General features: G+C 36.7%; 1 protein-coding gene across 1 annotated transcript; it reads left to right on the top strand.

The window, feature by feature from the left end:
• Positions 1-16,929: 16,929 nt before the first annotated feature.
• Positions 16,930-60,757, top strand: Zdbf2 (zinc finger DBF-type containing 2). The gene is given in 8 exon segments (XM_071618867.1): positions 16,930-16,965; positions 21,309-21,361; positions 22,636-22,710; positions 24,528-24,630; positions 36,690-36,797; positions 36,799-36,825; positions 41,564-41,691; positions 48,966-60,757. Coding segments are annotated over 5 exon segments (7,377 nt in total). The 5' UTR covers positions 16,930-16,965; positions 21,309-21,361; positions 22,636-22,710; positions 24,528-24,570; the 3' UTR covers positions 56,020-60,757.
• The last annotated feature ends 11,332 nt before the right edge of the window (positions 60,758-72,089 follow it).

The following is a 72,089-nucleotide window of genomic DNA, read 5'->3' as shown; positions in this document are numbered from 1 at the left end:
GCTTCTTTTTCTCCTGCTTCACCAGAAGCTGCACTCCCTTGTTTTTGCTTTCTCTATTTTCTGCAGATACAAGTCTCCAGTTCCTGGTTAGCCATTTCAACCTATTTTCCCTTCGCTCTCCTTTTCCCTTTTCCTCCCCCCTTGTACTGGGGATGGAACCTGTGGTTCTCCACCACTGGGCTATACTCCCAGCCTTTTTTATTTTGAGAGGGGTTATTGCTAAATTGCCAACGCTGGCCTCCAAAATCCTCCTTTAGTCTCTTTTCCCTTTGGCTTGCATTTGTTTGTTTTAAATTTTCTTTACCTGCTGCTCCTTTTTGGCTTCGTTTCTGCTTTTGCAATTAAAACAATTAGAAAAATTTGAAAAGTGTAACTCACGGTGAGCTCCAAAATCATTTGTTACCACTGGAACGAATGCGTGCAATAGTGACACTGGTCCAGAATCCCTTAGTCCTCAACAGTTGGGGAGGACCCTGAAGTCACTACTTATCCAGTGGTAACGAATGATTTTTCTCTTATTTCCCTCATTTTTTGGGAGTGGGTACTGGAGATTGAACTTTCCCCTGAAATACATCACTGGTCCTTTTTATTTTGGGATATGGTCTCTCTAAGTTGTTGAGACTGGTCTTAAATTTGTGATCCTCCTACCTCAGCCTCCCAAATTGCTGAGATTAGAGGCATGCACCCCGACACTCAGTTCCCTCATTCCTTGCTGGGAGTCAGGGACAGTTTGAGACCCTTGAAGTTCCCAAGAAATGGCGGTACATTGGGCTTTTTCAAACTAGACGGAGGCAATTCCAGGTCCCATCTATTGTTCAAGTTTTGATATAGGTTAGTTAATCTCATAAAGTTTGCCCCCAGAACAACCTTAAATTAAGTTTTTTATTTCATGCCCTTTGGGGGTTAGAAGTCCGTGGTGGTGGCATATAAATTGGACCTAGACCAAGGTTTAAATGTTATTTCTTCTGTCAGCCTAGCTTGGGAGCTGGTGCCTGCTGTACCCAGGCTTCTCCTTTAGGAGGAGGGGGTCTTGTGGTAAATCCTACAGTTACAGGAATTGAGGAGCTAGTGATTTGGTTGGTGGAGGACATCCTTGGAGAGAAAGATTCAGGAGAGACCTGGGAGTGGAATACGGGGTTTCTGAGGTATTACTGAGTCAGAAAATGGTGTCCAAAGTTATGCTTTAAAAACGTCAACAGGACTGGGGCTGTGGCTCAGTGGTAGAGCAGTTGCCTGGCCTGTGTGAAGCACTGGGTTCGATTCTCGGCACCACATACAAATAAATGAATAAAATAAAGTCTGTCAACGATTTAAAAAAAAATTTTAAATGCCTCAACAGTTTTGAAGTTTGGATAAATAAGCCGATTTTTTAAAAACTTCCTCATATTAGTTGAAATAAATTGTGTATCTGAGATTTTTGTTTGTTTTTGCTCTAAGTCTCCCCTTCAGTGGATTTATTTGGGTTTATATCAGGAGCCCCAGAAGGGTGATCATAATTCCAAGTTTTGCCAACAAGAAAGAAAACGAAAGAATTACGAATATAGTGGTAAAGCATATTGTCACAGGGATTCCAGACTCTTTTGAGCGTGAGGGGCTGAGAAGTTCCCATGAGAGAAACTAGATCGTGTACAGAGAACAGAAAAACCTCATAAGGAGGCTGGAAAACGTTTTTTAGTCTAGGTGCCACGTTGAGTGCCTATAACCCCAGCGGCGACTCAGGAGGCTAAGGCAGTCGGTTCGAAAGTTTGAGGCCAGCCTTGACATTTAGTAAGAACTTGTCTCAAAATAAAATAACAAGGATTAGAGATGTGGTTCAGCCTGTCAGGGAATGAATCCCACTCAAAACTAGGGTCCCAAGAAAGAACTTTAGCTCCAGAAGTACCTTTCAGAAGAAGCCTAGTTCTCAAACCCAGCCTCATGTTGGACACCCAGAATGGTAAGAATCAAAATCCTTCCTTACCATACTTCAGTGGATGTTTGTTCAGAGCACTAGACTGGGAGTCGGGTTCCCTACCAGGTACCGAAGTGAGCACTGTGTGCGCGGAGAGGTCCGTGGTCCCGAGAGTAGTTCTGATTCAGACCAGAGTTGTGACACCAGAAAAGTGTCAAAGATAACACAGCGTGGCATTAGTCGAAGTGGTGGAAACATATTTTGTCCAGTAACTACTGATGGGGAAAGAACGGAGCTCCCTTATGATCTGAACAGGGGTAATTTGGGTGTTTTAAAGGGAGTATAAGAGAAAAGGGAGTAAAGGGGTTGGGAGAGTCAGAGAAGTGAAAATGTGCAAAGGCAGTTAGGTACAGCTGAAGGCAAGGGGTGCCTGGACGGTGGCCATCAGAGAGGGCAGGGGCTCTGCACTCCCACCTTACTCTTGGCCCCACGCACAGCTTCCCACTGGCTGTTCATTTGTACCTGTTGCAATATCTTTTATGGTGAATTGATAAATATCAATATACAAAATCCATGAAAACCTTTTTGTGAATTCACCTTTGATTTTTAGTGGTGATTGCTTAAATGCTTCATTTAAATTATAACAAAAAGTTAACACAAGCTGGGGATATAGCTCAGTTGGTAGAGAGCTGACCTTGCATGTGAAAAGCCCTCAGTTCGATTCCCAGCACCACAATGAACAGAAAAACTGTAAGATTCCCATATAAGATGAAGTGGGAGTACATTTTGTAGGCTTGGAAATTGAGTTTGATTTTGGAAGAATATATGAAACAAATGCCCTTTATGTGGGTTTCCAGGAATGTCCTTGACAGATTTCTTTCTTTCTTTTGTTCTTTCATTCTTTCTTGTACCTGGGAGCTGAGTCAGAGGCACTCAACCACTGAACCACATACTCAATCCTATTTTGTATTTTATTGAGAGACAGGGTCTCACTGAGTTGCTTGGTGCCTTGCTGATGCTGGCTTTGAACTCCAATACTCCTGCATCAGCCTCCCGAGCCGCTGGGATTACAGGCATGAGCCACTGTGCCCACGTCTTTTTTTTTTAATATTTATTTTTTAGTTTCATGTGGACACAATATCTTTATTTTATTTTTATGTGGTGTTGAGGATCGAACCCAGAGCCCCATGCATGCCAGGCGAGCGCGCTATACCGCTTGAGCCACATCCCCAGCCCAACATGTCTTTTTTTTTTTTTTTTTTTAATGAATGATTTTATGTTAAACAAAACAAAACAAAACAAAAAAAGCGGGGTTGGGGTAGGCTGAGCGATAGAGCGCTGGCTTCACACATGCGAGGTCCTGGGTTCCATCCTCAGCACCACATAAAAATAAATAAATTAAATAAAGGTATTGTGTCCAACTACCACTAAAAAATTATTTAAAAAAATACTTTTACCCTACTACAACAATTCTTTTCTTTTATGTATGCTCACTACTTTCCATTTTCACTCAATTTATTTATACGTAGTTATAAAGTATATATTATTATAGGTCATAAATATTTTCCTGTTTCTACATAACCTTTTTTTGACACATCATACATAAATGGAGTTTAATTTCTCATTCTTCTGTTTGTAGGTTATATATGTTAGTTCTTTCCGAGTTGATGTGAAATTAGATGGTCATGAAATTACTATAAGATGAACCAAGAGCCATTGGAAATAACCAACGCTACGTCGTGCTGTTTGTCTGTTTGCGCTGATATTGTGCTACTTAATTCAGGTGCTTTAAATATGAGTACATCCAGTGAAGGATTTCACTTCGAAGTATTGCTTGGCGGTCCTTTTCATAGTGGACATGTTTTAGTTGTCGCAGTAACAGTTACACAGTTGCTTGAAACACTTGATAAAGGGATTTTATAAATGTCCAACTTGCAGTGTGAGATATCCTCAAGTTGTTGGAGACGAATTTGGATTTGATGTATGTGCAGAACTCTGACACTGAATCCTAAGAGATACTGTAAAAGTTGAAGGACAATACTTACTGAAAATTATTTTACCTTTGTATTATTAGAGTATGTTGCAAATCAGAAGGATGCTTATATTATGCATGAAAATCCTCAAATGGCTGACACAGAAATTGCATACATACTTTTATATAGTAGTTATAAATCACTTGGAATCAATAAAAATTTTGTAAGGAATGAAATGGTGTCTTTCAGGCCAATATATGAGTTTAATTATTACTGTAAACAAATCAACATTCCGAACTGTCCTTGAGGAAAAAAATCAGACAAACCATCAGTAGTTGCAGCAGCGAGCATAGAAGGACAGATTTGTCATATTTCTCAGGACCTAAATGTTCTAAGTTAGAGCATTTGTACCAAATTAGAACTGCAAGGGAAAAAGGCTTAAGAATTTTCTTCAACACCAGAAAGTTTTGTTTCTGATTGAGATACTGTATGGGTAATGTATTTTATTAGTCATGCTGGCATGTTAACATATATTTTAGTATTTTTTTTTTTTAGAGAGAGAAGTTTTTTTAAAGAGTGAGAGAGAGAGCGAGAGAGAGAGAGAGAGAGAGAGAGAGAGAGAGAGAGAGAGAATTTTTTAAATATTTATTTTTTAGTTCTCCGCGGACACAGCATCTTTGTATGTGGTGCTGAGGATCGAACCAGGCGAGTGCGCTACTGCTTGAGCCATATCCCCAGCCCGTATTTTAGTATTGTTAGTCTTAGTAATATAATTCCCTAACTCTTTTAATAGTACTGGGAATCAAACCAAGAGTGCTTTGCCACTGAGCTACATCCCCAGCAATGCGCCCCTCTCCTGCCACTGCCTTTTTTTTTTGTACCAGCAATTGAACCCAGGGGCGCTTAACTACTGAGCCACATCACCAGCACTTTTTATGTTTTTTATTTTGAGACAGGGTCTCGCTAAGTTGCTAAGCTGGGTTTGAATTTTTGGTCCTCCTGAGTCAGCCTCTTGAGCTGTTTAGGATTGCAGGCGTGGGCCACCCCACCTGTTGCTTTCAACGTATTTTGAGACAGGCTTTCCATACATTTCCCAGGCTGGCTCCAAATTTGCAATCCTCTTGCTTCAGCCTCCTGAGAAAGATTTCAGGCGTTGTGCTATCTCTGCTGTTAACTCTTGTATTGTTCTAGAATTCATTCTAATTCTAGGAATATTGAGCTTAATGTTCTTCTTTCATTTGATTCTTATCAAATCATATAATTTTTCTTTGGGGGGGTACTGGGGATTGAACCCAGGTGCATGTAACCTCTGAGCCATATCCCCAGCCCTTTTTGTATTTTATTTAGAGACAGGGTCTTGCTGAGTTGCTCAGAACCTCGCTAAATTGCTAAGGCTGGCTATTCTCCAGCTTCACTCTCATGCATCAGTCCCCTGAGCTACTGGGATTGCAGGGGTGCACCACCATGCCTGGCTGCTTTTAAACGTATTTTGAGACAGGATTTTGCTACATTTCCCAAGTTGGCCCCAAACTTGCAATCCTTTTGCTTCAGCCTCCGCAGCTGCTGAGATTACAGATGTGCGCCTTCATGCCCGGCAAGTTAGGTAACTTTTGACTCTTCAGTCTTTTAAGCAGGAAACAAATGTGAGCAGGTGGCTTGTAATTTAAGTATATACAATGCATAATGTTTCCAAATACATGACTTCCATGTGAAAGAAGGAAGGAACACAAGGCCCTGGGTTCAATCCCCAGCACCAAAAAAAAAAAAAAAAAAAAAAAAAAGACAGCAGTGGTTCTCTAAGTTAGGATCCTATCCTCCCAGAGAGACTGGGAGACAAAGGCTTTATCACTCTTGATTACATGAATGACTCTCAAGTTTTTGATAGAGAAGCTTTTGAGTTGCAAGAGTTATGTATTTGTAAATATAAACCTGTGTTAGTAAGTACCTTATCATGTGTATTGGATAAAACAAATACCAAAGTTCGTGCTGGGGCTGGGGCTCAGTGGTAAAGCGCTTGCCTTGCGAGAGACGAAGTGTTCAATCCTTAACACTGACTGGGTTCGATCCTTAGCACCACATTCAAAACTAAGCAAATAAAGGCATTCTGTCTATCTACAACTACAAACAAACAAAAAACAAACAAAATATGCAACTTTCTTGGAAGCATTGAGGTTCCGCAGTAAGATACTTTGAGCAGTCATTCTCCAGGGGAGTCTTCTTGTGTATGGTTATCCCAGTACTTAGCATTTTCCTGGAATGCTTCATGGCATTGCAGATGGTCCTGTATCTTGTGCCATGCTTACAAGTGGCATTCCTCTAGGCCGGGACTATGTGTACTCTAGCATAGCTCCAAGCAGCACTTCAGGGAGGACTCAGCTATTCCAGCTACCCAATTGGATGTTGGGAAAATAGTGCAGTACTCAATAAGAAACAACATGATCAGTAGCCATCAACCAGCAAGCCTGCGCACACCAGCAGTACCTTGTCAGGCAGTGGCCACTGTCTGTGGGGCCAGTTACAATAAAGCCCAGAGCAATGGAAGAATTTAATTCATCATCCCTGGTTCCAACTACCCTGCTCATTATCCCAATTGTTCTAACAATATACGCAGAATTTGACTTGGGCAGATATAACGCAGACACAGACTCAAAAATGATAGCCAAAAAGGACGGAAAAAAATTTTTTTAAAGGCGATGACTGCATCTTTTTTTTTTAACCTTTATTTATTTACTTTTATGTGGTGCTAACGATCGAACCCAGCGCTTTGTATATGCTAGACGAACACTCTACTGCTGAGCCACAACCCCTGTTTTTCCGTTTTCTAATGCTCAGGATCCCCAGGACACGGGAGGCATGGCACTTCACAGGGACAGCCAGGGAAGTGCCTAAATGAGATGAACAGGCAGAGAGGGGAACTGAGGGTGGGAACCTTCCTTTACCACCTTCTTCGTTTCACCAAATGGATCATGGATCGATGAGTAAGGTAAGCAAGTGGTACAAATCAATACAAATTTAGAACAGCATAGTTTGTATAATTTCATTAGCCCCAAGGTTATAGGGTAAATCTTCAGTTGTCTGGAACCTGGTCTGAAGTCGTCGTCATCTTTTTTTTTTTTTTGGAACTGAGGAACAAACCCAAGGCTTTGAGCTTGCAAGACAAGTGCTTTGCCACTCAGCCCCTGGCTTGAAGTCTTTTGGGCAGAGGATAGTGCCCTGATGGTAGAGGTCTAATTAAAGGAGATGATTGAGGGCTATGGACAAGGGATCGGTTGCTTTGCATAGGGAAAAGTTAAATATGCTTTCTGAAGAAATTTTTTAAAATCTTTTTTCAGTTGTAAATAGACACAATACCTTTATTTTGTTTATTTTTTTTAAATGTGGTGCTGACAATCGAACCCTGAGCCTCACACATGCAAGGCAAGTGTTCTACCGCTGAGCCACAACCCCAGCTCTCTCTAGGAATTTTTTACCCTGGGAGAAGTGATTCCTCAAGTCAGAAAGCTTCTAATTGTATCAAAAATACAGAAAAATAGCCAGGTGCAATGGCGCATGCCTGTAATCCTAGCAGCTAGGGAGGCTGAGATAGGAGGATAGCGAGTTCAAAGCCAGCCTCAGCAACTGCGAGTTGCTAAGCAACTCAGTGAGACCCTGTCTCTAAATAAAATACAAAACAGGGCTGAGGATGTGGCTCAATAGTTGAAAGCCCCTGAGTTCAATTCCCGGTACCAAAAAGAAAAAAAATTAAGAAAACATAGTCAATACAATGCCTGTGGTGCTTTAGCATTACAAAATTTTCTGCTGCTCTTTGCGTTTCATAATATTTAATGCCACTGATTAATTATTTAAGATAGGGTCCACAAAAATTGAAATAGCCTCTAAATTTTTCCTTATAGCAGTGTATGTTCAAACGGAATATTTTGGGGGGTATTGGTGGCAATCAGCTGCTTCCAGATGAAGCTGAATATCTACATCCAGCCATTGGCTGTCTTAAACCTATTGAAGTAAAGGACCAAAGCAAACGTCTCAGTTTTTTTGCAGGGAAGGGGACAGTATGGGGGATTGAACTCAGGGGCACTCAACCACTGAGCCACACCCCCAGCCCTATTTTGTATTTTATTTAGAGGATCTGTGTGAGTTGCTTAGTGCCTCGCCCTTGCTGAAGCTGGCTTTGAACTTGTGATCCTCCTGCCTCAGCCTTCCCAGCAGCTGGGATTACAGGCATGTGCCACCACACCTAGCAACTTCACATTTTTTTTTAACATGATACTTTTTAAAAAAATACCTGTATTTCACTTATTTATTTTTATGTGGTGCTGAGGATTGAACCCAGGGTCTCGCATGTGCTAGGCAAGCACTCTACCACTGAGCCACAACCCCAGCCCAACTTCACACCTTTTATGAGCAGCGTATTGTCATCCAAGTTGCTGCCAGCACTCTGGGTGAAGAATGAGAGTCCTATGGTCTGAGTCAGTGTTAGGAATGACAAACAAAGTTTCTTATTTCCTCCAAATCAGGGTGCCTTTTTTCCCCCACTCCCCTCCCGGTACTAGGTGTTAAACTTAGGGGCTTGCTCAAACTAGGTAAGTGCTCTACCACTGAGCTATACCCCAACCCTTTTTATTTTGAGATAGTTTTGTTATAGCTTTTCTTGAACTTTCGATCCTCAGCCTCCCACATAGCAGGGATTTACATGTATTTGCCACTGTGACCAGTGATCAGTATGTCTTGACCATGACCTTGTCTGTCCACTACTGAGTAGGAACTGTGGAAGGAAAGTGCAAATTTGTTTGAGGTTACATTTCGGATGCTGATCTCAGTGTTCTCAGGTTTTGTTTGTTTGTGGTACTAAGAATTAAACCCAAGAGCTACATAACCAGCCCTTTAAAAATTTTTTTTGAAAGGATCTTACTAAATTGACGAAATATCCAACTTAACATCCTCCTGCCTCAGCCTCCCAAATTGCTGGGATTACAGGCAGGCACCACCACATCCAGCTGATCTGAGCATTCACAACTTGGTTATTGTAAAAAACTGAGAGGATATTCTTGAACCCAAAGTTACTTTTTTTTTTTTCTACCAAGGATTGAAGTAAGGGGCACTCAACCACTGAGACACATCCCCAGCTCTATTTTGTATTTTATTTAAAGACAGGGTCTCATTGAGTTACTTAGTGCCTCACCATTGCTGAGGATGAACTCTCAATCCTTGAGTTGCTGAGATTACAAGTGTGAGGCGCTACATACGCCTGGCCCCAACATTATTACTGGTATGGTATCTCATTGCCTGGGACCCAACAGAGCTAGTGGAATCTGCAAACCATAGTACCCAAGATCCAGCGGCTTGTTTCTTCACATGTTCTGTAAGACAGATGCTGGCATATTGCTCTGCAGAACAGCATATAAAACAAATAAGAGGCTGCAAATTGCAGGATCACATTGGTTATACATCCACATGTATACATACAGCAATCCTAGTGTCAGTTAAGAGGCTGCAAATTATGCAGAATGTGCCAGCCTTGATCCGGGTAACTTGGGAGATTGAAGCAGGAGTTTAGCAAGTTCAAATACAGCCTTGGCAATTCAGTGAGATCTGGTCTCAAAATTAAAAATATAAAAAAGAGCTAGGGATATAGGTCAGTGGTAAAACATCTCTGGGTTCAATTCTCAGTATGAGGTGAGGAAACCGCTACAAAATACCCCCAACAAAATGCTGAACCTTTGGCCAAAATCAGACCAAGAAAGTGAGGGGATAATTTTGTATTGTTGCCAGACAAGTATTGAAAATGTTTGGGAGTTTAAATAGTGGAAAAGCTTTTGTTTTTGTTTTATTTTTTTGGCGGTACTGTGGATTGAACCCAGGGTGCTCTACCACTGAACTACATTCCCAACTGCTTTTTTTTTTTTTTTTTGTACTGGGAATTGAATCCAGGGGTAACTTAATCACTGAGCCACACATCCTTAGACTTTTAAAATATTTTATTTAGAGACAGGGTCTTGTTGAGCTGCTTAGGGACTCGCTAAATTGTTGAGGTTAACTTTGAACTCACAATCCTCCTGCTTCAGCCTCCCAAGCCACTGGGATTATAGGCATGTGCCACGGTACCTGGCTACATCCCCAGCTTTTTTCATTTTTTATTTTGAGACAGGGTCTGGCTAAATTACTGAGGCTGGCCTAGAATTTGTGATCCTCCTGCCTCAACATCCTGAGTTCAGGAAAAACTTAAAAATACAGATTCATATTGATGAACTCATCATATGAAAAGGCAATAGTAATTCTTTCTCATACGGGGATCAAACCCAGGGGTGCTTAACCACTGAGCCACATCACTATCCCTTTTTAAAATTTTTAATTCTGAGACTACTTGCTGAGTTGCTAAATTGCTGAGGCTGGCTTTGAATTTATGATTCTCCTACCTCAACCTCCTGAGTTGCTGGGATTACTGGCGTGCACCACCACACCCAACGTTAATTTTTTTTCTTTAAATGAACACCCTAGAAGACATAGCTGTGGATGACTTTTGAATTAAAGAAAGGAACAAGTTTGAAGGTAGTAATATCTTCAGTCCGGATAATCTCCAGAAGTTAAAAACACTTTCTTTGAGGGCTTCAGGTCACGTTTCTGCTAGCAAGAGGAGGATTGAAAAGGGAAGAGGGGAGGCAAATAGATGTAAAAGAGAGAAAGGAGAGAATGAAAAAAGATGGGGAGGTATGAAGGAATAGAATATAGTATGAATTGATGAGGAATTATTAGAAATGTACTATGTCTTTTTAAAAAATATTTTTTAGTTGTAGATGGACACAGTATCTTTATTTTACTTACTTATTTGTATGTGGTACTGAGGATTGAACCCAGTTCCTTATGCATGCAAGGCAAGCTCTGTACCCCTGAGCTACAGCCCCAGCCCGCTGTACTGTCTTTGTATGAAGTTGATGTATTGTGGGTGTAGCCAGAAAATTTAATGACAGAAAAAAAACTAGATTGAAGGAAGAATAGGATGGGAAGTCTATAACAGAGAAGTTAAAATTTTGTTGTGCATAGTTTTACTTCAATATGGGTAAGACCTTATTATGATCTTACACTTGTAGCCCTCACCTTCCTACTCCTTTGCCTATATCTCCCGATACATTGAAGTAACTTTTAACTTAATTTTTTGTTTTGTTACTGGGAATCAAAAATCAAGCCCAGAGCCGCGCTTGGTGGCGTGCACCTGTAATCCCAACAGCTTAGGAGGCTGAGGCAGAGGATTGCAAGTTCAAAGCAACTCAGTGAGACCCTGACTCTATTAAAAATATAGAAAAAGGCTGGGGATGTGGCTCAGTGGTTAAGATCCCCTGGGTTCAATCCCAGTTCAGAGGGGGGAAAAAAAAAAAGCAGCAGCCCAGGACCTTTTATTAAGCTGTGTCCCCAACCACGAAGTAACTCCCTGCTGCCCCATATTGTGATTTAAACTTAGGGTAGGTCTTGGGCATCCAAGGCAAGCGCTGGATCACTGAGCCATATCCCCAGTCCTTTTTATTTATTTATTTATTTATTTTTGAGACAGGGTCTTGCTAAGTTGCCCAGGTTGGTCTCAAACTTGCAATCTGCCTGCCTCAGCCTCCCTAGTAGCTACGATAATAGGTTGGTACCACTGTGCTGAACCAGAAATAACTATTTTTAAAAAGTTTTTGAAGTTTTGGTGGGTTATCTTTATGTTTCAATAAAAATAGGCTTATATTGCTATTTGGGGGTTTGCTGACTGGGCAGATATTGTATATTAAATTCCTTTATCACTGGTGGGGATGTGACTCATCTGCCTCTGCACTCTCATTCTCACACTTACACTGCCCTCCTCCATGAGTCCATAGTATACCTCTGCAACTTCAAACCATCTACTTTAGTTTTTCATTAATCATATTTCATAACATATTTTTCACTAATCTTTTTGTTTTAACAACCATTGAGATGAAGACAGTAACATTACTATCTTGTAAATTAATTTTTTGTCTATTTTACAGAGGGAGAGGCAAAATGGAAATATTTTGGGAAGCTTCTCATTAATCTTCAGGCATAACTTGGATGGGTCATATGAGTGAATCCTTTACCCTTAAAGTTGACATATACTCTTGCTCTGTTTTTGTGGTACCAGGGATTGAATCCAGGGCCTCATGAATGTTACACAGGGCACTCTATCTCTGAGCTATATCCACAACCCTATTTTATTTGATGACTTTTTCATTTCTGCAACTTTCAATCCTCCTGCTTTGGCCTCTCAAGTAGCTGGGATTGTAATTGTGCGCCACTGTGCTGGGGGGCATATACTTTTTTTTTTTTATTCTGTATTGGGGATTGAACCTGGGGTTCTCTACCAGTGAGATATACTCCCAGCCGTTTTTATTTTGAGCCTGAATTGCTCAGGCTGTCTTTGAACTTACAATCTTCCTGCCTTGGCCTCCCAGGTCACTGAGATTGTAGGCGTGTACAATGACGGCTGCTAGACATATATTCTTTCCCCCCTACATTTAAAAAATTATTTTTAGTTGTTGATGGACCTTTAATTAATTAATTAATTTATTTATTTTAAAGAGAGAGAGGGAGAGAGAGAGAATTTTTTTAGTATTTATTCTTTAGATTTTGGCGGACACAACATCTTTGTTTGTATGTGGTGCTGAGGATCGAACCTGGGCAGCGTGCTACCGCTTGAGCCACATCCCCAGCCCTATTTAATTTACTTATATGCGGTGCTGAGAATCAAACCCAGTGCCTCACACATGCTTTGCAAACGCTCTACCACTGAGCTACAACGCTAGCCCTGCCCTCCTATATTTTTTTATTGGTGCATTTTAGTTGTTCATAATGATGGGATTTATTGTTACATATTCATGCGTGTACACAATATAACTATAATTTGGCCAGTATCATTCCCCAGTGTTTTCCCTTTCCCTTCCATCTAACTCCCCCTAGTTCCCTTCCTTCACTCCACTGATCTTCCTGAGATCTTTCAGGAGACCCCCTTTTTGCTCCCTACCCACTACTTTTCCTTTCTCTTCACTAGTCTCACATATCAGAGAAAACACACATCCCTTTATCTTCTGGGTTTGGCTTATTTCACTTAACACAATTTTCTCAAGATCTATCCATTTTCCTGCAAATTACATCATTTTTTTTCTTTTTGACTGAATAAAACTCCATTGTGTATAAATATCACATTTTGTTTATCCATTCATCTGCTGATGGACACCTAGGTTGGTTCCATAGTTTGGCTATTGCAAATTGTGCTGTTACAAACCTGGGTATGCATGTGTGGTGACTAATTCTTCAGGGAAATACTAAGGGGTGGTATAGCTGGGTCATATGGTGGCTCCATGCCTACCTAGCCTTTTGAGAAACCTCCATACCCATTTCCATACTGGTTATAGGTTATACTAATTTACAGTGCCACCCAACATTGTAAAAGTGTTCCTTTTTCTCTACATCCTCTCCAGCATTTATTATTATTTGTATTCTTTAAAAAAATTTTTTTTATTAGTTGCTCAAAACATTACAATGATCTTGACCTATCATACATTTGATTCAAATGGGGTATGAATTCTTATTTTTCCACGTGTACAGATTGCAGTATCACATTGGTTATACAGCCACGTTTATACATACAGCCATTCTAGTGTCTGTTGTATTCTGCTACCCTTCCTATCCCCCCCTCCCCTCCCCTCCCATCACCTCTCTCAACCCAATCTACTGTGACACTTTTCTCTCTCTTTGTTTCTTCCCCCTCACACCATCTTATATGTAATTTTGCATAACAATGAGGGTCTCCTTCTCTCTCCCATTCCCACGCACCTCTCGTCCCTATTTAATGGTAAGTCTTCTAGTACTCTTCCTCCCTGCTCTGTTTTGAGTCGCCCCCCTTAAATCAAAGAAGATTCGGCATTATTTGTATTCTTGATGACTGGCATTCTGATGGGTGTGAGATGAAATCGCAATATAGTTTTGATTCGCATTTCCCTGATTGATAGCAATGTATTTTTGTGTATTTGTTGGTCATTTGTATTTCTTCGTTTGAGAAGTGTCTAATTAACTTATTTGCCATTTTTGATATGTACACTTTAAAGAGGCAAAATGCCAGGCTAATGAGAAAAAGCTTCATAATGACTTCACCCACCTATGAAAGGGTAGAATGAAGTACATGTTGTAGGATTTGGGGGGGAAAATAACAAAAACTCCAAGTTGACAGGATCTAAATTATTCTGTGACTCAGCAGTGGGATCTAGGTTTTCCCTGTAGCTTTTTCACTTAAGACATTAATTAGCCTAATGTTAACTTAAATGGATTACATAGTGAAGGCATTATTAGAATGATTTCTGGATATAAATGAGCAGTTTTCAGGCCCCATGGCGCCTGCTTATAATCTCAGTTCCCAGGTAGGCTGAGGCAGGAAGATCACAAGTTAGAGGCCAACCTGGTGAGTCGTCTCAAAATAAAAAATTTAAAAAGTGGGGGACAGCACTGGAGATGTAGCTCCGTAGTAGAGTGATCCTGAGTTCAATTTCCAGTACCAGAAATAAGAAAGGGCTGGGGATGTGACTCAAGCGGTAGCGCGCTTGACTGGCATGCGTGCGGCCCGGGTTCGATCTTCAGCACCACATATAAACAAAGATGTTGTGTCCGCAGACAACTAAAAAATAAATATTAAAAAATTCTCTCTCTCCAAAAATAAGAAAAAGCAGTTTTTACTGTTCCTTAAAGAATATGAGATAACGCATTCAGAGGAGCCTTTTACTGTACAGATCAACTATGTTCGGGAAGAAATGGGTGCTTTCATATCCAATCCTGATCTTTAGGATTCCAAAATCTTCACATTCAGAGCTCAACTTTTGTTAATCAGTTATTGAGTCAGTTGTGATGGCTGTGATTTCCACACAGTACTGTCTTTGCCACCAAAAATGTTGGTGATATGTCAAATCTTAAAAGAATGCTTCACTATTGAATGGAGCATTTTCTTTCAAACAGCTGACCATGTTCCACAAATTTTGATTGCTGGCACCTACCAGATGCCGGTGATTTCAGGTAACATCCAGGACACATTTTCCTTCTTCGATGGAAGAAGGATGGTGTTTTTGACTAAAACTTAGAGGACGTATAGTTGACTATCCAGGCATCAGAAATAATAACTAATTTCATTTTTGGGGGGTGTGTTTGGGGAATTGGGCTTATACTTACAACTGTTCTCATGTGGTTTCCCGGAATGCACTAAGAAGTAATGTACTTGGCAACTAGGGACTCTGAGAAGTTTAAGAGCTTTTAGTCAGTCTTATTTCTCTCTTCCCAGTAGGGATGAGAAACTCACGGCCATGGACATGGTAGGCACCCATCTCTCTCTTTTCTAAGGGCTGTGGGAATAGTTTTGGTTCTAGAAAAATAATTTTCTCTAGGAAAATCTCTCCTTCACCAGGTAAATCTCTGTTTTAAGTTTGAGCAACTCCTGTATCTGCTAATTCTTTCCTTCCATTTAGGGTTGTGAGTTTTATAAAACAATGAGCTTCATTCTTTTGAAATAAAGACAGTCTGAACAACAACGTCCAAGTTTTTGTACTTGTAGGCAATACTGCCACCTTGCCAACAACATTAAGAGACCAAGTTTATAAGATGCATCTTGTTAATATGTTGGGCGTGGGGAGCATGACTTAGCGTGTGTAAAATACATTATGTCTTGGTGGTTGGGCTAATGTATAATGGGTTTTCTCCCTTTAATTCCAGGGTTGTCGTGTGGAAAAATCTCGCCTCAAAAAAAAAAAAAAAAAAAAAATCAGTACTTTTTGGTGTTAAAAAAAATCCAGGGGCTGGAGCTTACCTAGCATGTGTGAGACCCTGGGTTGAGAACCCAGCACCAGAAGTGAGGTGTATATTGTAGCAACAGCCAAAGAACAAAGTTGCTTTTTCTAGTTATTTTTTCGTAAGACATAGCTTTCCAGTGGTGCTCCTAATTTTAGAAAATGATTAATATTTCTTTATCACCGATTATATATTGTGTAGCCATCGCTACGCAATTGGTTTAGGTTTGTATCCCCGTTACATTTAAACTGTTTGTGCTCATTGTATTCTTAGCAGGTAGGGGATTGTAATTGAATGACAAATGGATGTAAATATTGGTAACCCTTTCTTGTGCAGTGTAAACCTAAAACTCCTTAAAGGAGCCTCAGTTTTCTTTGTCAAAGGGGGACCATAGGATTCATTTTACATTAACCCCGAAATGAAATGGAAGAGTATCTAGCAATTATAAATACAGTGCCTAGCACAGAGTACGTGTTCATTAAACAGTAGATTTTGTGAGGGGCACCTCACTGCGGGATCCATAGGGGAACAGGGCAATGCATTTACTCTTTATGCTCCGTCTTCTTTTCGCTATTCACATGTTGCTTTGAATTGGCAAGCCATTTTTTTTTTTTGGCCATTTTTTAAATTCAAATGGTAAAATCTTGGTTGCTATCTCACGACCTAACTCCGCCGTGAGCCTAGTCATTCTAGCTGGAGCGGGATTGATTGCAAAGCCCAGGAGTGGGGCCCGGACCAGGAAGGCAGTGTCCGCTTTAAGAGGGGGGAGGCAGGGGCTCCTTGGAGCGAGCGAGCGAGTGAGTGGGTGGGCGGGTGGGCGGGGGGCGGTGCCGCAGCTCCTGCGTCAGAAGGGGCCCTGTTTTCGCACCTTCCCTGACGTCAAACCTGCAGAGGGGCTGCAACGCCGTTGCCAGTGGATGCCAGCGAGAGCCCAGTCGTGACTCGGAGCCCGCGTCTTGAGAGACGCGCTCCGGCTCGCCTCTCCTCTCGGGCAGGAGCGGCCGGGGGCTCGGGTTTCTGGCCCCGCGGCGCTCTGGACGGCTCGGGAGTCCAGACGCCGCCGCGGACCGGGATCCAGAGAGAGCGCGCCCAGCCCGGCCTCGGTCCCCACCGCGGCCCGGAAGGAATCCGGGCGGCCTCCGCGGAGGTGAGTGCCCGGCGGGGGCGGGCCGGGGCGGCGCGCGGCCGGGGCGGCGCCCGCGGGCGGGGCCTCCTCGTCGGGCGCCCGGAGCGCCTTGTTCCTCCTGAGGGACGGCGGACGGCTGGCCGGGCTCCCGCACCTCCTCGCAGGTCTTCGGCTTCCCCTCTCCCCGCGTCCCTTCCTGCCCCTGTGGCGCGAGCGGGGCCCGCGCCTCCGGGCCGGGCGGGCGGACGGCGCGAGGGGAGGAGGTGGGCCCTGGGTCGGAGGGGCCGGCGGCGAGGCCTGGGGCGGCGGCCGGGGCGGGGGCGGCCAGCGGAGGCCGGCCGAGGGACGCGTCCCCGCCACGTCTCTCCGGGCACCTGTGGGGCGAGACCCCGCGCCACCTGTGCACACACCCGCTTCCCCGTTCCCTGCGTGGTGTCCAGCGGTCCCGGACCTGGGCCTTGACCAGCCTCTGGCGGTTAGAGTTTATTTTGGAAACGTTCGATTTTTTCTTTCTTTCTGTGTGTTAATAATAATCGTTTTACTACGGCCGTGCAACAGTTGTGTAAATCTGGTCGAATTACGCCATCGTCATTACTGGCTCCTGAGAAGGCCCTTTCCAGCTCCTTCGGTTTTCTGACGCGATGATTGTTGGTAGCGCATGGGAGAAATGCATAAGGCGATATTGGTTCTCAAGGCGCTGAAATGTTTTGCGCCCCAAAATGGAAGCATCCGTTCCACTTATTTATTTATTTATTTATTTATTTAGTTTACTGCAGCAATATACTACGGGGGAGGGGAAACGGGGTATGAAGAAAGCCCGTAGTAAACTCCTCCTCAGTAGAGAATTTTACAATTTCGAGTGTTTTTGTCCATTCTTTTTAGAAAATGCATGAATTTATATTTGCGTTACATCGTGGGGTATTTACTTTCTGATTTTTTTTTCACTTAATACATAGAGGACTTTTCTCTGTATAATTGTAACTATAGCATCGATGGCTAGAAAGAAACTCGCTAAAGATTTGATGACGTATCACTGCAGTGGCCAGTTTATTGGCTAGAAATAAGCAGAATTCAGGGTAGCAACCGGTATCCAAAAGATATTATTTATTCCTGTTAATAACTTGAGGCAGTGTTTTTCAGACTGCAGTTTTCAACCCATTGGCGAATTGTAAAATTAATTTAGTGGTTCGTGAGTAGGATTTTAAAAATTCATTTAAAAGATGAAATAAAATGGCATAGAAAATACCAGACTACATTACTTGTTCTGAAGGGTATTGTTTTGTTGAAACCTTGTTTTAACTGCGCATGTGTGCCTGTGAGTGTGTGCTGGGTTGTAATATAAAATGTATTGCTTTCTATGGTGTCATGATAAATAAATTTAAAGTCACTGATCCAAAGTACTGTCAGCATTCAAACTGGGTGCAATGATGCAATTAAACTAAAAGTTAATTTTATTCATCTTCACTCTCTCTTGGGGAGGCGGGGAATACTTACATTGTTTATTGCAGTATATTAGGTTCTTTTCCCCTAATATTACAATAATTAGCATTTCCAAAAATACAGAAAGGTTTTTATAGAAGTTAAAAGATCAAAACATTAACTGAACATATTCCCTAGTTATTGGTGTGAGACTTGGAAAAAGATCGCTTCTTTCTAAACTTAAGTTCCCTAATTTGTTGAATGGGAGTGACTTGATTCCTACCTTTTAAAGCTGTTTGTTATTTAGATGAAACAATGCATATAAAGCTATTGACGGAGTGGCCTGGCTCAGATTAAGTATTCACTACGTGTTATTATTTTATTAAGATCCAATGGTAGTGTCTAGAATAATTCTTGATGTCAGAGAAAAGGCGGCATAGTGTGGATAATCAAAAAAAAAAGTTGAAAATTAGTTATTTGTGTTGTGTGACTGGGAATTAAGATGATCTTTTTATATATTATTTGGACACTATTTGGTGATTGCTTACTAATTGTTATCCCATTGATAGATAATTTAGATTGTATTATTTAAAAAAAAAAAAAGATTTCCTTCTATTGTCTTTTCTTACTTTCTGTTAAGTTGTTGTCTCTTTTGTCAGGCAGTTGAAAAAATTTCCTCTGAGGATTTTGGATTTTGTTAGCTCTTATACAAAGCTGCAGTCAGTTTGGAAACCCACACAACTACAAAATCATTTCAACAATATTTTTATTGATATTTATCTCTGCACCCGGTGTAGATTTCATATATACAAGAAATGTTTCTTAAAAACAAAGAAACAAACAGCTCACACCGTTCAGATATTTGTTGTTGACTGCTCCAGGTGGGTTTATTCAGTTTTAAATGTTGCAAAAAACAATGAAATAAGGTGATTGTTGTCACTTTAAAAATATCATTAAAATTATTAAAAATAAATAGAATGCTTTGGAATCGGAAAAAAAGATTTTGTTACTAGGTGGAATGATTGTAAAAGGTGGTGAAAAAATCCTAAACATTAATCGTAATTCTCTTGGATTGGAAATGTCTTTAGATTCTAAGCACATGATTTGGAACTAATTAATTTGTCCCAGAAAAACAAAAATGAAAACCCCAAACAACAATGAAGCAAAAAAGCCCAACTAACTGAAACTTACATGCGTTAATGTAAGTTAAAATATTAAGGTTATGTGGGGATATATTTTTAAAATTATTGACTCACCAACTGCTGTTTTTTTTTTTTTTTTTGTCAGATAAGACGGGTTTTTATCTTACACTTATAAATGAAATACTATGTAATCATTAAACATTCTGTTTGGAAATATATATATATATATATATATATATATATATAGGCATGTAAAGTGCTCATGATTAATTGAAGGGGTGGTAATAGGATGGAATGTTCAATATATTCCATTTTTGTAAAAATATGATTAGGAAGAATAAAGAATTTATAATAAATGTTAACAATGGGTGGTGGAAGTATGACTATTTGTGCTGCTTTTTATAATTGTACTATAACTAGTATTTTACTTTTGAAATAAAAATTAATAAAAATCACTTTTAAGGAAAAAATTTAAATGTGTGTTTTTCTAATTTATAAGACTAAATGAGACTGCTTTAAGGGATAATGACTCTTTGAATTTGAATATTTTGGATATCAATGAACTCTCTGTTATCCTAGGAAATGGTGCTGAGTAGTTTAAAAGTTACGTATTTCTTATATATAGTTAATATCCTTTTGAGAAGCTCCTTTGAATAGGAGGAAATCATTGTTCCAGAATTTTCAAAGCACTCTTAAAAAAAAAAATTCACTGCCTAAAGATATGTCTAAATTCTTTAGTCTGCTTTTGAATCCTACCATGTCAAAAACCTCAATGTACTTTTCCTGCTTTATTGCCCCTTAAATTCACAAATGAAACCATAGGTTCAGCTGAACTTGTTAATTTACTGTCTCAAAGTGTACCCATGCCTTCTTGCTTTTGTACTACCTATGACTTTTACATGGAATGTCTTTTCCTGACCTAAGCAAAGCCTTCCCATTTTCCAGAATCTGGTTTACAAAACCATGTCCACATTGACGTCCCTGGCTACTCCAGTTAAAACTGTACTTTGCAAATGAATCCATTAGCACTTATTAGTTTTGCAGTGCTGCGGATCAAACCCAGGGCTTCATGCGTACTAGGCGAGTATTCTACCCCAGCCCTGAATGTACAATTTTTATTTAGACTTTTCTTAAACGCTTCTTCACATTCTTGCATTAATTTTCCAGTTTCATTTTAAATTTCTTGATGGCAGGAAAACTTTTCTCATCTTTTGTGTCTGTCCCTTAAAGTTACTAAGCACCAAACTTTGTGCAGGGTATGTATTTAATAGCTGTATTTTGATTAAACAGTGGTGTCACTGACTGTTTTGAGCCCCGGTGTTGGAATTTTTTAAAATCAGTGATCCTAGGTAAGGATCAATCCTTTACCTACAACAATGTATAGGAATAAAAAACTGATTATTCTGCTTAATTGAGAGTTGGTCATTTTTACAAGACCCAAACTTAATTTCAGGTATATATTTCTTTTAAAAATGTTTCATGAAGCTTATTTTGTGTTTGGTAGCATTTTGCCCTTAACCTTACAAAAGGCACAGCTGTGCCTTATATTCTTTTACAGCTACTCTTCACCTGGGATCCAGAGGTCTGAAGTGTTTGATGGTGGGTTAGATGGGTCATCAGTCATTCTGCTCCAGAACATCTTAGGAGGTCATGTTGTGACATTCAGTGAGTCATAGTATGTAGTATGTTCTGTGTTCAAAAGTTAATATTTTTTTCTATTATTGGAAGCATAATTGCATCACTGTTCAAACTTAAAATGATTTGGGGATACTTGTTGGTGAATGGTAGATACTTGTGGGACTACTGTTTCTTTCTTTTCTTTTTTTTTTTTTTTTAAACAGTGCTGGGGATCAAACCCAGGTCCTTGTGCATACTAGGCAAGCACTGAGCTACATGACTAGGTGGGACTTACCTTTTTTAAAAAATTGTTTTATTTTAATTTACAGATGTTTACCAGGATTCATATAGCGGATGAAATGCCTGCCCTTTTCTTCTCATGGTAAATAATTTGTTACTTTATAAGAAATATCAATTCTAATAAAATTCAGAATTTGTATAAAAAGATCCAGTTATGCAAAGTAATATAATCTCAGACCATGAAGAATTGATCTTTTTAATGAGTAAGAATTTTATTAGTTCATAAACTGATGATGTAGATTATTAGGTCAGCTTATATATCAGATCACCTTGGAACATTTTTTTTTAATTTAAAATTTCTTCCACTTTTTTAAATTGGTGTGTTATAGTTGTACATAATGATGGGATTTGCTGTTACACATTTATACATGCATACAATATAACAATATAATCTGCCTAATATTCCTCCTCAGCACTCCCTCCACCCTCCTTCCTCCTACCTCAGTCCCATTCCTCTGTTCTACTGATCTCACTTTGATTTTCACGAGATCCCCCTTAGCCTTTCTTTTTGGGTCATTTTAAATAATCATAATATCCATGTGCTTTGGATTCCCCCCATGCCAAGGAGATTTGATTTGGTAAGTTTTAGATGGGATCCTAAAATTGAATATTTATAAATGCAAACGTGTTTCTGATTCATTGTGACTTTTAATTGTGGCACTAGAGAGGATGGAAACAGTAGGTGAAAATACCATAGTAGTTAAAGGTCATAGGATTAAAGATTAAATAATATTTTTTGTGTGTGATGTTTGATTCATTTTCGTTTTGTCTTTCATTCAGCAAATGTTGAATTTTGTGTGTGTGTGTGTTTGGTAGTGGGGATTGAACCCAGGGGTGCTTAACCATAGAATTGCATTCCCAGCCCTTTTTTTTAAGAAAAATATTTTTTAGTTGGACACAATACTTTTATTTTATTTTTTTATGTGGTGCAGAGGATCGAACCCAGGGTTCTGCATGTGCTCAACCCTGAGCTACAACCCCAGCCCCTCCCAGTCCTTTTTTATATTTTATTTAGAGACAGGGTCTTGCTGAATTGCAAAGAACATCGCTAAGTTGCTGAGGTTGATCTTGAACTCTCGATCTTGAACCGCCTCAGCCTCCAGAGATGCTGTGATTACAATTATGCATGATTGTGCCCTGCTGATATATTTATTGATATATTTTCATAAATCACTAAAACATTTGTGATTTTATCATATTCAGAATTTAGGTTTAAGCTCAGGAGTTCTCTTAGCTTAAAAATTGCTGTATTTTTAATTTACAAACTGTTTCATTTTATTGCTTCAGATTAATAAATGAAGTAGATTAATGAGAAAAGAGACCAAATAATAAGTGATTTCTTATATATTATTTCAGATGCTGGTTTAATTGATTTATTTTCCCCTACGTGTGGGAATTCAGAAAATCAAAGGTTTCCAATAAAAGTAATAGGTAAGTAAATGTTATTAAAGAATTTTAACTTAAAGCTTTTATATTCTCATCTTTTTAGTTTTAAGGCTGCAATTTCATTTTTCAGTCATTTTATTTTTTGGTATCAGGGATTGAACACAGAGGTGTTTAACCACTGAGTCCCCAGCCCTTTTATTTTTATTTTTTAATTTTGGGACAGGGTCTAACCAATTTGCTTACAGCCTCACTAATTTGCCTAGGCTGACTTTGTGATTCTCCTGCTTCAACCTCCCAAGCTGCTGGGATTACAGGTGTGTATCACCACACCTGGCTTTAGTTATTGATTTTGATATTTAAATCTTTTGTAGAATAATCTCATTTATAAACATTCACATTATAGAATAATTTTTATACGTTTTCCAGCAGACAAGAATGTCTACAAATGGTGTGACTCTACGTTGTGTATAACCAGAGATATGAAAAATTGTGCTATTATATGTGTAATATGAATTGAAATATATTCTGCTGTCATATATAACAAATTAGAATAAATTTAAAAACGAATGTCTAAAATAATTAGAATTAAAAACTTGACAAAATTATTTGTAATTCTGTTTTCAGTTTAACAGAACAGGAATATCACATTGAATTAATTTGTTTACTTAAAGTAATAATGACGTGGTGTCAGTTAATAAATTGGCTGTGCATCAGAATTAGCTGGGAATTTAAAAAATTCTGAGCTTGCATGGTGGCACACACCTATAAATTCCAGTGGCTTAGAAGGCTGAGACCAGAGGATTCAAGTTCAAGGTCAGCACCTGCCACTTTGCAAGACCCTGTCTCTAAATAAAAAAAATAAAAAGGGCTGGGTTTGTAGCTCAGTGGTTAAGTGCCCCTGGATTCAATCCCTGGCACCAAATAAATAAATAAACAAATAATATGAATCCTAAACTTTTAACTCCTCTCTGCTAACTGATTTTGGCATTCAGCCTTGTTTGGGAACTACTACTGTATCTTAAGTTAGGGGATTATTGTTATAGGAGGGTGGAAGTTTGTTAAGAAATCTCAAAAGTAGCAGTAGGAAAAGATTCTGAGTATTTATTTTGATTTGTATAATTGTCAGAAGAGAAATGTCTCATGTTTCAGAGGCTGCCTTAGATATTACTCTGATTGTTGGCAACTTTGTTGGTAAATTATTCTCTGTCTCTGTTATAAACTGAGCAGAAACTGTCATGTGGTATCTTTTCTCTCATGACAGAGAATTAGCATTACTATATATGATATTAAGAGTTCAAATAATCTGAAATTTTATATAGAAACATGGTAGGAAAATTAATGAGCTCCTTAAGATTATAGAAGTCCACTCACTATAGTAATACCTTAGAAATAATTTGCCTACACGTTACGTACTGTATTCTTCAATGAATCAGTTTCTAATAATTCTTGTAAATTAGCAGAAAATTGATAAGAAATTCAGTCATTTAAATCTTCAAATATTGACAACAAACTGCTCTTTAAGAAGATGCTATATTTTCAGATCCACTGCAGGATCACAAAGTGACTCAGTAGATCGTGGCTGCTTTGTATATTTTCTTAACTACTAATAGAAATATGAGTGAATTTCTCAGTCAGTTTCTTCATAGTAGTAAGGAATTATAGTGATTTAAAAAAAAATTTTATAGTTATTGATGGACAACAACATGCCTTTGTTTTTTTTTTTTTTTTAATTTTTATGTGGTGCTAGGGATTGAATTTAGTGCCTCATGCATGCTACGCAAGCAGTATGCCAAGGAGCTACAGCCCCAGCCCCTTATGGTGATTTTTTTTTGCCACCTTTCTTCTTCCTTTTTTTCCTCCAGCTTTGAGTATTCAAGAACAAAATAGCCATTTTGGTTATTCAACATGCAGAGGAAACAAGGATATTGCAGCTATTGCCGTGTGCAGTATCCTAACCTGGAACAGGTGAGAGGTTCCTACCAATATGATAATACCTATAAGGAACTTAAATGTGACTTTCTGTTCTTTTACATTTTACTAAATACATTTATTCATTCATTGAGCAGATTATGTTGAGAATCTACTAGTCAGTTGGCTGACACTGTTAAGATTCTAGGGATATGACCAAGAACAAAACCAAGTTTCTTTTTTTCATGGAGCTTAAATTCTAGCACAGTAAAACAGAAAATAGTCATGTAAATTTAGCATGTAAATTTAGTCATGTAAATTTAATATGTCAGAATGTAATAAATTTTTTTTAGGAAAATAGGGACAGGAGTACTATTTTAGATGGAGCAGCCAGGTAAGGCCTTTTTAAGAAAGTGACATTTGAATTGAGATTTTAATGAGGTTTACTGATATATATATAAAGAACAAAGACAGGGAAGAGTGTTTGTCACGCTAACCAAAAGCCAAGAGGCTATTGTGACTGCAGTAGAGATGGTTAAATATATGTTGAAAATAAATCAAAGAAGTAGATTCTGTAAAGACCTTGCAGGTTAAGGTAAGGACTTTGAATTTCAGGACAGAAGAGGTAAATCATCTAACTTATACTAAAAGAATGATTCTGACTACTATTAGGGAGAAGAGTTGGTATGGCATTTCTTTTAAATTTATTGTTTTATTGCAATATAATTCTCACACCATAAACTTAACCCCTTTAAAATGTGTAATTCAGAGATCTTTAGTACATGCATCAAGTGCATATACTAATGCCATAGTGTCTTAATTCTAGAACATTTTCATCACCCTAAAAGGAAACCCTATACTCATTAATCAGTTACTCTGTATTCCCTTCTACCCCTAACCCTTGGTGACAACTAATCTGTTTTCTGTTTCAATAGATTTGACTATTCTGGATATTTTGTATAAATGGAATCATATACCATGTGACCTTTTGTGTCTGATGTTTTCACTTAGTGTAAAATTTTCAAGTTTGATCTGTGTCATAGCATGTAGTACTATCTCTCTTTTTCATGACTGATTATTATTCTCTTATAAAGATAATACTACATTTTGTTTATTCATTCAATAATTGATGAATGTTTAGGTTTTTAAATTTTTTTGGCTACCATGAATATATCTGCTATGTACTTTTGTGTATAAGATTTTGTGTGGACATATGTTTTCAGTTCCCTTTATGTGTATGTGTGTGTCTGTGTGTTTGTACATTTATAGGAATGTTATTGTTGAGTCATATGGTGTGTTAAGTTTTTTTGAGGAACTGCCTCACTATTTTCCAAAGTAGATGTACGGTTTTATGTAAGTTATCGTTTGCAGTGTATGAGGGTTTCAGTTATTCCTCATCCTTACCAGCACTTATTATCTTTTAAAAATTATAACCATTTTTAGTGGATGCAAAGTGATATCTCATTGTGGCTTTGATTGACATTTCCCTAATGTCACTGAGCATCTTTTCATGTGCCAGTTATGTATCTTCTTTGGATGAATGCCTGTTCAAATCCTGTGTCTATTTTTTAATTGGGTTGTCATTTAATTGTTATGTGGTAAGTCTTTATGTATTCCGGGCACTAGACCCTTATGAGATATATGATTTACAAATACTTGCCTGATAGTATGCTTCAGTGTACAAAGGTTTTTAATTTTGCTATCATTGAATTTAACCTTTTTTTTTTTTTTTGGTGTTGGTCCTGGGGATTGAACCCAGGGTCTTGTGCATGCAAGGAAGTGCTCTGCCATTGAACTGTATCCCCAACCCTGTACCTTGTGTTCTTGATGTCAGAGAGATTGCCTAGTCCAAGATCATGAGGATTTATGCTTATATTTCCCTCCGAGAGTTTTATAATTACTCTTACAGTTAGATGTTTGGTCCATTTTGAGTTAATTTTTGTATGTGACATGAGATAGGGGCTCCAGTTTCATTCTTTTGCATGTGATATCCAGTAATCCCAGCATAATTTGTTGAAAATATCCTTTTCTCATTGAATTGTCTTTATATATCTGTTGAAAATTAGTAGACCATAGGTATAAGAGTTTATTTCTATACTTTCAAGTTTATTCTACTGGTCTATATATTTACTCTAATGCCAGTACCACAGTCTTTTAAAAAATATATTTTTAAGTTTTAATTGATGCATAGTAATTGTACATATTTATGAGGTGCAGCATGACATTTCAGTTCATGTATACAATGTGTAATGGTGAGATTATGATAATTGGTGTATTCATAAAAATAAGACATTTATCATTTCTTTGTTCAGAATCCTCTCTGTTATTTTTTAGATTTTTTTTAGTTGTAGATGGACACAATATCTTTTTTTAAAAAAAATTTTTAGTTGTAGTTGGACACAATACCTCTATTTTATTTATTTTTATGTGGTGCTGAGGATCGAACCCAGTGCCTCACGCCTGCAAGGCAGGTGCTCTACCACTGAGCTACAGCCCTAGTTCCCTCTCTACTATTTTAAAATGTACACTTAATAGTGGTTAACCATAGTTATTACTATAATAATAGTAACTATTATTCTAGTCTCTATTACAAGATCAGCTTTTGAACTCCCACACATGAAAGCATGCAGTATTTGTCTTTGTCTTACTTCATTTAACATAAGGTCCTCCAGTTCATTTGTTACTACAAATGACAAGGTTTCACTTTTTATTATGGCTTAATAATATTCCATTGTATTTATATGTACCACCTTTTCTTCTATCGGTTCATCAATGGACAATTTGGTTGATTCCATTTCTTGGCTGTTGTGCATAGTGCTGCAGGAAACATGGGAATGCAGTTGTCTCTTCAACATACTGATTTTATTTTCTTTGGATATATATCCAGTAGTAGGATTACTTGGTCATATGACAATTCTGTTTCTAGTTTTCTGAGGAAACTCTACAGTTTTCCACAATGGATTTTCATTCCAACCAATAGTATATGAGAATTCTCCTTTCTCTACATCCTTCCCAGCATTTGTTATTTTTTGTCTTTTTGATAATAGTCTTTCTTACTGGAGTAAGAAAGTAATGTTGTAATGTTGAGCATTTTTTCACACACTTGACCACCATTTGTGTATCTTCTTTTGAAAATGTCCCATTTAGGTAATTTGCTTATTATTAAACCAAATTTTTGCTATTGAGTTGTTTGAGTCCTTTATGTTTTCTGGAAACTAATTCATTATTAGGCAAATAGTTTGCAAATATTTTCTTCCAGTTGTGGGTTGTTTCTTCACTCTATTGATTATTTCCTCTGTTGTGCAGAAGTGTTTCAGTTTAATGTTAATAAAATTTGTCAGTTTTTGCTTTTGTTGCGTGTGCTTTGGGGATCATATTCAAAAACTTTTGCCCAGACCCAGTGTTTTGAAGCTTTTCCCTTATGTTTTCTTCTAGTAGTTTTATGTTTTTGGAGTCTTACACTGAAGTCTTTGGTTTGTATTGAGTTGATTTTTGAATATGGTAAGAGAAAAGTCCAGTTTTATTTTCCTAAATATGGATATTTAGTTTTCCTAGCACTATTTACTGAAGAGGCTTTCCATTTTCCTGCATATGTTCTTGCTACCTTTGTTGAAAATTAGTTGGTTATAAATACATAGATTTATTCTTGTAATTTCTGTTTTGTGCCTTTGAGATATATGTCTGTTTTTGTTCTAGTACTATACCATTTGTTTACTATAGATTTGTGGTATGATTTGAAGTTAGGTATTATAATGCCCTACCTTTGTTCTTTTTGCTCAGGATTGCTTTGGCTGTTCAGGGTCTTTTGTGGTTTTCATATGAATTTTATGATTTTTTTCTATTTCTGTGAAGAATATCATTGACCTGGGTACAGTGGTATATGCCTGTAATCTCAGCAGCTCAGGAGGTTAAAGCAGGAGGGATACTGAGTTCAAAGCCAGCCTCACCAACTTAGCGAGGCTCTAAGCAACTCAGTGAGACCCTGTCTCTAAATAAAATACAAAAAAGAGCTGGAGAGGGGCTGGGGTTATGGCTCAGCGGTACAGTGCTTGCCTGGCACGTGTGAGGCTCTGGGTTTGATTCTCAGCACCACATAAAAATAACTAAAATAAAGGTATTGTGTCCAACTACAACTAAAAAATATTTATTTTTTTAAAAAAAGGGCTGGAGATATGGTTTAATGGTTCATGCCCCTGAGTTCAATTCCCAGAACCAAAAAAAAAAAGAGAAAACAATATCATTTATATTCTGATAGAATTGTATTGAATCTGTAGGATTGGATAGTATGGACATTTTAACATTAGTTCTTCTAATCCATGAACAGGGAATGTCTTTCCATTTTTGCATCCTCTTCAATTTTGGTCTTTTGTGTTTCATAATTTTCATTGTACAGTCTTTAGCTTCTTTGGTTAATTTATTCCAAGGTATTATTATTTTTTTAATAGCTATTTTTAGTGGTATTTATTTCTTGGTAATTTTGTAATTGATGTATAAAAAACTACTTTTTAATGTTGATATTGTATCCTACCACCTTATTAAATTTACTTATCAGTTCCAACAATATTTTGGGAGAGTCTTTAGGTTTTACCTATATAAAATTACATAGTCTGCAAACTGATAATTTGATCTCCTCTTTTCCTCTTTGAATGCCCTTTGTTTTTTTTTAATCTTATTTCCTTGGCTAAGACTTCCAATACTGTCTCTCAAATAAGAGTGGTGAAATATAGACATCCTTGATTGTAGAGGAAATGGATTTCAGCTTTTCTTTATTTAGTAGGTTATAGGCTATGAGTTTCTCATGTATAGTCCTTGCCATACTTCAGTACCTAATTTTTTGAGAATTTTTATCATGAAGAGACATTGAATTTTATCAAATGCCTTTTCTGCATGTATTAAAATAATCATAACAGTTGTCATTCATTATTCTATTGATGTGATTGATGTATTATGTTCAGCACTTTGTATATATTCAGCCATCCTTACATCCTTGGATAAAACCCACTCGATCTTGGTGTATAATCATTTTTGTGTGTTGTTGGATTAATTTATTCATATTTTTTTTTTTTTAGAATTTTAACATCTGTGCTCATCAGGGATATGGGTTAGACATTTTAATTTTTGTGTGTGTGTGTTCTTATCTGGTTCTGGTGTCAGCATAATGCCTTATAAAATGAGTTTGGAAGAGTTCCCTTCCTTTCAATACTTTGGAATAGTTTGAGAGGTAGCATTAGTTCTTTAAAGATTTGGTAAAATTCATGGGTGAATCCATCTGGTCCTGAACTTTTCTTTCTTCGTACACTTTTTATTACTGTTTCAATCTTGTTATTGGTTTGTTGAGGTTTTCTGTCTTCATAGTCCAATTTCAGTAGGTTGTTTTTTTTTCTAGAAACACATTTCTTTTAGGTTTTACAACTTTTTGGAATGTCATTGTTCATAACAGTTCCTAATGACCTTTGTATCCCTCTACTATCAGTTGTAATGTCTCTTTTTTCATCCCTGATTTTATTTGGGTCTTCTCTTTTCCCTTTTCTGGAGATTGAATACAGGGCCTTGTGTATGCTAAGCACATGTTCTTCCAATGATCTACACTCCCAGCACCCTTTTTCTCTGTTAATCTAGTTAATGATTTGTCAATTCTGTCATTTCTAAAAAACAACTCTATGTGATTTTCATTTACATATATTTTTGTTCTCTATTTCATTTTATTTCTGCTCTGTTTTTTGTTATTTGTTTCCTCCAATTTTAATGGGTTTTGTTTTTTTCTTTTGTAGTTCCTTGAATTGCATGATTAAATTTGTTTATTTAAAATAATTTTTATTTGCTATAAAATATTTCCCTCTTAGTACTTTATTTGCAGTAGTCCATAGGTTCTGAAGGGTTGTTTCAATTTTCATTAGTTTCAAGACATTTTACCCCTGCCCCTTACCCCGCCCCCTTTTTTGAGATAGGAGTCTTGCTGTGTTGTCTAGGCTTGTCTCAGTTCTTGGGCACAGGTGATCCTCCTACCTCAGCCCCTCAGGTGCTAAGAAAACAGACATGTACCACCACCCCTGTCCCTAAATTACCCTTTTGAATTCTTCACTGACCCATTGTTTAAGAGCACATTGTTTAGTTTTCATGTATTTGTACAGTTTTTTTATATATATGTGTATAATATATATATACACACACACACATATACATATATACACACACATGTATATATAGATGTGTGTGTGTATGTGTGTGTGTGTATATATATATACGCGCACACACATATTTTTTTTAGTTGTCAGTGGACCTTTATTTTTTATTTATTTATATGTGGTGCTGAGAATTTAACCCAGTGCCTCACACATGCTAGGCAAGTGCTCTTTCTAAAGTTACTTTTGTTTATTATTAGTTTTATTCCAGTCTGGTCAGAGAAGACACATGTGCTGATTTTGATTCCTTATATACATTGTTGAGACTTATTTCATAGCCTAACATATTAGAAAATGTTCAAGCATATAGGTTTGATTCTCTTTATTGTATATCTGCACTATTGCTTTGTATTTTCATGCTGGTAGTTATCCTTTTGCTTCTAGTATAGCAATCCCTTAAACATATCTTACAGAGCTGATCTGATGGTGGTGAATTCCGTCAGTTTTTGTCTTGAAAAGTCTGTCACTTTTATTTCTGAAGGATAGCTGTGCTGGGTATATTATTCTTGATTGGCAGTTTTCTTCCTACAACTTTTAATATATGTATTTTTATGTCTGCTTTTAATTTTTCCCCATTTTTATTGGTTCTTTTTAGAATCAATACATTTTTTTTACATTGGGATTCATTTTGACATAATTATAAAGGCATGGAATATAACTTGCTGTAATTCAGTCCCAAATATTTCCCCTTTCCTGTTCCTCCTCCATCCTCCTGTTCCCTTTCCTCTACTATTGATCTTTCTGCTATTTACTTTTAGTTTTTTTTTTAAACATAGTATATTGTGGTGAGAGTCACTGTGGTATATTCATATATGCACATTGGAAAGATAAGTCAGATTGATTTTGAATATATTATTCCTTTCTCTCTTGGCCTGTAAGGTGTCTGCTGGTAGGTCTACTTGTTAGTCTAGTAGGGATCTTCTGTATGACTTGATGCTTTTCTCTTGCTGTTTTTAGAATTTATTTCTCTTTCACTTTTGACAGTTTGATTGTGACTCAAGAGAGTGTGTTGGTTATCTAGTTATTACTGAGGATAAAACGACTTACAGAAAGGAAAAATTTATTTTGGCTCATAGTTTTGAAGGTTTCAGTTCAGACTTGGTTAACCTTGCTTGAGCTTGTGGTTAGGCAGGATATTATGGTAGGGAGTGTGTGGTAGAGCAAAGCTGTTTACCTCCTACCCTGTGTGCAAAAAGAAGAGGAGTGGGCTCCTCTTGTGAATTGTGAAAGGGGTTTTACAATTCCTTTGAGGGCTTTTGCTTTTGCTTCTAGTGTAGGAATACCTTCCAATGACTTAGAACTTCCTAATAGGCCCCATCTTTCCATTTTTCCTCCTTTTTTTTTTCTTTTTTTTTGTGCCCGGTATCAAACCTAGGACATTGAACATACAAGTGCTCTACTGTTGAGCTATATCCCCATTCCAGTTTCTACAACTTCTAATAGTTCCAAGTAGAGGACCAATCCTTTAATACATAGGCCTTTGGGAGATATTCCAGGTCCAAACTGTTGCAGAGAGAACCTTTTATGGTAGAATCTATTGGAGCTCCTTTGAGCTTCCTGAACCTGAATGTGCATATCTTTCTTACGATTTGGAAAAATTCAGCAGTTATTTTACTGAATAGGTTTATTTCTTAAAAATTCCCTTTATTGGGCTGCGGTTGTGGCTCAGTGGTAGAGCACTCACCTAACAAGTGTGAGGTGCTGGGTTCAATCCTCAGTACCATATAAAAATAAATAAGTAAAATAAAGATATTGTGTCCAACTACAACTAAAAATTTGTTTAAAAAAATTCCCTTTGGACTGGGGTATATCTCAGTTGGTAGAGTGCTTGTCTAGTATATATGTATAAGGCCCTGGGGGAAAGAAAGAAAAGAAAAGGAAAAAAATTCCCTTTATCTTTTCTAGTTTTTTAAAGAATACCCATAAATGCAAAAGTTTCCTTGCTTAATCATCTCCCCTGAGTCTTAATAGACTTTGACCATTCTTTTAAATTTTTTTTCCCCAGTACTAGGAATTGAACCTAGGGCCTTTCTATAGTTAGGCAAGTGCTTTACCACTGAAGTGTACATCCTTAGCCCACAAAAAACCTGTACTTAAGCTCAGAAATTATTCTGCTTGATCTAATTTGCTATTAAGAGCTTCAGTTGTAGTTTGTCTTTGATTTATTGAGTTCTTTAACTCCAACATTATTATTGAACATTGATTCTGTTTTGTGACTTCTTTTTGGTGAATTTATCATTCATATTGTAAATTGTCTTCTTAAGTTCATTAAATTGTCTGCATTCTCTTGTATCTCATTGAGTTTCCTTAAAATCTTTTGAATTCTTTTTCAGATAGTTTGTTGGTTTTCTTTTCTTTGAGATTTGTTGCTGAAGAGTTATTAAGTTGCTTTTGAAGCATCATGTAACCTTGTTTTTTTATGATTCTTGTGTTACTACATGGATATTTGTGCATACAACAAATCAGTTGTGTATACCACTTTTACAGGGTGATTTTCATAGTAAACAACTCTCCTGTTGATGTGTCCTCAGTTATTGAGTTAGATAAAATACATTGGTTTTGGTTCTAGGTTAGTGTGTTAGCATAGTGCCCATGTAATTTTTTCACCTATAATCAGTTTTGGAGTTGCCTGAGGATATATTGGTGGCCTAGATTCAGGGGTCATAGGGTTGCAGCTTTCTTAGGCATGGTGAGTTTGCTGGCAACTCTGGGTGTAGTACTTCTGGCTCCTAATGAGTGTGTCCATAGGTGTGATTTGCATAGGGGTTGGGCCATTTTGGTGGGCCTTGGCAGATGAGGCACAGTGGTATAGCAGTGGAGGCAAAGGTCCCATCATTTTCTAAGAGCTGGGTTGGGGTGGGCTTCCTTTAGTGTGGGCCTAGGTGAATCTGGTGCTGTGTGCCTGGTAGTGGGTTAGAGTGTCAGTGTGTGAAGGCTGTGTGGGGACTGGTCTGCACTGGAAGAGGGCTCCTGTCAGTGTTCAAGGGTTGTGAAGGTGACTTTGCACACCTTCCAGTGGCTAATCTGCTCATATGGGGCTGTCCACTTGCTTCCTTGGGCTGAGGGTGGATGGGTGGGGTCCTGAGTCTTTGCATCTGAGTCTTGAGTCAAACAGCTTTGTTCCATCATATGCTCCCTGCCATAATTGCTGCCTTTACACAGGCCCAGAAGCAACCCAATCAGTCTAGGAGTGAAAACTCTAAAATTGTGAGCCAAAGCAAACCTTTCCTCTTTGTAAGTTGATTATCTCAGATGTTTTGTTGCAATAATGAAAAGTTGACTAACACACTTTCTCTGTTAGGCTATCATGAGTCTTTGTGGTCTGTGACATCTTTGCAATATCTTCACTTTGCTATGAAGCTGTGCTTCAAACACTATAGTGAAATGATTATTGCATTTTCTTTTTGGTCTTGAGTGTGTTTGTGTGTGTGCTCAAGCACGCACATGTACGTGGAGGAAAATGTGCTAGGCACAGCTAGTCAGACATCACTCCTGCAGTCTTGTGTATTATAATTTTGTATTAAGTTTTGAAATCCAGAAGTTTGAGCCATCTAACTTTGTTCTTTTATTTCAAGATTGTTTTTGTTCCATATGCATTTTAGGGTTACCTCTTCAATTTCTTCAGCAAGGCAGCTGTATTCTGATAGGGATTTTGTTGAACCTTTAGATAAACTGGGGGAGTATTCGTAAGTCTTCCAAATCATGAACAGGGAGTGTGTATTTCCATTTATATGCAGCTTCTTTAAAATCTTACAGCAGTGTTTTGTGATTTTTAAATGTACAAGTCTTACAGTGTTTATGTTAAATTTATTCCTAAGTATTTTATTCTTTTCAATGCTATTGTAAATGAAATTGTTTTCTTAATTCATTTTGGATTGTTCATTGCTAATATACAGAGTGATATAATAGATTTAAAAATTTTTTTTTAGTTGTTGATGGACACAATACCTTTATTTTATTTATTTATTTTTATATGGTGCTAAGGATCAAACCCAGTGCTTCACACATGCCAAGCAAGCGCTCTACCATTGAGCTACAACCCCAGCTCTATAATAGCTTTTTTTAAAAAAATATTTTTTACATGTTTATGAACCTTTATTCTATTCATGTATTTATATGTGGTGCTGAGAATTGAATCCAGCACTTCATACATGCTAGACAAGTGCTTTACCACTGAGCCACAACTCCAGCCCTATAATAGCTTTTTAAAATATTGATTTTGTATTATGCAATGTTGCTGAACTTATTTTTTAGCTTTAATAATTTTTTAATAGATTTTTTAGGATTTTTTAATATGTAAGATCATATCATCATCAAATAGTTTTGCTACTTCTTTTCCAGTCTGGAAACCATTTATTTATTATGAAAGGATGTAGGCTTTGTCAAATCCTTATGTGCACCTATTAGAAATTATGTATTTTTCACTTAGCCAATTAATATAGCATATTACTCTATTAGCTCAGGCTGCCATAATAAAATACTAGAGACTAGGTGGCTTAAATAGCAGAAATTAATTTCTTAATTGGCTAGGAAGTCAAGATTTAGGTGTCAGTTTTTGGTGAAGGCTGTCTTCCTAGGTTGTGGATGGCCGCTTTCTTACTGTATTATCACTTGGCAGAGGGAAGGATGATCTCTCTGTCTCTCTTCTCAGACGGTCACTGATCCTATCAGATTAGGAACCCATCCTTATAATTTCATTTAGCCTTAATTATTTCCTAATAGCCTTGTTTCCAAATATAGTCACATTAGGGGCTAGAACTTCAACATATGAATTTTGGGTAGATGCCGTTAAGTCTCTATAGTAATTACATTAATTGATTTTCTGATGTTAAACTAATCTCATTTTCCTGTAATAAATTGTACTTGGTTGTGGTGTTATTATCCTTTTTGTGTGTTGTTGGATTTGGTTTGCTACTAATCTGTTGAGGATTTTTGTGTTTGCATTCATAAGGTCCAACATTTATTATGAATGCAGATGTAAAAATCCTCAACAGGGTTGTTGATAGTGTTCTTTTCTGTGATGTCTTTGTGTGATTTTTGTATGAGGTTAATAGCAACCTCCCAGAATGAATTGAGTAGTGTTCCCTTCTTTTTTTTTGTTGGAAGAATTTATAAAGTATTGTATATGGAGATTTTGAGATAAGTATTCTTGGTAATAGTAGCTACCGTTTTCTGACTAAGGTTGTTAACTTAGAACTGAGCCTCAAGTTTTTCTTTAGGGTCTGAGCAATAGAATTGCATCATAAAGTGGTCATATAATGACATTCTGGGTCTGCTAATGCTAAATGGTTACACCTTAGATGATAAGTTTATAATATACAAAAATTTGGCTGTGTGGTGGCATTTGTTTTGTTTAATTATCTAATAGTAATCACTTAATTTCCTACTAAGAAAAAAATTTCATCATTGTGGATTTGAACCCCTCTGCCCTTTTAAAAAGAAATGATTTTTAATGCTGATCATAAATATGAGGAGGCAGAAAATAAACCTCAAAGTTCTCTTTAGTATTTCTCTCATGATTGATAACATTATATCATTACTTTAGTGGAAGATTGTTTTTTGAACCTTTGACAGTGATATACCTTAATTCTTTAACTACAGGTTCTATTCAATGAGAATTTAGTGCAATTTTTTAACCTAATGTTTAAAATAATATTTTTCATTCATTTGGATACTCTTGCACTAAATTGACTTCAAAAAGATTCTGTTGACAACAGTCAGGGTAATTTGTATAAATTGTGAAATCTTGGAAAAATATATGTTTCAAGGCTTTGGAAAACTAATAAGGCAGTGAAGAAATATGGGGCCTAAATCTAGTGGAGTATTCCATAGAAACAATGGAAGCCAAAAGAAAGAAAACAACTGCCAACCTAGAATTCTCTACTCAATAAGTATATCTTTTAAAAAGTAAGGTGAAATAAAAAATATTTTCAGGAAACAAAAATTAAGGGAATTTGTCACCAGCAGACCCTCACTAAAGGAAAAACTAAAAGGAGTTCTTCAGGCAGAAGGAAAATGATTCCAGATGGAAGCTCAGAGATAACAGGAAGTAATGAAGAGCAATGGAAAGGTAAATATGTAGGCAATCTAAATGAATAATGTTTTGTGGGATTAACAACAATGCCATATAGGTTGGGAGGGCAGTAAATGGAGTTAATTTCTAAGGATCTTATGTTGTTCGTGAAGAAGTAATTTTAGTCTATGATAGGTCAGGGTTGTTTGTTTTAATTTGTTACTGTGAATAGACTATGACCATCAAATTAACAGAAAGGGAAAAATTGGACTAATAAAATACAGTCCAAAAGAAGGCAAGAAAGAAGAGAAAAAATATTTATAGTATAGACACAAATAATAAAAATACTTTAAAGAGAAAAAGAATTTAAGGTGTCGGGACTAAGCTCAGTGGCAGAGGAAGTACATGCAAGTGCAAGGCCCTGGGTTTGATCATTGGCATTGGAGTAAGGGGGAAGTAGGAAGAGAGAGAGAGAGAGAGAGAGAGAGAGAGAGAGAGAGAGAGAGAGAAGGAAAAAAACAAGGCAAAAGAAAAGGATTCAAATCAAAGTATATCCAAGTAATATATCTTAAGTGAAAATGGACTTAATGCTTGAAATAAAACTATATTCAGGGTCTGGGGATATAGCCCAGTGGTAGAATGCTTGCCTAGCATGTATGAGGCCCTGGGTTTGATCCCTCCAGCAGTATGAAAAGAAAAGAAAAAAAAATCTATATTCAACATTTTATCAGAGGTCCGAAGAAATAAGGAAAGCAAAAGATACCAAAAATGATAAAGATTGGATAAGAAGTAAAGCTATTATTTAGATGCAACATAACTGTGGATATAAAAAATTGAAAAGGTATCTAGATAAGCTATTAGAATTGATAAATGAGTTTAAAAAGGATGTTGGATGTAGGTATAGTGATATGTGCCTGGTAGTCCAAGATACTTAGGAGGCTGAGGCAGGAGGATCACTTGAACCTAGGAGTTGGAGACCAACCTGGATATAGAGACATTGTGCTCAAAAGAAAGAAAAAAAAAAAACCAAAGCTGTTGGACCAACATAAAAAACAATTTTGTATTTTTTTTAAGCAGACACTACACAGAAAATGGGGTTTAAAGAAATCCTTTATAATAGCATCAAAGAACATGAACTCCTAGGGAGTAATAACAACAAAATATGCGTAAGATCTTTACATAAAACATCGAGAAATTTTCAAGTTCAAGGATTGGAAGAGTCAGTGTTGTAAAAATGTCAATTCTTCCCATATTGTTATTTTTTTATCCAATGAAATTCCAGTCAAAATCTCAGTAAAATATTTTTAAATAAAAAGCTAATAAAATGATAATAAATAAAAATGATAATGAAAAAAAGCTAAGAACCAGGATAATCTTAATGAAGATCAAAATGAGAGGACATACTCTAGCAGATGTCAGTACTTATTAAACTACAGCCGTTGAGACAGTACAGTCTTGGTGCAAAGTTATAAGGACCAGACATTGCAGAAATAGATATATATGAATATTTCATATATGACAAAGGTGGCATTACAGAGTAATGAGGACAGGAATTTCTTCAGTAAATGATACTGGTGAAATTAGATATCTATAATAGGAAAAACATGAAAGTTTATTAATGAATCATCCTCTATACAAAAATGAATCCCAAATGGACTATAAATATAAATATTATACAAATACAATAAAGCTTATAGAAACAGGAGAAACTCTTCATGACTTTGGAGTTAGGAAGAGTTTTCTGGTCACAAAAAGCACTGAAAAATAAAAATTAACACACTGGCCTGCAACAAGATTAAGAAACTCAGGAAAATTATTAAGAAAATGAAAAGGCAAGCCGCTGAGAGGAAGATGGTACTTGAAACATATAACTGAACAAAGAATTCATGTCCAGAATAAATAATGAATTTCCACAAGTTACTAAGAAAGAGATTGAACATCTATTTAAAAAACAGGAAGAGATTTGAACAAACTCATCATAAAAGATGATATGCAAATGGCCAGTAAATATGAAAGCCATCATAAAAATTGCAGATTAAGAATACAGTGATATAAAATTGAACACTCTCCAGAATAGCTAGAATTTGAAAAGACAATACCAAGTGTTGATGAGGAAGTAGAACAGTGCAAACTATGATACACTGCTGGTAGAATATAAGTTAGTACAGCTACTTTGAAAGACTAGCCTACAATGAATTCTAAAGCTGAACATATGCAAAATTTATGACCTAGAAGTTCCATTCCTAGTAACATACTCAATAAAAATATATGTGCATTGGCACTAAAAGCCATATCAGAAGGTTCTTTGTAACATTATTTGTACTAGCCAAGTGCAGGTAACAACACAAACGTCTATCAAGGGCAGAATGGATAAATAAATTATTATTTATACAGTGGAATACAGATGTGAAAATAACCAAACTTCAGCTAACATGTAAGAATATCACAAATATAATATTGAGTAAGAGAAGCTGAATGCAAAAGAATAAATGTTGTATGACTCAATTTTTATGAATTTTAGTCCCTTTCAAAACTCCAATATTTCTGGGCATGGTGGTGCATGCTTATAATTCCAGCTATTCTGGAGGCTGAGGCAGGAGGATTGCAAGTTCCAGGCCAGCCTGGGCAACTTAGCGAGACCCCGTCTCAAAATTTTACAGAAGGTCTGGGGGCCAGCGCAATGGCACATGCCTGTAATTCCAGCGGCTTGGGAGGTAGAAGCAGGAGAATTGCAAATTCAAAGCCAGCCTCAGCAATTTAGCATGGCCCTAAGCAAAACCCTGTTTCAAAATTTAAAATATTTGAAAAGGGGCTGGGGATGTGGCTCAGTGTTAAGCACCCCTGGGTTCAATCCCTGCTATCAGGGTGCTGGGGATGTAGCTCAGTGGTAGAACGCTTGCCTAGCATGTGCAAGCCCCTGAGTTCATTCCCCAGTAGCGGGGGGAACAATTGTAGTATTAAAAATCAGGACAGTAGTTACTTTTGGGGAGGTGGGAAGGAATATTAGATTGCTATGGGACATTAGAGAAATTAATATTTGCTTGCTAATTTTTCATAGATGGTTATGGATGTGTTTATTTTGTGATAATTTGAACTTATGCATATAATTTTTGTATTTTATGTATGTTATATATCAATTTGAAAATTGTAAAGGAACCCTTCTGGGATATATAAAATGTGGTGGTTACTAGAATTTATGTAAATATAGTTTTCCATTGCTTTTTTTCTTTTCGTTTTGGCAGAGAGAGCACAGGGTTGGATTTTAATTGAATCTTTGTTCCCTCGTGCATGTGTTCCCTTTAACTACCAGTGGTGTAACTTTGATGATGGATACTGGACAGTGGGGAGTTTTGTAATAGGAGGATTTCAAGATTGTCACATGTATTTTTTTGGTGCTGGAGATCAAACTTAAGGCTTTGTGCATGCTAGGCAAATATTCTACCACAGAGCTATACCCATAGCCCCAAGACTGTCATGATTTTAGATTCTTACTGGAGCTTAAGTAGAACTAGAGAAAACCTCTGAAGTCAACATGGAAGAAATGATTCCAAGAGTTGTTAACAGTGGTCAGGAGGTAGCAACCTGATTTTAAGTTCTTTTGGCACATTCACTATGTTGTGTAAAACGTGATTTCCTCCCAGTATTATTATAAACTTTAGTTGTTGACTCAAGTCCTGACCTTGCTACTTGCTGGGTATATACCTTTGGACAATTACTTTCTTTGTGCCCAGATTCTTTATGTCTAAAGGGAACACTTATTAGTCATACACTGAAAAATCAACAAGACTATTGCATAAACAAAATAACACTGTGTTTGGTACATCATATACTTTAGTCCACAAAATAATATTTGTGAAGGCAGAATCTTTCTGTGGACAAAAGAATTTAGTGTATTTATGCCAGTATTTACTTAAGGCAGAATTTTTAACCTCTGAAGTAAAAAGAATAATTTTTTTTGTGAATTAATCTTTGTTCTTTTAAAATATAAGGATCCAGCTGGGATACAGTGGTGCATACCTGTAATCTCAGCAATTTGGGAGGCTGAGGCAGGAGGATCCCAAGTTCAAGGGCGGCCTTAGCACCTTAGCAAGGCCCTAAGCAAATGGTGAGACCCTGTCTCAAAATAAAAAAATAAAAAGGGCTGGGGACTTAGCTCAGTGGTAAAGCCCCCCTGGGTTCAATCCATAGTACCAGTGAGATAAAAGGATCCAACCATGTTCTCTCTTTTAGCAGATTTTTATTATAAAAATAAGGATTTATAAGAAAAACTTAAAAATTATCCATAATTATACCACAAATATAAATGCTTCTAAGATTTTGGTGTATATTCTTCCATTAACTTGTATATTCATTTTAAAACTGTAATTTGAGTTAAAACTAAACATGTTATATTTGCATTTCCCATTTTTTTGATATGTAACAATTCTCTATGTTATTAAAATTTGTATTATTTTAGATAGCTATATAATTTTACATCTTAGGGCATATTGTAATTTAAGGATTTCGTTGATGGACACTTAAGAGTTTTCAGTTTTTTTTAATTACATAGTGTGATAAGCACTCTTTTGACATCTTATTCACATTTGAGATTATTTCCTTAGGATATATTTAGAGAAATGCAGTTACGGTATCCAAGGGAAAGATAGTTTAATGGTTTTTAGATTTGTATTTTAGAATTGCTCTACAGAGAGGATATCAGTTTATGTCTCTACCAGGAATATATAATTGAATCCATCTTGTGAATTCTTACAAATGAATATTACTCATTTAAAAATACTCACTTTTTTCTTTATAGCATTTGTTCAGTGCTCAGCACAGAAGCTTGACCAGACAGAGTAGACGTCGGATATGTACCAGTAGTTTGATGGAACGTTTCTTGCAGGACGTACTGCGACATCACCCATATAATTATCAAGAGAACAGGTAAGGTAGCTCAGTGGAATAATAGTATCACATAGTTTTATGATACAGTAGTTGTCTCTGTTAATGCTACTACTACTATTGTTGTTGTTGTTATTATTATTATTATTTTGTGTGGTACTAGGGATCGAATGGGATTGAATGTAGGGGCTCTACCACTGAGCTGCACCTCCAGCCCTGTAGTGAATTTTTTTACTTAAGCCAAAAAAAAGTAAAAATTGCAAATGGACATCACTAGACAAAATTTCACTACAGGGCTAGGGTGCAGTTCAGTGGTACAGTGCTTACCTGGTATGCATGAGGCCCTGAGTTCAATTCCCACCACTGCAAAAAGGTAACAAAAAATTTCCCTATAGGAGATAGGGACTATACTATGCTTTTTCCTAAATGTTTTTGGCCAACAAATAATTATATATCATTAAGTTTTTTATATGTGCTCATAGGATTAAATAGGGATAAAAAGGTGAGCAAAAATAGTTCTTAAAAGATTAGTAGCAGAAATTATGTCATTTGTAGGGATGGAACTTTGAGACCATTAAGTGGAAAAAAGTCAGAATGTCAGAGGTTGTATTTTTTCTCATGTGTGAAAGTTATAAAAAATGAAAATAAAGGTGGGGTGTGTTTCATGAAAATTAAAGGGAAATAAATAGAATAGAGGAAAGGAACCCAGGGATGGAGGATGGCTGGGAAAGGAGAAATACTGGGGAATGATGTTGATCAAATTATATTGCTACATTGTGTGCAAGTATGAATATGTAACAACAGATTCCTCTAGTACTTACAACTGTAAGGCATCAGTAAACGATTTTGGGGAAAAAAGATTAGCAGCAGAAAACCTGGGTGACAGCAGAGTAAGAATAGTCAAAGTAAAAAACTAAGTCATTTCTACATTAATGGAACTGTTTGCTAACTCTGAGTAGAAGAGGTATCAAATAGAATTGTCTCCTTTTATGATCTTAACATTGATGGCTTGTCTTACATCAGTTTGTTTTGGCTGTTTTAATAAAAATAAATAGTTTGGTAACATTAAGAGTTAATGTCCTATGTTAAAGAAAAACATTGGTAGAAAGAAAAGAGGTTAAGCTGGATGTGGTGGTATAATCTGAGAAAGTCGGAAAATTGAGGCAAAAGGATTACAAATCCAAATGCAGCTTGGGCAATTTAAGCAGACTTTACCACAAAGTAAAAAAAATAATAATAAGAGCTAGGAATGTAGCTCAGTGGTAGAGCCACCCAAGGTTCAATACCCAAGACAAAAAAAAAAAAAGAAAAGAAAATCAGATAAAATACTATAGTGATTTTTCAGCTCTAGTTGTAGAAGACAAGGTAAGATAAATATTAGCACACCTACAAAATTAGCTGAGATGTACACCACTGGTATAAAAAGTGATAAACTTCTGCTTTGCAAGACACTAACCTAGAAATGGTGAAAATGTTTTAGTGGAGAATTTCTTCTTAAAATCTATATATTTTTTTAAGCTGGTGGAAAGATAGACTATCCTGGGTCAAATGTGAGTGTTTCTAGTTTACAACTCTCTATTTCTATGGTTTAAATTCCTAGAATTTGAACTTCGAGGTTAGATTATATGGACCTTAAAAAAGTCTTTATTTTTTTAACTTTTCACTATGTAATAATTTCAGGCATACAGAAACATTACAAAACTGGTACAAGAAATTCTCATATTTACCCAGCTTCTTATCTTATGTATTGTTTATTCATATACTTTGCCCACTTTTCTATTGTTTCTATACTTTGAATCTGCAAGCAGTATTTAAATATGGATGATAGTTCTTTTTTTGATAATAGTTCTTTGTATTTTAAATACGTTACTAGTATTTTCTTAGAATCTGTTGTTTGTCTTTGAACTGTACGTGCTTTTATTCTTTCTTTCCCATATGGAAATGCAACTTTTTTTTTTTCCCCTTTTTTCTGGTGCTGGAATAAAACCTAAGGGTGTTCTACTACTGAGCTACATCCTTAGTCTGTATTATTTTATTTTTGAGACAGAGTCTTAAGAAATTTCCAAGACTGGCCTCAAACTCGAAATCCTTCTGCCTCAGCCTCCTGAGTAGCTGGGATATAGGCAGGCATCATTACACTAGGCAAATTAAATATTTTAATATAATCAGGTCTAAGGAAAAATTTCCTTTGTGGTTTCTTTTATATATTTTTTCCTTCATGCCCTGTTTTCTTCTTTTAAATATTTTAAATAATCCTAGAATTTGTTTTTATATGGGGTATGAGGCAGGACTTAATTCTTTTATAAATGTATTTCTAATTTATACTGGTATAAAATGTCATCACATCTGTAATATCTAATTCCTGCATTTTGTTTTGTCTCTGTGTGTATGTGTGTGTACATATACATATCTGATCTCTCTTTTTTTTTTTTTTTTGAACTGGGGGTTGAACCCAGGGCTTTGTGACTGCCAGGCAAATGCTTTGCCACTGATCTATATCCCAGCCCACATATCTGATCTTATTTATTTATTTATTTATTATTAGTTGTTCAAAACATTACAAAGCTCTTGATATATCATATTTCATACATTTGATTCAAGCAGATTATGAACTCCCATTTTTACCCCGTATATGTATTGCAGATTCACATGGGTTCCACATCCAGTCTTTTACATACTGCCATACTAGTGTCTGTTGTATTCTGCTGCCTTTCCTATCCTCTACTATCCCCCCTCCCCTCCCCTCCCCTCCCATCTTCTCTCTCTACCCCATCTACTGTAATTCATTTCTCTCTCTTGTTTTTTTTCCCCCTTTCCCCTCACTTCCTCTTATATGTAATTTTGTATAACAATGAGGGTCTCCTTCCTTTACCATGCAATTTCCCTTCTCTCTCTCTTTCCCTCCCCCCTCTCGACCCTGTTTAATGGTGATCTTCTTCTCATGCTCTTCCTCCCTATTCTGTTCTTAGTTGCTCTCCTTATATCAAAGATGACATTTGGCAATTTGTTTTTTAGGGATTGGCTAGCTTCACTTAGCATAATCTGCTCTAGTGCCATCCATTTCCCTGCAAATTCCATGATTTTGTCATTTTTTAGTGCAGAGTAATACTCCATTGTGTATAAATGCCACATTTTTTTTTATCCATTCATCTATTGAAGGGCATCTAGGTTGGTTCCACAGTCTAACTATTGTGAATTGTGCTGCTATGAACATCGATGTAGCAGTATCCCTATAGTACGCTCTTTTAAGGTCTTCAGGGAATAGTCCAAGAAGGGCAATAGCTAGGTCAAATGGTGGTTCCATTCCCAGCTTTCCCAGGAATTTCCATACTGCTTTCCAACACATATCTGGTCTTGAATACCACTTTGTCCCTTCAAGTTTTCAAAATCCATGTAGGTATTACATTGTTTGTTTTTATTTTTATTTTTAAAGAGAGAGTGAGAGAGGGAGAGAGAGAGAGAGAGAGAATTTTTTTTTTAATATTTATTTTTCAGTTATCGGCGGACACAACATCTTTGTTTGTATGTGGTGATGAGGATCGAACCCGGGCCGCACGCATGCCAGGCGAGCGCGCTACCGCTTGAGCCACATCCCCAGCCCTTTATTTTTTTCTAAATTATAGAGTTTATAGTTTCTTTTTTTTTTTTTCTGTCTTTCTAGAGACATTGTAGATTTCTTTATTAGTCTTAAAATTAGCTCTAGCTTTAGTTTTTTTCTTATTTATTAGTTTTTCTTTTTTCTTAATTTATTTCACTTTTTTTTTTTGGTAGTGGGGATTAAACTCAGCGGTACTTAAACACTGAGCCACATCACCATCCCCCTTTTTTGTACTTTATTTAGAGACAGGGTCTCACTGAGTTGCTTAGGGCCTTGCTTAAGTTGTTGAAACTGGCAGTCCTCCTGCCTCGCCTCCAAGCTGCTGAGATTACAGGTGTGTGCCACTGCACCTGGCTCACTTTCCTTTTTACTAGGGTAGTTTGGTGTTCTTTTTCTATCTTCTTGAATTAGATGCTCAGTTAATTTGTGTTTAATAATTCTTTTATTATGCAGGAGGACTTAAAAGTACATTTTCATTTTGGCAATACCTCACAGCTTTTGATATATAATTGTTTTATTGATAGTTAAAAAAATCATTTTTAGCTCAATAGTTACATAAAAGCTTTATATGACTTTTTTACATACCTTTATGTAATTTTTTCTTTAACTATTATCTTCAATGCTTACTTAGATTTTTTGGAGGGCTTTTTCTGGTATATAAATTACAAATAACTAGAAATATGGGTTATGATTTAGTTGAAAATTTTAATCCCACAAATATAGAAGCAAATCAAAAGATGTAGATAGCAGTTCCTAACCTTTTTGGGATTTTTATCAATTTTTTAAAGTTGTATGATTCTTCCTTCTCTCCCCCTCCTTCCTTTCCTGTTCTGTTCTAAAATTATATTTTGAGAACAGTGATAGTTGTGATAGTCCTTAAGAGAAATGAAGATAGTCTAGTGTCCTGAAAAACTAAGGAAAAATTATCATTGCACTGTAATCTCATTGATTATTATTATTATTTTTTAAATATTTGTTTTAGAGTTCAAAAGTATGGAAAAAATTGTTTTTGCCCCATCATATTATTTTGATGTCAGGGTTAACTGTTTTATTTTTTAAATCCCAAATTAATATTAAATAAGATAATAATTTTATTTGGGAATGAAAATACTTTGTTAAAAAAAAGGACAGTTGTATGTTGTCCTTTTTTTTTTTTTTTTTTTAACAAAGTATTGTCTCTTCTCCCCATTTTAGTTTATGTTGTTGGTACATATGTCTGTTAGGCAAACATGGCATTTTTCAAATTGTAAAATATTTAATAAAAGTTTTAGGATTTATTTTTTTACTTTCAGTTATTTCTGATTTTTGTAGACATATTGTGTGTTGCTGGGACTCTACAGATTATTTTTTAAAACAGCTTTAGATATATAGAAAAATTGAGAAGATATACAGAGTTCCTATAGTAGTCCCCTCATTTAGTTTCCTTAATGTTAAAGTCTCACATTAACCATGTACATTATGATATTAATTAAAGTCACTGTTTGTTTAGTTTCCCTTAATTTTAACCTAAACTAAGTTTTCTAAACTAAGATTTTCTTGTTTTACCTCTTTTTCTCTTTGAGAATCTCATCTAGAATACTGCCTTACATTATTTTTTCATGTCTCCTTAAGCTCCTTTTGGCTGTTGTAGTTTAATCTTTTTTGTAGGTCTAGATATGATGACTACTTATAATTTTGAATTACAGTGATTTTCTGTAATACCTTCTGCCACTACTTGAATGCTCCTTGAAAGGCAGATCATCTTTCTTTGAATTTCCCTTAGTACTTAACATAGGATCTATCACATAGTATAAAGTCCTTGGGAGATGGTTGTTTTATGACTGGATTTTTGCCTTTTTAAGAATTTAGAAGATGGCATAGGTCAGTTGCTTATACATAAGAAAGAGTGATTACTAATATGTTCTGAGTCCTGATGCTAGTAAAAAAGATTCCTTGGCTGATTTTAGGTACAAAGTTTTAGGACTTTTTAAAAATAATTTAAATATTTGAATGGGAAATATGTATACATAAGCATAATTCAAAAGTGACTCCTAAGCCAGGTGTGGTGGCACATGCCTATAGTTGTAGCTACTTGAAAGGTAGAGGTAGGAAAATTGACCCCAGGGGTGAGAGACCAACCTGGGCAACATAGCAAGACCCATCTCAAAAAAAAAGTTTTCCCTCCACAGGTAACAAGTAGATACCATTTTCATATCTGCCCTCTCTAAACATATTCCAAGTGTGTTGTCTCTTCTCCCCATTTTAGTGTTAGTATTATAATATTTAGTGTTCTAGGTAGACTTAACTTACTTTTCACTAACAATGCTTATAGTGATTGATTTTTATTAGTACACATAAAGCTGCCTTTATTTTTAAAATTTACATTGTTTTATTAAAAACCATTAATTATTTAACCAGTATCCAGTTGATGAGTGGATCCACTCATTAGGAGACTATCATGCTAAGTGAAATAAGCCAATCCCAGAAAAACCAAAGGCCAAATGTTCTCTCTGAAATGTGGATGCTAACACAACAAGGGGTCGGAGGGAAAAATAGAAGTTCATTGGATTAGACAAAGGGAATGAAGGGAAGGGAGGGGAGATGAGAATGGGAAAGACAATAGAATGAATCAGACATAACTTTCTTATGTTTATATATGAATAAATGAGCAGTGTAACTCCACATCATGTTCAACCAAGAATGGGATCCTAATTAGAATAAGTTATGCTCCATGTATGAATGATATGTCAAAATACACTCTACTGTCATGTAATCTGAAAAGAACAATTAAAAAAATAAATAACAAAATTTTGAAAAAGGTGGATCGACTGGGTGTGGTGGCACATGCCTGTAATCCCAGCAGCTGGGGGGGCTGAGGCAAGAAGATCTTGAGATCAAAGCCAGCCTCAGCAAAAGTGAGGCACTAAGCAACTCAGTGAGACCCTATCTCTAAACAAAATAACAAAATAGGGCTGGGGATGTGGCTCAGTGGTTGAGTGCCCTTAGTTCAGTCCCCGGCAAACCTCCTCCCCACAAAAGGTGGATCCGTTCCTTTGCTATTATCAGAAATTAAAATAAGGAGTGAATACTCATATATTCCTAATTAATTAAACACATGAGAAAACCAGTAGGGGAATTACTAGATCAGAGGGAGTATACACTTAAAATTTTAATTGACATTCCTACATTGCTCTTTGTAAAGGTTACCAGTCAGAAAAGGTTAACCAATAATCTGAAGTTAACTTATCTATATTCCTACCAACAGTGTATTGAAGTACCCTTGTCAAAACAATAATTTAATAATAGCTGACATTAGTGAATCCTTGCAAATGTGCCAGCTTTTTTCTTTTTAAATGCTCTTTACACATAATGGCTAATTTACTCCTCAAAATGGTCTCATGAGAGAAAATAATATTCCATTTTTTAGAGGTGGAATCTGAGGCATATAAGGTTAAGTAACTTGTGTCAAGTTTTCTGCTATTTACTTCTCTAATAAATGACTAAAATATGAGATGTGGTTTAATTTGCATTTCTTTCTCATGTGAGGGAGCCATTTTTATTTATTAAATAGGTACTTCTTTTAAACAATTACTTCCCTGAAGCACATGCAATATACTGTTTAGTGTAATTGCCTTGATTCTTTGTCCTTTAAGAATTGTCTAGAGTAGAAAGAAAATAACACTTACTATTGCATTTTAAACAGATGTTAGAATATTTTTATGTTTTTTTTCTTTTTTAGAGGAGCACAAAATGAGATGTCTATGAATGCTGCATCACCTGAAGTGGTTCATTTGGAAGATTTCTTTTCTGAAGAATATGCTCAGGACACTCCTGAAACCATAGAAGAAGAAACACTCTCTGAGAGTTCTGATTCTGTTGAAGAGTTGACTTCTGAACCTAGTGATCAATCACAGGAGCCTGTAAGGGAGATATCAATTCGACCATCAGTTATTCAAAAACTGGAGAAGGGACAGCAGCAGTCCTTGGAGTTTGTTCCTAAAATTGAGAGTGGTGGTATGAAAAGAATAAATCCAGTAGATATTGGTCAAGCTACAAATAGTGGAAAAAATCCAGTACGTCCCCCAGTGATTTGTAATGCTCCTGCCAGTTGTTTACCTGAGAGGTCTTATGATAGGCCAGTTGCGACTACTACTGCTAGGTTACCACTAGCAGTCCACTTGGATTCAGTTAGCAAATGTGACCCAAACAAAGCTCACACACACCTTGAACAGCTAGACATGGTCTCTAGAAATCCTGTGCCATCAGCCCTTGTAGGAACTTCAGTTTCATATAAGAATCCTAAAGAATCAAATAGGAAACCTTTATGTGTAAATTCAGATAAGTTGGTTTTACAGAAAGAAGTAAAATCTCAGGGTGAATTGTCACCTGGCTTTAAATTCTGTGAACTTAAGGGTACTGAAAATTCTGTAAGAGTTAAATCTTCTTCCAGATTAGCATCTAACTTGGCAGGAAATCTGAACAAAACTGACAAGCCTTCTGATAGAGGAGTCTTTGGAGATGCCATTCCAAAGCACCATGAGGAATTTCTTTCAAACATGGATTGTAGCCAAGAAGAAGAGCATTTGGTTTTTAAGAAGTCATCATTTTTGAAACAAAAGTTCTCACTGAGTTCTGAAGTGAAGTTTGATTGTGGTCCTCTTCAGTCAGCAGCTGATCAATCCCAAGAGGCTGTCCAAGACTTAAGCCTTTGGAAGGAAGAGCGAGTTGACCAAGAAGATGAGAACTATGAATCTAGAGGTTCTGAAATGAGTTTTGATTGTGGTTCCTCCTGTCATTCACTGACTGATCAATCTGAAATGTCTGATAGAGAAATAAACCTTTTAGAGGAAACACATGCTGATTTAACACATAAGAATAAGAAATCTTGTGTTTCTGAAAAAATTTCTGATCGCAATGATTCTCTTCAGGCAGTTACCAGGCAATCACAAGTGATTGTTAAAGAAGAAGGTCTTCAGAATACAGCGCGTATTAGCCTGGTTGACGAAAGCTATGATACTAGTGGTTCTGAAATGAATTCTGATTATGATGAAGACTTACCTCAGTCAGCTAAAAAGTACCGCCAACAGCCTGTGAAAGAAGTAGACCTTCCTCAGGAAGTTCACATTAGTTTGGTTGATAGGGACTATGGATGTACTAGCTCTGAATCAAGTGCTGATTCCATTTTCTCACTTGAGTCAGTGGTTGATGAGTCCTCAGTGGTTGTTACAGAAAAACAAGTTTGGAAGAAGGCTCACGTTAGGTTGGTTGATGCAAGCTATGGATCCAGTTGTTCTGAATCAAGTTTTGATTGTGATGCTTCACCTCAGTCAGTAGTTGACCAACCTCAAATGACTGTCAAAGAAAAAAAACTGAAACACAGACACGTCCACCTAAAAAATAAGAAACGTAAACCCAGTCGTGCTAAAGCACATCTTGATTGTGGTGTTTCTCTTGAGACAGTGGCTGATGAACCCCAGAGGGCTGTTGAAGAAAAAAATCTTCTGAAAGCGAAGAATGCTGACCTTGTGGATATGAACTGTGAGTCTCATGGTCCTGAAATGGGTTTTCATGCTGATGCTCAATTAGTGGCTGATGAATCTCAAGTAGCAGTTAAAGAAGTAAACCCTCAGAAAGTAGATAATGACCTAGAGAATAATAAGAGTATTCCATCTAGCATTTCTTATCTAAGTTTCGATTCTCATGCTTTTTTTTATCAGTCAGCTAATGATCAACCTCAAGGGGCTTTGGGTGAAGTAAATCTTAAAGAGTTAAATGTCGACATGGAAGTTAAGAGCTATGGGTGCTCCAGTTCTGAGTTGACATTTGATTCCGATTCCCCTCTTCTGTCAGTTACTGAGCGGTCTCAGCTGGATGTTGAAAGAATAAAAGAAGACATTAACCTGGAAGATGAGAGCTGTGAGTCAAATAGTTCTGACATAACTTTTGATTCTGATATTCCTGATTGCTCAGTAGTTGACCAACCTGAAGTAGCTGTTGGTGAGGAGGAACCTGTTGATCTGGAAAATAAAAGTAATGAATCTTGTATTTCTGAAATAACTTTTGATTCTGATATTCCCCTTCATTCAGGAAATGATCATCCTGAAGTAGCTGTTAAAGAAGTAATCATTCAGGAAGAAGAATACGTACATTTAGAAAGGAAGAATGACAAACTCATTGATTCTGAAATAAATTTGGATTCTTATGCCCCTCTTCATTCAGTGACTAATCCTCCCGAAGTAGCTGATAAAAAGCTAAATCCTCAAAGAGAAGAGCAGGTACTCTTTAAAAATAAGGAAAATGAGCCTGCTGATTCTGAATTAAGTTTGGCTTATCATACCATTTTTCCTTCAATGACTGGACATTCTGAAGATCCCTTTAAAGACATAAACTTTGAGAAAGAAGTGCATGTACCCTTTGAAAATAAGACTAATGAATTAAGTGCTTCTGAAACAAGATTGGATTCTGATATCCCTCTTCAGTCAGTGATTCAGAAACCCACAGTAGTTGTTAAAAATATATGGCTTCAAAAAGAAAAGTATGCTGAATTCCAAGATAAAAATGCTGAACTTACTGATTCTGAAATAAATTCAGATTCTGATATTCCTCATTATCCTATGGCAGAACCTCAAGTAGCTGTTAAAAGAAAAGAGAAAAAGAAGCATATTGTAGAAAAGAGTCATTATCATGGTGATTCTGAACTACTTTTCAGTTCTGAGATCCTTCCTCAGTCAATAGCTGAAAAACCTCAGTCAGCTATTTTGGAGAAGGATCATGTTAAGCCAGAAGGTCGAAGTACTGTACTTAAATGTTTTGGAATAAATGTGAATATTGATGCCTCTCTTCATTCAATCACTGACCAACCTCATCTGGCCCTTTTGAAGGAAAAACATGTTGATCTGAAAGATGAAAGTAGCACACCTAGTACTTCTAAAATACATTTCAATCTTGTTGACCCTCTTCAGACACTACCTAAACGTCCTGAAGTAATTAAGAGCACAAACCAATGGAAGGAAGAGACTATGCACCTGGAAAATAAGATTGATGAACCTAGTGGTTCAAAGGCAGTGCGTAATACTGATATTTCTCTTCAGTCTACAGCCAACCCACCTGAAGTAGCTATTAAACAAGTAAACCTTGCGAGTGAAGATCAAATGTATTTGGAAAGTAAGAATAGTCAATATAATTCTGAAAGAAGTTTGGATTCTGATTTCTTGGTTCAGGAAGTAGTCAGTCAACCTCAAATAACTACTTTAGAGCCAGAGCACTTTGAAGTAGAAGGCAAGCACAGTCAGTCTTGTGATTCTGAAGTAAGTTTTGATTCTGATGACTCTCTTCAATCAGTGGCTGACCAGCTCGGGGAAACTGTTAAAGAAATAAGTCATTGGAAGGATGAAGACATTGACATGGAAGATAAGAGGGATGAAGCCAAGAGTTTTAAAACTATATATGATTCTGATGTACTTAAGCCAGCAGCTGACCAAACTGAAGAAGTAGTTCCAGGGATGAACCTTTGGAAAGAACATGTTGACTTGGGAGATAAAATTGTTAATCCTAGTGACAGAGTGACAGAAAAGAAAATAAATTTTGATTCTGACAAAACTCTTCAGTCTGTGACTAAAATTCAAGAGCCTGCTAAAGAAATAAATCTTTCAAGAGAAGGACATGTTTGTCTGGATGATAAGGTCTATGAACCTTGTGGTTCTAGAATAATTTATGTTTCAAATATCCCCTTTCAATCAGTGATTCAGGGACCACAAATTTTGGAAGAGAGGCCTGCTAATTTGGAAGTTAAGAACAGTGATCCTTGTGGTCCTGAAATACGTTTTGATTCCAGTGATTCTTGTCAGTCAGTGGCTGGCCAGTTGCAAAAATCTATCACAGAAATCAATCTGAAGGAAGACCATATTTACCTGGAAGATAAGAGCTATAAACTGGTTGATTGTGAGGCATGTTATGATTCTGATGTTCCTGTTCAGTTTGTAGCAGATCAATCTCATGTGTCTGTCAAAGAAATAAACTTGCAAAAGGAAGATCAAAATGACCTAGAAGATAACAACTACACACCCTGTTGTTCTGAAATAAGATGTGATTCTGGTGTTCATCTGCAGTCAGAAGTTGACCCGTCTCAAATGACTTACAAAGAAACAACCTTTCAGAAGAGAGAACTGCTTGGCATGGAAGAAAAGTCCAGCGAACCAAGTGATTCTGAAATGATGTCTGATTCTGATGTTTCTTTTCAAATAGTAGTTAACTCATCATCCCAAACGTCAGATGGAGAATCAGATTCTCCACCAGTGGTGTTTGTGGATGTGATGGCCAGTGATAGTGATTGTGACCGTGAAGTAATATCTGATTCTAATGTTCCTCTTGAGTTAGTGACTGACCCACCTCCCATGACTATCCCAGAAACCAGCTGTATAAATACAGAGTCCATTGATGTTGGAAATAACTACTGTAACTACTGTGGTTCTCAACTAAGAAGTGTTTTGGAAGCCTCTTCTCACTCAGTGGCAAGCCAACCCAAGAAGTCTTTCAAAATAATAAACCGGAAGAATGACTATATTATTCTGGGAGACTCAACTTGTCAGTCTTGTGGTAATGAAATAGATTTTAGTGGTGATGCCTCTGATCAGTCCATGACTTACCAGTCACAAGGACCTGATAGAAGTATTGACTCAGAAGATAAGAGTTGTGAATATAATCGTACTGAAAGAAATTTTAATTTGGAAAGCAGTACTCAATCAGTGACTCATCAAGTACAGCAAACTGACAAGGAAGACAACCTTTGGAAAGATCAAAAAGATAAAAGCTGTGAGTCTAATGTTTCTGCAACGGGCTCCACTTCCTCTTCTACATCAGTGATCTGTCAAACTACAGTTAGAAAAAGTGCTTTAAAGTCAAAACGTAGAGATCAAGAAAGTTGTAAATCTTGTTTTGAGAGGGGTTTTCAGTGTGATCCCTCTCATCATTCTGACTCTAACCAGCCTGGAGAAGCTGTTAAAAAACGCCCAGTTAAGAGGGTAACTTTTGACTTAGGAGAAAAGAGTCGTGATTCCCAATCAGGCTCTGCTCCCAAGACTGGTTCTGGAAGGAACCTGGGAAAAGACAAGGAGGTCATGGATGATCTTGATGCACCAGTTATTGAGGCCTTATCACAGATACTTCCTTCATCTCTGGGAAGAAAGTGGTCTCGAATAATAAGAGAAAATCACTCAAAAATTAATGCCCTTATGAAGGATTTTAAGGAAGGTCATTTCCGCTGTTACTTTAATAATGAAGCTAAGACCCAAATCATTACTTTGTATAAAGAAAGACACATTGCCTGGCCTATCTTTAATCAGACCACTGCATCAGTTCAAACTGTGTCAAGTTTTGAAGATATTGCAGGTGGATTTTCAGACATTGATGACTGTGTAGTGGCTGTAGAGAAACCAAACTGTCATTATCCTCTAGCAGAGAGGCTTCTTTCTAAACAGAATTTGTTTGTGGCTTCTCAGAGCCAGATAGAAAAAGTTAGCCATGGAACTCAAACCAGTTTTATAAGTTACCCATTGAAGAAAAGAAAAATAGTTAGACTAGAGGTAGAATCACCAAAAAAAAAGTGTGTGCAGAGTGACGGAAAAGAGAAAAAAATCATCAAAATTGGGACAGTTGAATTGCCTGGATCACAAATTAAAGTTTTGGAGCCTGGACAACCCAAACCTGTAATTCGTATTCTTACTTCTATAAATATTAAACCGAAGGAAGATGAATCCTGCGACTCACCTAAAGTGAACCATTGTGTTTGTGATAATGATCTACAGTTTCTGTGCAAATATAAACAGAGTAACCATAATTGCCCATCACTTCTGAAAATTGTAAATAATTTTCCATCAAACGTGGTAATATCAGAGTCTGACATATGTTGTAAATGTCACATTCATCATGAGAGTGACTTAAACTCTAGTGAGGGAGACAGTGATGCTGTACAAAACCATGCTTCAACATCTCAAATGATAATACCAGCAAGATATGAATTGAGGTCACGTTGTAGGACCAGTGAATCTTCTACATTTCTAGAAACTTCAGAGGCTGTAAATGCTAGTGAGTTTCCAGAGGAAGGTAGTTTCCAGCTAACTCTTTTAAGTCGTGATGTTGCCAAAATCTCTCCAAAACCAGTTAAATATGAGTTTTTAGAAAGTAAAAGGAAAAAGAAAATTCAAAGAAAGAATGTTATGAGAAACCCAAGCTTTCCCAAAAAGGTGTTTAAAGCAGTTATTCTCCATCAGAATGCCAGAACAGCTTCAGAAAAATGGTCAGTTTGGATTCGGACCAAAGCAAATGACATAATTAGAAAATATATTTCAAAATACTCTGCTTTTCTGCGTCATAGGTACCAATCCAGGACCACTTTATTTAGAATGCATCTTAAGAAGAAAAAATCAGGTGCCAGTAGGCTAGAGGAGGTGGATAAATCAACTCAAACACTTTCGGACACCTCAGTTACACCAGCTGGTGCTAAAGAGAAGTTAAGGGCTATCGTGAGTCCTCTGAAGCAGCCTGCACAGCGCACTTCCCGTGCTGTAGGAAGACGTGCTGTAGGAAGACGTGCTGTAGGAAGACGTGCTGTAGGAAGCCGTGCTGTAGGAAGAAGTGCTGTAGGAAGAAAGAAGGCTAAGAGAAGAAATCGCCGCAAAAAGAAAAGGCCTATACCTGTTAGAGAATATGATTTGAGAAGTTCGTGTTACATACCAGATTCTGATAGAATGGTGACTCGGCTTGCAAGCAAAATGAAAAGTAATGAGGTAAAATAGAAATTTTTGTGTTACGTCTAGTTGAGGATTCAGTACTTCAATTAAAATACATTTGGTACTTCAGTGCACATAGCTTTCCCAACTTTGGTGGGAAAACTAACCTTAAACTATTTTGCTATAGATATTATTTTTCAGAACTTTTATATTCATTTAAAATTAGTGTTTAGGGTCCTTTTTTTTTTTAAAGATTCAGAAGCAACCTTTGTCCAACATTTTCTGTAGAAGAGCTTCATCTTAATTTGTCATAATTTAGCGCAGTATATAGAATTTTGTCCCTCAATTATGTCCTTCTTATTTATTTTTTTATGATCTTTCTTGTGCAAGAAAGTTATAACATTAGGAGAATGAACATAAAAAACTTATTAATGCCATCTTCTTTTAAAAAATTGAGACAAATGCATAAATACTTACATTCTATATCAGAGAAGCATTGTCAATACAGTATTCTAACTGGATAATTAGAAGGAACTATAATGAGTTATCTCAGCTTTTAAACAGGGTTGACTTAAACTATCACAAACAAAATATAATTTATCTTTCTCTTAAAAAGCATTCCGGAGAATGAGATTCGATAATCTTCAGTTTTAAAAAGTGCCTGGTGATTTTATAGATACAATACAAATTCCTTCTGCTTCATTTAAATTGGATCTGAAAGTCTGTAACTTTCCTCATTTGGATATGGACTCATAGTCTCCTCTTTAGCATTATTAGATCTTAAGGGGAAAAAATTTTACTAGCGTGATTAGGCTTTTTAACCACCTTTACTCCCTTTTACATAAAAGGTTGGTGGTTTGATATAAAAACTAGTTAATTTTATGGCCTATCCCTTTAAAATATCTTATACATTACTTACTACCTACCACTTTTAATAACTTGAACTGAAATTATTGGCTTGTTAATATTATTTGGGGAGGCCATTAATTATTGGCTTTAGTAAATTACTTAATATTTCAAAAAATTGAATAAAACTGGTAACCTAAATGGAGGCCCATTTTGCAAGTGAAAAACTAGTACATCAGTTTATCTTAAACTATCAAATCGATTATCCTACACTATCTAATTAGATAATTGATTTGATAGTTTATCTTTAACTGATTTTAATAGATTAAAAGATGTGAAGATACACAGCATAAGTCTAGGATACTTGAGCATATTCATATCCTTTATTCAGGAACATTGGTTAAGCTGGAACAGATGAATCCAGTTATCCTATTAAGCCAAGATCCTGAATCTCTTTCAGTCATTGATGTTAAGGGGAAACATGATTTCACCTATATTGTGTAACTACTATATTTTATTGAAACTAGAGTCAGTGTTAAGATGTGTCTTGATTTCAGAGATTAAAAAATGTGTTACCTTAGAATTAATGAACTATAAATGTGGTTTTGTTTCAGGGGCCATTATTTAACCTGTGGGTGTGTTATGATGGTGTTTTGATGTAATTTCTTTACTTCTAAATTTAAAACATAATTATGTTGAAAAAAGTGGACAAATGTGGTGTATCTTTTAGTTGCAAAGCAACATATATAGCATTTCTTCAACCTTGCCTCGTTATATACAAACATTTTAATTTCCTTTCTTAAAATATCACTGTGGGCCTCTAGTTCACAATCATCCTCCAAATTTAATTTAGAAAGAAAGCTCTGTCCTACTGATTAGGAAGTAAACAAACAGCCAATATGTGAAAATACTCAGATTGGGTACTGATGTCTTTTTTCCTTATGGAATAGACACTTCACTCCCTTAGGTACTATCAATAGACATTCTTTGAGTGTAAGTTTAAAAGCAAGAATTCATGTGGAAATAATGTGCGACGTAAATATGACAAATTGTATCTGTTGTGATTACATCATAGGGAGAAGCAAGTGATCAGGAATAAAAGTTAAAAAAAAGTTACTACCTTTTACACATTGGAAGCTAGTCTAAGTACCATTTTAAGGGACAAAAGTCAAAAGGTTTTTATTTAAAATATACATTATTAAAATTATAAACACTACAACACTGATGATTTTGTTTAACATCTTGGAAGTATTTACTTAAGTTCTTATTATAACCATCATTATTTTAGGCAAGCTTGAAAACTTGATATTGTAAAAATTATTACTTGAGTTAAATTGGAAATGAATTGCTTTCAGAATTTGATAGGATACAAGATGTGCCCCTTTGTCTAAATAAATGTTGGCTTAATTTGCAGATTATATAAAACAATTGGTGATTTTGTGTAGTCACGAATGCATTATATTCTTTTCATAGTAAAGAGTCAAATTACAACCATAATGAATATTTTATCAATCTTGTCCTTTTTCAGTATCTTGCATAGATTTTTATTGTAATTGTCCTGAGTTATACAGTATGTGGACAATATTGTGTAATGTGTGTTTTTGCATTTGTGCATTTAAATTATTTATGTAACTAGGGCTCTGAGTAACACTTTTTTTTTGCTTAAAGAAAAGCTATATTTAAATATTCAAATAATTATATATTTCCATGTAAAACTAATGTGAAGACTAATGTATTTTTTATAATGCAATTTAAAGTGTAAACTTGTTTTTGAAGTTATCAAGATAAAATTTATTAAATATTGAAATTTGTGTCTACTCTCTCCTCATATTAGAAGCCTTTCTGGAAAAACTTAAAGAATCAGAGAACAATTAAAACAGAAGTACTTTTTATAAATGGTCTGAGAGATATTAAATAAGAGATTATAAATGTTGATGCTGGTGAGAAAATAGTTAACCAAAGATACACAGATTATATTCAAAATAGTGATTATTTCAAAGGATTAAAATTAAACAACCATTTATTTATCTGATAGAATGGTGGATTAGCAACTTTTCTCTCTGTTTACCTGTATTGAAAGTGCTCATGAATAGGATTGAGTTCAGGAGTCATTTTACGTTTATTGTTTGACGCCTACTGGGAAGGGAAAAATTTAGTGCCTCCAATACCATAGCCTATATTATAAAATCAATGTACATATGTCAGTGAGGTAGATGCTTTTGGCCCCAGTTAAAAAAAAATTACTGTCTTAAGTCTCTCAGTAAAGACTTTCATGTGTAGAAAATACCGAAAAATCTTGTAATTGTGAAATTACATGCCAAAATGTCAACTTAAGAAGATGTAAGGAAGGAAAGGAGACTAGGTACGAGTCTCAGTATTTCCTTGTCCTTATCCTTATCCTAATATCCAGAATTACAAGATAATTTAGTATGTTTTCCTTTGCTCTTATTCCTTATATATGTGTATTTTAAAAGTTCTCCCCAAATATTTTAAGCTATTTATCTTAAGGAATAGGTCTAGGATTTTTTGTTGCTGAATCTTTATTATACTTTCTTCTGTGTTTTTAATTTATTGTATTCATGTTGTGATAAATTTCTTTCTAGTTTTATTTATTTTAATACACTTTTAAATAAGCCTGGAAAGAAATTTATTTTCCAGATTCTCAAGCTGTGCATACATCTTGAGCCTTTCCTCAGTGCAGCTCATTGTTCTAAGCTTTACCTGTATTATCTCATTCACTCATCTCATAAGAACCCTTATGAGGTGCTATAATTATTACTATTACATGAGAAAATCGAGATATAGTTTATAGTTAATCTCCTCTTCACATCCCCAGTTTTAGGCCACCACTATTCTAATTTCTGTCTTTATAGTTTTGCTTTTTCTGGACATTTCATATAAATGGAACCATATATAGTCTTTTGTGTCTGCCTTCTTTCATTTACCATGATATTTTTGAGGCTCATCTGTGTTGTAGCATGTGTCTCTATTTTGTTTCTTTCTATTACTATATAGTATTAAGAGTTAGTTTTTAATGAAGCCAATAATGGTCTCCTGATAACAATTTTGATAAGTCCATTAGATATGAGGCTAGCTGTTCCCTTTATGCCTCTTAATATTTGTTATAATTGATTAATCACCAAATCCAAGCCCAGATTTGACAGTTGCTTTTTTTGAGTGATTTTTTTTTTTAATATTTTTATTTTTTAGTTCTATCAGCGGACACAACATCTTTGTTTGTATGTGGTGCTGAGGATCGAACCCGGGCCGCACGCATGCCAGGCGAGCGTGCTACCGCTTGAGCCACATCCCCAGCCCTTTTGAGTGATTTTTATCCCGCATTTCAGTGCTCTATGCTTCTTTTACTGACCATTTGGTCATTTTTTTTCCCTGTGCTCAGTGAATTTGAATTTTCAGTGTCAATACATTACCCCATGTCCTCAATCCTTTCATGATGGATTGCTTACAGGTAACTGAAATTTGATAATCATATCCAAGTTGCATATTCTAATCCACATATGCCACAGAACCAGAAAGTGTTCATGGTGTACTAGTTGTGGTGAACACTCTTTTTATTTTAAGTTACTCTCCTACATACTTAGAATACATACCATCAAAATTAGGAAATCAACATTGATCTGATATAACCATCTACTCTACAGACCTTATTCAGATTTTACAGATTGTCCCAAAATGTCCTCTGTAGGTCCTGGATTTGATTCAGGATTGAAAACTTCATGGTTCTTTAGTTTCTTTCAGTATGGAGCAGTTCTTCAGCCTTTCTGTGTATTAATAGCATGGCATTTTGAAGATGAACTGGTTTCTTTGTGGAATATTCCTTGGTTTGAGTTTGTCTGATGTTTCTTTGTAATCTATGCGTTTTTGGGAATTCTGTGTTCTCAGTGTATCTTAACAGAAGCCATGTGATGTCAGTTTGAATAAATGTGGTGACAGAAGATATCCAGTGTCGGTTCTTATGTTAGGGGAAAAGCTTCTTATAATCCATTGAAATGGGGGCACACCTAGAGGTTATCCACAAATAGACTTTTTACAACCATTGTGACAGGTGTGACTGAGAATTATAATTTACATTTATCACCAAACCAATCATACACAAAACAATAGTTTATTCATACATTTAACAATTATTACTTCTACCCCTTCTACAGGCCTGGCCCTATGGTGGGTATCGAGGATCCAAGCATCACCCAAACAGGACCTTAATTGCTCACCCTCATACACTGTTAGGAATGAAAGGAAATTTAAGTAGTGGTTAAGTGCTATTGTTTAGATATGGTTTAATCTGGCCCCTAAAAGTTCATGTGATTGGAGGCTTGGTTCCCAGGGTGGTGATATTGGGAGGTGGGGCCTTAGTGGGAGGTCCTTTGGTCACTGGGAGTATGAGATAGTTCTTGCTAGAGAGTATAAAGGAAGTAAGCTCAGCTTATCACACTTGTCTCTTCTCCCTTATCGGAGAAGTAATCTTAATCTACACCCCTCTGCCATTGCTGTCTGACATGAGGTGATGCAGCTATGGAGAGGCCCTCAATTGAGCCCGTGCTATGCCTTTGAACTGTGAGTCTTCAAAATTGGAGCTAAATAGACCTCTTTTCCTCATAAGTAGCCTGTATCTGGTTAACACAAACAAAAAGCTGACTTAACAGTCAGTGGAGTTGCAACATAATTGTGCCTTCAGCAGATCATTAATAGGGGCTGGGGTTGTGGCTCAGTGCTTCCCTTGAATGTGTGAGGCACCTGGGTTCGATCCTCAGCAACACATAAAAATAAAGGTATTGTGTCCATCTATAACTAAAGACAGAAATTTAAAAAAAGATAGTTAATAAACTCATAGAACACTCATGGGATCCTGCTGTTTAGCACAGATAAATTCCTCAACTTTCCTGCATGGGAGACCCAGTGCAAAGTATATCTGAGCATCATCTGGAAAGGTTGTATTATGAACAGTTTCTCCTGTGTTGGTTTTGGGCACCAGGATGAATTGTTACATAGACTTACTTATCCATCTTGCCACAATACAAAAGTGACTTCCTGAGGACCAGTGGTACATTGATCAGAAATTTGGTTTTTCAGTTGAGATTTTTGTGAGCTCCTTTGAACTGGAAATATAGGTGAATCTGAAAAGGAATCGCCTCATCCTCCAAATGAACACAATGCAGTTTAGTCAGGAAGAAAATAACAGTAGGCGTGGCATCATTTCTGCCTTATTTCTTGGCACCATATTCTAGCACAAAGTTATACAGAATATTTACTTAAAATTTCTGCTACACTGAAACAGCTTAAGAGTCCATCAACCGACAAATGAATTTTAAAATGTGGCATATACACACAATGTAATACTGTTCAGTTAGAAAACAAACCAGGAAATTCTGTCATTTGTAACATGAGTGAACCTAGAGAACATTACATGAAATAAGGCAGGCACAGAGAGACAAATCACTGCACGATCTCACCATGTGTGGAATCTTAACTTGAACTCAAGAGTACTACCATACTTCCTTTAGTCTGATTGGAAGGAAAAGGGGAGACATTGATCAACAGGTACAAAGGCATAATTAGGAATAAGTTCTGGTGTTCCTATCACAGCAAGTTCACTGTTTATTTCAAAATATTTCAGAAAGAATGAATACTTGAGAGGATGGTTATGCCACTTAGTCGGATCATTCCACAATGTATATATGGAATCAAAATAACACTTTGTACCCCATAAAATTTAATCATTAAAGTACTAAACCTCATTGAATTACATTTAAAATGGGTAAGTTTTGTGGTATGTCAACAGTACCTTGATAAAGCTGTAAAAAAGAAAAAAATTTCTCCCACATTGGTTGTCTCCATTCCTGTGGCCATTAAATTAGTCTTAAACACCATTTCATGCCTAATGTATTCCCCAAAAGGCTGGGGCCTCCAGAATGATAGGATGAGGACCTCTGTGAGTCTACCTTTCCATAACATCAAAACTAGCAACAATGGTTGAAACCAACATTTTAGAACTCTAGGAATTAACCAAACTTAACCAAAGTTAATTTCTAGATCAATATTCTAAGGATTATTGATGTGAGAAAATTGCTGAGTCTCACAATAGTGGGCTTTGTGGCATTTTAACTTGTATTGCTGTTACTACATTGTCCACCTGTACTGTATCCTTGAAAACCAGCAATCTTGGAATCACAGTAGCTGTGAAAACCAGTGGCCATTCAGTCACCAGAGGCAGTAGACTCTCTGGGGCTCCTGAAAAAGTTCTATCCCCAGAACGTTGAAAATATTTGACCTGCAAGTCCCATTTGAGGGGAATTGTCTTTTTTTTTTTTTTTTTTTTTAATCCTTAGGTGGAGTTAACTCTACTGAAAACTCCATGGTTTTTTGACTTTTTTTTTTTTTGGTGGCATTTGTTTAATATCATAGCTGCCAACAACTATGACAGCAAGTGGGGCAGACAAGAGCCTGGTCAAAATGAAAGTGGAAAATCTGTCCACAGGGACTTTGAAAAGCTCTGATGTATTTCTGGGGAATCTAAAAGTTTGCACAAATGTACACTTGTAAAGTTGAAAGCATGCTCAGGGGAACTTGAGAGGGCCTCAGTGTCTCACTCCTGATTGACTAAAAGCCTTGCACAAGCAGAAAGGCTGAGTTGTGTTGAGGGCATGTCCTCATACACAGAACTCCTTAGCAAATAATAGAATGTTTATTGATTCAAGGCATTTAAGGATATCTCTATTAGCTGACTACTAAGCAAAATAAACAGAGACTTCAGTGGCTGCACAGTATGGGGAATAAAGGCTTTATAGAATTAGTTCAGGAAAGTGACCCTCAGCAGCAACACCTAATATCTAATTGAGAGTCCCCTATATATAAGAAGAGTATGAGTCCTTAAAAGCTACCCACTTACTGATCAATAAAAAACACATTGCTGGTATATAAATAAAAAGTAAAATTCTGCTTGGTTAAAAAAATAGCAACAACCAAACAGCAATAATAACAACCCCTGAGGGTGGGGTAAATCTGACTCCCAGTTTCTAATAAATTTTGAAATAAACAAAAGTCTAACTATATATAGGAAAACAAAAAACAATAGAGAGACTGGGGTTGTGGCTTAGTGGTAGAGTGCTTGCCTGGCCTGAATGAGGCACTGGGTTTGATTCTCAATACCACATAAAAATAAAAAATAAAGATACTGTGTTTACCTAAAACTAAAAAATAAATATTTAAAAAACCCAGTCAATAGAAAATGTCCCTGAGGGATCTAAATGTTGGATTTACTAGACAAAGACTTTAAACCAGCTATGATGCTGGTTTAATATAATACATATATAATATATAATACATATGTAATATATAAGTATTAATATCAAGAACACATAAAAGCAAAGAAAAAAACCATGTCTAAAGAGTTACAGTGTGAGAACATTTCAGCAGGGAATATCAGTAAACAAAAAGTAGGAAAAGAAGTCAAATAGATATTCTGGAGTTGAAAAAATCTTTTGATATATTTTTCTGTAAAAATAAATACAACTTGTCCTCTTTGCTACTTGTGATCTTCAAAAATGCATTAGTTATATAAGTACATTACTTTTTTTCATTATATCTAGTGTAATAAATGATTTTCCTTGTTAGCATTTATCATAATTGGTGAATATATATCTCTTGTGTGTCTGTCTTCACTACTAACATGGAGACTTCATGAGTATGGACCTTGTCTACTTATCACTATTCAGCATCTGAATTTATATTTGATAGTAAATTTTCAAAAAATAATATGTTGGATAAGGAAATATCAAACAAAATAATGAACGTGATGAACATCTGCCTCATTTCAGACTCTATGATAGATTAATATTTAATATTTAAGTTAGTGTTCACAACCACTCTACACTATTATTATTAGGTATCCATTATTTCTATAATCCATACATTGATTTCCTTATCTTGGAGGTGGGCAAGAGTACTAATTACACTGGGTTGGTTACCATACTGTTTTTAGGCTAATAAGCAGATGATTGGTAGACCAGAATTCTTTTTTTAAAATATATTGTTTTAGTTATATAGATGGATACAATTTCTTAATTTTATTTATTTATGTGGTGCTGAGGATCAAACCCAGTGCCTCAGGCGTGCTAGGCAAATACTTTACCACTGAGCCCCAGCCCCAGCCCTGTAGGCCGGAATTTCTAACCTCCCTGGTTCCCTCTACTGGTTGAGCAAATGGTCTCTTTTTACCTTCTGCAAGTGAACAGGTACATGACTCCAAAATTTGTTTTCACATCAGATTTATAAGGTAGAATTCATGTGAGGCCCTTAGGGGTATGGCTCCACTCAAGTACACTGACAGCCTTGCACATATCCTCATAGACCATGAAAGGCTAATCTGAGTCTTGGCAGAGTGTTATGGTTTGGGTCTGCAATGTTTCCAAGAGGCTCTGTGTTGAAGGCTTGGTCCCCAACGTAGCAGTGTTCAGAGGTGAGGCTTTTGGGAATGATTGGATCATGAGGGTTCTATCCTCATTAATGGATTAATCTACTGATGCATTCATAGCTGATGGACTCTTGGGAGATAGTGGAAACTGTAGGAGGTGGGGCTTAGATGAAGTAGGTCACTGGGGGCATGTCTTTGAAAAGGCATATTGGGAACCTAGGCCCTTTCTCTCTCTGCACTTCCTGGTAGCCATGTGGTGAGCAACTTTCCTCTGCCATGCCCTTCTGTCATGATGTTTGGTCTCACCATAAGCCTAAAAGCAATGGCACCAGCTGACCATTGATTGAAACCTTTGAAACCATAAGCCAAAATAGACTTTTCCTCCTTTACGGTATTTTGTTATAGCAATGGAAAGCTAGCACACAGAGCATTGCATTCTCCTAGAGCTTTAAAGGATGGGAAGTCTGTGACAGCTTCTTTGAGGCCATCTTTCACAAGCTTCTCATGGTCTCCCAGGTGCTGATGAGGTATAACATTTTCTGCCTTACTTTGAAATACAACTGCAGACCTTAAAACTGCCTGGCAGAAGTCTAGAGTTAGCTTCTCAACAATGGGTTCCCCACTGTTCATTTTGCTATCAGCTAGACCCGTTTGTTTTGAGTCATACTTTTTTTAAAATATTTTTTTTAGTTATAGGTGGACACAATACCTTTATTTTATTTTTATGTGGTGCTGAGGATTGAACTCAGTGCCTCATGCATACTAAGTGAGCGTTCTACCTCTGAGCCACAACTCAGCCCTTGAGTCAAACATTTTATTTTGTGGGGCAAGGTCCCCAAGGAGCTGGGGCTAATAGCAACTGTAATAAATTGACTAAATATTAAAAAAGCTTGTATCTGTGGAAGCTGTTGGACAGGTCTTTGGTCATGACTTTTCTTGTTGCTGCTGTGTGCTTTACAGGCCCGTGATCCAAAGTGGGAGTCTTTACAATACAAATCTGTAGAGTTTCAGGCTGAGATTCCCCTTAAAGACTTTGAAGTCTAGATCCTAGTTATCTCCTAGATACCATTTAATTTCCAAGACTTTGGAATGGGATGTGAGTTGATCTTTTTTGTTTTGTTTTGTTTTTAGTTTCCAAACTTGCATCCTCCAATGGAAAGGGGAAAATTCACTGAGGGCTGTAGGCTTGGAATGGTAGCTTGTTTCTTTTTTTTTTTTTTATGTTTGACCTTGAAGACAATTTTAGTTATTATGCATATATATATGCATATTAACTAAAATTGTATATATAGTATATATAAATTATATACATACATATATATTGATGTGTATAAATGCATTTGTATATATAATTCATGTATATTAAAATTCAAACACCTAGCACTGAGATTCTGATTTATCTCTTATCAGTTTCTATACAGGTTTTAAGTTTCTTATTATGCAGAGGAGATTTTTTTTTCATCTTTCACTGAATTTTATTTAAAAATCCTCTAAAAATTTTCCATTTTAGTTCTACCAAAAAAGGCAGCATAGAATTAACATTTGATTCTTATATTAGTCCATAATAATCTGAGGCTGAAGTTTGTGCTGTCATAAAAGGCAGTTCCATTGAGGAAAGCAATATAGCACAGATATGTATTTTTTTCCCCTGGTATTTTAACTTTTTAAAACTTTCTATCTTTTCCATTAGATATAATTTCAGTGAGGAAGGGCTTTTTGTTTTGTTTACTGCAATATTCCTAGTGCCTACAGAGTATCTAGAATAAAGTAAGTACTGATAAATACTAGTTGAATTAATTAATGACTCTAGGCTTTTTATAGGTGTTGTTAACAGTACACTTTGAGATAATTTATGGGCACTTTAATTGCATGGTTTTAAATAGAGATCCACTGGTGGGATGGTGGTGACATAAGAAATATAAGTTATATTGATTGGTAAGAAAAATGTAATTAATACATGTATCAGTTTAGATCCTGCAGGAAGCAGACCCTGGGATGGAGTTAAAAATGCAAGGGATATACTTTGAAAGATACCCATCAAAAGTGCCTGTGAAGCTGGGCATGGTGGTGCACACCTGTAATCCCAGTGGCTCAGGAGGCTGAGGCAGGAGGATTGCAAGTTCAAAGCCAGCCTCAGAAATTTAGCGAGACCCTGTTGGGGATGTGGATCAGTGGTTCAGTGTCCCAGGCTTAATCCCTAGTACTAAAAAAAAAAAAAAGAAAGAAAAAGAAAAAAAGTATCTGTGAACTGTAAAGAGAGGATCAAGAGTAGGCAGAGAAAGTCATTAGATGCAGTGCAGGTTAAATACCTGTGAAAGAAGATAGGGAAAGAAAGAGTGTTGAGTGGGAAGAGTCACAGACTGTGGTGCCAGCGTTAGAAAGACTCGGCTAGCCCTTAAGGGAGCTTCAGTGTAAAGATTACCCATTAAAGAGCTCCACATTGGCAGCAATGGCTCAGTCACTGGCTAGGGACTATCCAGGAGGAAGATAGACTCAGCATAAACACTTGGTGGATTCCAAAGGTGATGCACCTGGAGACTAAGTTAACTGTATCCTGGATGCTAAGAGCAAATTCATCTTGATGGGAGATCCAATAAGTGCACCTCCATAGTTGCCATAGTCCTCTCGTTGTGCCATGCAGATCTATATACTTCTCCATACATATTTGGGGAGAGTTACTCCAGGGTCCCTTAACAGAGTATTTCCTCTAAGCTTGCACTTTGGCAGGCTGGTTGCTTTTTGAATGATATTGTGTAGAATATGATAATGGAATCCCATGATCATAGGCTTATGTATTTCCTTTGCTGAGATTGGATGCTATGTTGTGTGTGATTTCATGACTGCCAATTAGCCACTCTAAAGTTCTAGATTGTGGGGCTGGCAGGAAAGCCATAAGCAGAAAAGACAAGCCCTTTCTTAAAATAAATGCCTGTTCCTGAGAGAATAAATCATTGGCCCTTCCTTGACATAAGGAGTCCAATGTAGCCATCTTGACATTATATGGTTGGTCTTCTCAAGGAACAGTGCTATATCCTGGGATCAATTCTGGTCTCTTGTTGGCAGGTTAAGTTAAAGTTCATGCTGTTGTTGTAATATTACAATTACAATAGTGAATATTGTAATACAATATTACAATAGTGTAATATTGTACACTAGGCAATATCCATCTAGTGTACAATATCCAGAGATGGATATTGCCTCCATCTCTGCCATGGTGAATACTCTGTTTGTCTGCACATTTTTCTGGTCCTTACATGACTGATGATGAAGGCTTGCTAATATCAACTGACAGACCCATTTCATCTGCTTGGTTATTTATTGCCTCTTCTGTGTAGATGCTTTCTAGTTGGCATTAATGTGTGATACAAATATTTACATTTCATGTTCATTTCCCCTATGTCCATCCACTTCCCTCTACTCTACAAGTCCTATACCAGTCTCCCAGAAATTTCCTTCTAGACCCTTGACCAGCATACCAGGTCACCCATATACATGAATCTGTACATCTTATCACCTTGGACCACTTCTCATTCTCCACAAAGCCAAGACAAAATGTACCAAAGCTCTTGCCATTGTAATGGTTTTCTCTCAACTCTGACTTTCAGGGTTTCCCTTTAATTGGGTGGCAATGAGGTCTCCATTTATTTTCAGCTTTCACTTAACATGTGGAGACAACCATTTGTAAGCCAAGTTGAGGCTTTCACCTTTTGCTTCAGAAGGTCATATGGGACTCCGTATGAATAGTAGGTGTAAGTGAAAGGAGGGCATTGAAGTAGAAATCTGGACTGTCTCCCTTCCTACCTGGGCTTGAGATCAGATGTGCCCTCTCCATCAGGCAAAGGACTTTTTGTTTTTAAACTTTATTTATTTTTGTGGTTCTGGGGCACTCTATCACATAACTATATTTCCCAGCCCTTTTTATTTTTTATTTTGAGATAGGGTCTTGCGAAGATGCCGGGGCTGGCCTTGAACTTGCAATCCTTTTTCCTCAACCTCTCCTGAGTTATGATAGACTTCTGCTGGACAATTATGTACTACCTGACCTCTACTACTTCAGGGAATCATCATTGTTGCTAATAATGAGCCACTCGCTATGACTGCCTCTCCTACTGTCAGCCCTGACAGTAAACGAGGACAAACATTGAATTCTTCAGCAATGTTGGGGTTCCCTCACCATTGCATTTCTGATGGCCTTCCGTAAATAGGATGTCCTCTAGGTTTTCTGATGAAGCACAGTCCTCTGATTAATCTTGTGACTCCAAATAATTTATACATCTTAGCATACCCAATTCCTTGAGCCTTCTAATAGTCTTTTCCCCTGCCTCCCAGGGAAACTCAAGGGTTTCAACTTCGCTCAGTAAACGCTATTGTTTTCTTCCAGATTTTAAAGCCACCCTACCAATAAATTTATCCTGTCCTTTTGGATTCTTGCCAGGGTTCTGAGAGGGTATCTCTAAGTGAGTAGACTCCTGCTGTTACAGGAGTTGATCCTAGTGTACTGAAATTCAATCCTCTCACTTCTGCTAGTACATCCCAGCTAATCCTTGTGGCTCCTTCAGGATATAATCTCTCTTCCCTTATTTCCAGCATGTTCCTAGTTGTGTTACACTGGGATTTAACACTAGCTGTTGATCTGGCAGCTAGGTGAGAAGTGGAGATAACTTCTAAGGTAGGGAATCCATTGTCTTGCTGGTGATAGGTCTTAGCAGCATCTTTTTGCTTAGAGGAAGTGCTTTCTCAAAATTGGGCCTCATGGACTAACTCTGAGAACCTTAGACTTTGAAGATTCATCCCTGTCCCATGTTTCAGTGTCCCATAATTTCTTACCAGAGCCTTGATTATTTCATAAAGGATTTTGCCTCCACTGAGTATTCAATAGTCCCTGAAGTTGGGCAACCCTGAACTTGTTCCACAGCCATGCCTGTTTCTCACTGCAAGAGATAAAGTCCTCTTTGTAAGCTGCCAGAGAGGTCTTTTGGCTCTTATGTTTGTTTTTTATTTTATGTTATTTATTTTTTTGGTACCGGGATTAAGCTCAGGGGCACTCAATCACTGAGCCACATACCCAGCCCTATTTTGTATTTAGTATATTTTGTATTTTAGTTGCCTCTACCAGAGTACTCTTCTGAGAGATCACTAACAAAAGTTTAGCAAATAGGCCTCCACGTCGTGCCACCTCTATGTGTTGCTGGGGCTTGGGGTCATCCTTTCCAGCTGAGGAGTGAATAAGCTAATCTCCCAAATTCATCTTGCTACCTGCCACTTTGGAACCATTCTCAGGATGAATGGATTGAGTTTGGATCCTCTGGGTCAAAGATGCCAAGCCCAAGTTGGCAATGCAAGAGATTCATTGGAGTAATCCTGTGAAACAGGAGACCGAAGAAAATGGGCAGGTAAGGAGAGAGAAAAGGAAGATAGATAAGATAGGAAGAGCTAAATTTCAGCCAATGGGGAGCTCTGGTATAAAGAAAGTAGAGTGGTCCCTTCTTCAGCAAATGCCTAGCTCTTTACATACGTACTACACTCAAGTCTTTGGCTTTGGGCTGCCCAGGTAGAGTGTGGCTTCAGCTCAAATGATGTGGCAGATCCTGAAGGTGTTGTAGCTGGTTGTTGTCAGCTAATTGCACATATTTTTTTTCTGTTACTGAGAATTAAACCCAGGGGTGCCTAACCACTGAACTATATCCCTATCCCTTTTTAAAAATTTGAGGCAGGATCTTACTATGTTGCCTAGGCTCACTTTGAATTTGTGATCCTTCTGCCTCAGTCTCCTGGGATTACAGGCATGTGCCACTTCACCCAGCAAATAGCACAACTTTATCCTGTCTGGCAAATTGTTTCTTGAAGAGAAATCCAAGTGGTACACATCTATATGTAAACGTAGGTGTGGTTGGTTGATAATAACTTTCAAGAATAAGTCTACCTCTTAGTCTTCTGAATCTATGGTAAGTGCCTTACATACAAAATGGGTGTTATTAGGCGTGAATAAGCAAAGAACATTGAGATAAAATTATCTTTCTTATGTAGTTGGTTTATATATTTATTTTTAAAAATATTTTTTAGTTGTAGATGGACACAATCCCTTTATTTTATGTATTTATTTTTATGCGGTGCTGAAGATTGAACCCAGTGCTCACACATGTTAGGCAAACACTCTATCACTGAGCTACAACTCCAGACCTGTTTGTTTATTTTTGAGATGAGATCTTTCTATTTCCCAGGCTGGTCTTGAACTCATGATCTTCCTGTCACAGCCTCTCAACAGCTGGGATTAACATACCTGGCTGATATAACTTTTAAATTGAGATATAATTTATTTATCATAACATTCACCATTTTAAAGTATATAATTAGGTGATTTTTGGTATAGTCACAAGTCATAAAACCATTACCACTATTTAATTCCAGAATATTTTCATTGTTCCCCCCCAAAGCCTTATATCCATGATCACTCCCCATTCTCTCTCATCCCATTCACTAGCAATCACTAATTCAGTTTATGTCTCTATGGCTTTGTCAGATTTGACACTTTCATATAAACAGAATCATGTGGCTTTCTAGTTTCTAGCATAATGTTTTCAAGGTTCATCTATGTTGTAGTATGAATCAGCACTTAATTTTTTCTCATGGTCCAATATTATTACATTTATGGATATGCTACTTTGTTTATAATTTATAAGTGACAGACATTTGGTATATTTTAAAATTTATCTTTAATAGATACATAAAAGTATAAATTATATATATTAATTGGGTACTATGTGATATTTCAATACATGTACACATTGTGTAATGTTTAATTGAATTAAACAGGACTGGGGGGTTGTAGCTCAGTGGTAGAGTGCTCACCTAGTATGCA

Source organism: Marmota flaviventris, chromosome 11 (genome assembly GCF_047511675.1).
Source record: "Marmota flaviventris isolate mMarFla1 chromosome 11, mMarFla1.hap1, whole genome shotgun sequence".
In the NCBI taxonomy this organism is placed as follows: Eukaryota; Metazoa; Chordata; class Mammalia; order Rodentia; family Sciuridae; genus Marmota; species Marmota flaviventris.
The sequence above is the reverse complement of the archived record's forward strand: the minus strand, read 5'-3'. Positions and strand labels throughout refer to the sequence as shown.